This window comes from Cervus canadensis, chromosome 19 (genome assembly GCF_019320065.1).
Source record: "Cervus canadensis isolate Bull #8, Minnesota chromosome 19, ASM1932006v1, whole genome shotgun sequence".
NCBI classification, from domain to species: domain Eukaryota; kingdom Metazoa; phylum Chordata; class Mammalia; order Artiodactyla; family Cervidae; genus Cervus; species Cervus canadensis.
In genome coordinates this window covers 19,502,727-19,574,815 of record NC_057404.1, presented here as the reverse complement: position 1 = coordinate 19,574,815, position 72,089 = coordinate 19,502,727, and the positions used below count along the sequence as shown (strand labels likewise).

Sequence of the window (72,089 nt, the reverse complement as noted above, 5' to 3'; positions counted from 1 at the left end):
TCGTGTTATTATCATTCTTTCCTGTTGAATGGTAACATCAGCTAATTATGAATAAATCAAGGCCCCTTTCCAGCAGTTGCAGCTGAAAATTCATTTTTTTCAAGATTGGGTTCTGATTGCACAGTGTCTTAATACAAAGGGGGAGCAGAACAGCTAAACCGTTTACTCCCAAAATCCTGGTGAAGAAATTCGGGCTTAATGAACCCTGAAACAACTACCCTCTCCTCCCCTCTGGGGAGAAAAGAAAATGTGGTTGGAAATTTTAAATGTGAGCCAACAACTGGTTTTGAAATTGTTATTTGGAGATAGTGGCGGTGGGGAATTCTGAAAAGCAGATGTCCTCACACCTCAGGGGAGAGATTTTTCTCTTAGGAAAAGCTCAGGTAGCCCCTGAGAGAAGCTGAGGATAAAATCTGGATGCCAAGTTTCCTATGATTCCGCCCATGTGGATGGTGGGTTTTTAAATGCCCAGAAGGTCCAATTTGCCAGGAGCTCCTTGGGGCTTAGGTAATTGTCTGGCAGGCTTCACGGGCTCTACCGGCAAGCGGCTCAGGAGGTTTACTCCTTGAAGATTTCAAGGCACAGTGATTTCCCAATATTTGCAAATTGGCAAGCTGTGAAGTTTTTGAAAAGGCAGATGGGGGGTGGAAAGCCCAGAGCTCCGGTGGCTTGCGATGTCGGCTCAGGAGTAGGCGCTGAGCCGGTTCTACGTTTGAGCACTAGATGGCGCCAGCAGCCTTCTAGGGCTGAGCAGCGGCCCCCAGGCGCGGTCGGGTCGGAAAGAGAGGCGCCTGGTCCACAGCGGGAGGTCTGACCGGGAATGCAAGCCCAGAACCGCCTGCCTCGGCTTCTGGACCTGGATGTGTAAGGTGATCGGTGATGTGTCTAGTTCTGCGAGGCAGCACGTGGGCTGGTCGGAAGGTTAAAAACCATTACTTTGGAAAGTCGTGCGTTGCCTTCCAGTCGTTTCTTGCTCTCACTGAAACGTTTTGATCTTGCCTTTAGCTTCTCAGCCGCTATCAGAGATCTACCCTGAAAAATGTTACTCCTCTATTTTTGGAGAACCTGCTTGTTGTCTCCTAATATTTGTTTTTGCTTCTTCCCCCGCTTAATTAGAGGGCTCTGAGCAGGCAGAGGTCACACGGCACATGGGAGTCACCACTCACAGGATGGGGAGGGGCGAAGAAAGGCTCACCTCCCAGTTTGTGCATAGCACCGGTGGTGTGTCTGAGGTCAAACGTTATTTTCCCAAACTTGGGAGGTGTCTCCATGGGCAAAAAGAATTAGTTGTTCGATTCCTCATGTTTGGGTAGTAGTTATGTCATATTAGCATTCTTGGTAAGTACCAGAACTTGCTGTTTCTCTTTTTAGGCTTTTCCATCCTCTTCCATTCCAAGGGCACCTGCCATGTATGTTTCATAGACACCTTTGCAGTTACATTATCCATGGGGGGGGGGGGGGAAATATATTCTTGGACATGTATGACAGGTATACACAAATGTATAATATGCATTTGTGTAAGACTGTACTTACACACTAGTACAGATGGCAATACTAGTGGTAAAGAACCCGCCTGCCAATGCAGGAGATGCAAGACATGCAGGTTCGATCCCTGGGTCAGGAAGATTCCCTGAAGGAGGGCATGGCAACCCACTCCAGTATTCTTGCCTGGAGAATCCCATGGACAGAGGAGCGTGGCAGGCTACTGTCCATAGGGTTGCACAGAGTCGGACATGACTGAAGCGACTTAGCACACACACATGTACTTACACACATACCTCTAATCCGACACCAGCATTGTGGGTTATAAATCCAGAGCCGGAGGAGAACAGACAAAGGGCTCAAGGTTTCACATTGGGTTGGCAGTTTCTGGCTTCTGTCCCAGCCATCTTAACACACAGGCAAGTCCTTCTACCACCACATGCATGTAATTTTAATTCACATAAATGATTTATTAGTTAGGATCTAGCAAGAAAATCGGAAACTTCTTAGGTCTTTCAAACAGAGGGAATTTAATATAAGGGGTCAGTTAGACAAGGGATGGGACCGTGGAGGAGACAGACATGAAGATGAGATCACCCACCGCGGGAAACCACCATCACCACCCTGGTGGGACAATGGGACGAGTGAAGCCTCCAGAGCTAGGGCTTGGGGCTGGGGCTCCAAAGTGGGGACTCCCTGGTGGGACGTGAACAACTGGGTGAAAAACCATCTGGAAGGAACCAGAGCCACAGAAAAGGTCCTGGGGCCGTAGGAGATACCGCAGGAAACAGGAGAAACACCACGGCTTTCCCTTCCTCCCATCTCCCAATCTTCTACCAGAGCTTCCTGTTGCCTCAACCAACTTGGAAGCTGGAAGCAAGGAAACCTGGGACTTGTAGTTCTTTTAGTGGCTCAAACGGTAAAACATCTATCTGCAATTTGGGAGACCTGGCTATGATTGCTGGGTTGAGGAGATCCCGGGAGAAGGAAACAGCTACCCACTCCAGTATTCTTGCCTGGAAAATTCCATGGCTGGAGGAGCCTGGTGGGTTACAGTCCATGGGGTCGCAAGAGTCGGACATGACTGAGCAACTAATACTTTGACTTTCATGTGGTACAGAGAAGGACAGGAGGACAGAGATGCAGTGAGATCACACCGGCAGTTTCTGGGCAGAATGTGGGGAATGAGAATGAAAGACCTTCCTACTGTGTTTCACTAGTACATATTAAGGTGAAGTGTGTAGGCTGCCTGGGTAAAATCTTAGCTGAGTCTCCTTTTGCTTGTTATATGACCTGGGCAAGTTACTGAATTTCTCTGTATGTTTGTTTCTTCCTTTGTACACAGGGAGTAACCCCTATATATACACATACGTATATAAAATGGGATTTGTGGGGACTAAATGAGTGCATCTATGTTAAGTATTTAGAGGGTGCCTGGCACAGAGAAAGCATTCCATCTCATCTGTGCATGTTCCATGTATGTGCATCTCGTTTGTGGCTTCTAAATACAGCACACATCCCCATGGTGTGTGTCTACCATATTTTATCCGAGGAAGCACAGGACAGCTCCAGCCCTCTGTCTACTTGCATTTGGATGACTGGAATCACAGGTATGTGTAGAACTCAGAAACAAGGTTAGATGGCTGTGAATAACTGCTGTGTGAATTGAAACCCAGGCTGGCATCTTTAGGGTCAGCCTGAAAGTGGGGTTACTTTGAAGCGTTTGTCAATGGAATTTGAACTACAGGCACTTGGCAACATTCACTTGACTGAATTTTAACTTTCCAGAAGTAGAAGGAAGTTGGGTCTGTTCTTCCGTTACATGGTAAACTCTGTAAGGGTGGAGTCCATGCCTTACGTCACTAACTGAACCTCTCCTCTGACCCCCACCGCTACCCTGAGAGCCAGGCATTGTCATCAGCTCAGGAAACTGAGGTTCAGAGGAATGAAAGAACTTTCCATGGCAGAGGCAGGATTGAAGCCAAGCCTGGGCTTGGTCGTTCCTCCAAATTCTGCCTCTTAAGACAGTAGCAAGGAATCTGGCCCGTGGAGCTAGAAGTCACTTTTACTTATGGCTGGGAGCTTGGGTTGATTCTATGTGCTTGAAACAAGTGAGAAGTGCCAGAATCTGTTGTTAAGGGGCCACAGGCAGACCTTGAGATGGAGTCAGAGCCAAGAGCATGTGAGAAGTCACTCTGGAACCATCCAAGGGAAACTGGGAGTCTCTGGGCTGGTGTTTAGGAGAGGTAGACTCAAAGGACCAAGGTCGTCGAGGGAGGACAGGTAATTGGCAGCTTTGTATGATTTCACTGAGTGATTCCTGGAATACCCCACTGTGTCACTGTTAAATGACTGCCTTTGTAACTGAAATCTCTGAGACTTCTCCAGCTGGAAGATGTGCACTAATCATGGCTCAGTCACTGTCGAGGGTGGTTCATTTGGACAGTTGCTTGTCCTTCTGAAGATGTATGTGGAGTGTTTAGCTATGCCCTGTAGTTCCAGCAGGTCTAGAGTCAGTATTAACAACAGATCCATTTTCCTAAAGCACCATTTCTCTCATGTTCCTGCTGGATTAAAACCCTGCAGTGACAGCCATTACCTCCACCTGCTTCTCAGTCACTCAGTCACGTCCAGTTCTTTTCACAATGACGGTGGACTGTAATCCACCAGACTCCTCTGTCCATGGGATTTTCCCAGCAAGAATATTGGAGTGGGTTGCCATTCCCTCCTCCAGGGGATCTTCCCAACCCAGGGATTGAACCTGCATCTCCTGCTTCTCTTCCATTGCAGCTGGATTCTTTACCACTGAGCCACCAGTGAAGTCCCATTACCTCTAGGCCCAGTGCCACATGTGGAATGGTATTCGTGTCCTCCACAGCCACTCCAAGTTCACATGTTGAACTCATATGGCCCAGTGTGATGGTACGAGGAGGGGAGGTCTTCAGGAAGTGCTTAGGTCACGAGAGTGGAGCCCTCATGATCGGGACCCTGCAGAGCTCCCTAGCGTCTTCCAGATATAAGTTTACAAAAAGAAGTTATCAGCCTCCACCAAGAAAGCCTTCACCAGAGCCTGACAATGCTGGCACCCTGATCTTGGCACTTTCAGGCTCCAAACTGAGAAATAGATTTTTGCTGTTTGCAAGCCACTCAGTCTCTGGTAGTTTTGTTATAGTCGCCTAGATGGACTAAGACAGGCTGCAAATAAAAAACAGTGTGTATTAGTTTCCTGTGGCTGCCAGGACAAACTTGGTGGATGAAAACAATAGAAATTTATTCCCTCGTAGTTCTGGAGGCCACAAGTCTGAGGTCAACGTGTCAGCAGAGTCGGTGCCTCCTGGAGCCTCTGAGGGAGAATCCTTCTCATGCCCTTCTCCTGGCTTCTGGGAGCTGCTGGCGGTCACTGGAGTTCTTCAGCCTATAGATGGATCACTCGTCTCCACCTCCGTCTTCATGTCACCTTCTCCTCTGTGTCTTCTCCCCTTTTATTTCCTTTTTAACAGGGACACTTGTCCCTGTTGGATTTAGGGCTCACCTGAATCCGGGATGATCTCATCTCAAGACCTTGAACGTAATTACAAATGCAAAGATCTGTTTTCTAAATAACGTTACATTCACAGGCTCCAGGATAAGGCCGATTCTTTGGAGGGGACACCATTCAACTCACTGTATCATGTTTTAAATGCAAAGACTTCATTCTTTTCACCCAACAGGAAGTCTCGAGGCCTGCAGCTGCCAGCCCTGGTCTACATCCTTACCTCTCTGCGGTCCCCTTGCTGCGCAGGAGGCCACCTCGGATCCTGTGCCATATCTGCACGGGGGTGGCAGCACCAGCCACATGCAGCCCTGCCGTCACATGCTGTCTCAGAACCCGGTCAGCAGACATCTGCTCTGGAGGAAAGGCTGAGAATATGAGATGTGGGCGTTTCCTGTCTCTGAGGTGGAGGTGGGTGAGGCAGCAGAGAATTACATGTGAGTGCTGGGTTAACCAACCGACATAGGTGTCCCTCACGGGTGGGGGCACACAGTGGTCAGCCCACAGTCCCTGCCCTCGGGAGCTAAACAGTACTGTCTTACTTAACCCTCGTGACAACCTTCTCTTAAGGTTTGTGTGGCCGTGAGAACCAGACCCTGTGATGCGTTGCCCAGAGCCTCATTCAATGAAGGACCTGCTGCCCCAGCTGTGGATCCGTGGTTGGCAGGCCATCTTCAACTGTCAGACCCCTTGGGGACTGACTCAGCTGCAAGGTGGCCTCGTCCTAAGTCAGGCCTTCCCAGGGAGCCCCAGCCAGTGCTGATCCACAGAGATGTGGATATATGGGCCCAACTGGGACAATTTTGCAGGGGCCTTCTAACGCCAGAGCTTCCCATGGTATTATGGCCAAATTGTGCCCCCTTCCTATTCATATGTTGAAGGCTTAACCCCCAGAATGGACCTATCAGAATGTCCAGACAGGTCATTTAAGAAGACTTCATGGCGGGTCCTTACCCAGTATAGCAGATGTCCTTATAAAATGAGGAGATTAGGACATAGACACACACAGAAGGAAGACTGTGACGACCCTAGAGGAAGTCAGCAATCTACAAGCCAAGGAGAGAGGCCTCAGAAGAAACCAAATCTGCTGACATTGGTCTCAGACTTCTAGCCTGCAGAATTGTGAAGAAGCAATTTCTGTTGTTTAAGCCACCCAGTCTGTTCTGTTCTGGCAGCCCAGCACACCAGCCCGTGGGGGTTGGCTGAGGCTGTGGGCCTGTGTCCCAGCTTGGCCTCCTCCTCTGTCCTCTCCTGCTTCCTTCCCTTCCCATCCATGGGGTCCAGCTCCAGGGTGGTCCTTGTGAGCATGGCATCCACTTAGCTCTCTCACAGAGTCGGCTTCCCGGGGCCCAGCCTGGGCCTGTGTGCGCTTGGGCTGAGATAAGGGCAGGGTGTGCGAGGACATGGGGAGAGAGCTCGGCAGGTCCAGGGCAGGCAGGGCATGGGCCTCCTGAAGGATGAAGATGAGTGGAGGCTGGAAGGGAACAGCGTCTCTCTCTCTGCCTGTTTGTCTATGTCCCTCTCTACCTCCTCTCATCTTAGTTCTTCTTTGAGCCATGATTTCATTCTGCAGATGCTTCTGAAGACCTACGCTCTTCGTGGGCTCCTCTTTGCGGGTGTCTTCACCCCAGCCCGAGTCTCACCCAGTCACCCCAACGTGTCCTCTCTTGAGGTCCTTTGCTAAAATTCTCAGAGAATCTCCTTTTCCCCCTCTGCTGTCCGTTCAGGCGGGGTGGGGCCTCCAGGCCTCTAGGTGGCGCAGTGGGGGAGCAAGGAAGCAGGCCAGGGCAGGTGAAGCCACGGTCTCCCTGACAGCCCTTTGGGATGTTACTGAAGAAGGAACCACGGCCTTGGAGGCACTGCCCACTCCCCGTTACCATCGGGAGACCCTTACCATGTGCTGCCTTATGTTGCCCCAGTTCGATGAGAATTAGAAGGGCCTTGGAGGCTGGCACCTGTGATTGGACTTCTGTGCTTCTTCCTTTCTCCTCTACACCCAAACCATGGCCCTCAGCCAGGCCCAACTCAGGGCTGGTGCTTGATGAACATTTGTGGATCCGAGGGTGCAGGCCAGGATTTCAGATCAGTTAAATTCATTTTCTTTCATGATCATAGCCTGTCATTTGCACTGTGCCAGCATCTCCAAGAGGCATGAAATGGAAGGTGGAGTCAGCTGGAGGCTATGGTTCTAGACAGTATGAAATTACTTAACAGCTTTTTTTTAAGAGTTGTGGTAAAATATACATAACAAATTTGCTATTTTAACCATTTTTAAGTGTACACTTCAGTGGCATGAAGTACATTCCCATTGTGAAACCGTCACCACCATCCATTTCCAGAACTTTCTCATCTTCTCTGACTGAAATTCTGTACCATAAACACTAATTCCCCATTCCTCCCTCCCTCCCTGCCCCTGGCGAATACCATCTGCTTTCTGTCTCTATGAATTTGACTACTCTAGGCATCTCATGTAAGACCAATCATACAATGTTTGCCCTTTGTGACTGACTTATTTCACTTAGCATAATGTCTTCAAAGTTCATTCATGTAGCCTGGATAAAATTTCCTTTCCTTTTTATGGCTGAGTAGTATTCCACTGTGTGTATACACCACATTTTGTTTATCTATTCATCTAGCAATAGACAGTTGAGTTGCTTCCATCAACAGCCACTTTTAAAAAATTAATTTAGCACTCACTGTATAGTAGGCATTGTACCTACTGATCACAGGACCCACTTATCAGAGAGAGGATATGTTGTGATGGGCTCATGGGGTGGAAATGCCACTCTTGTAGGATCAGACTCCTGGAATTTTATGTCTGGCATTGGGAGATGGGAGTTAGTTTTCACTGAGAGTGGATGATGGAAACCTGAGCCTGTCTGTTATTGTACTCTCCCCTCAGTACCCTCCAAAGTCACAAGAATGTAGTTTATCTTCTGCAATAGGTACAAGCCCAATATCCCAAGATAAGCAGATCGAGAAATGGACCCAGAGACACACAGAGAGGGAATATTACTGAGTCTCTAACCAATCATACCTGAAACCAACTCCATTCCAGGAACTCCCAGTTTGTGGAGTTCAACTGTAAGACCACCTCGAGTTCCAATTTCTGCTGAAATTGGCTTGACTTGAGTTTCTATTGCTTGCAACCCAGAGTTCTGGCTGAGACTCGTTTCATTACCCAGAGGCTTCCCTTGTCACAGCTTATTCTGCCTTTTCTCATGTTCATTTTTTACAAAAGGCAATAAGTCAGAATGTGTATGAAGCTCTAATGACAAGAAGACTGATTGCAGAATTATTTATTGTGGCAAAAACTTCCGAAAAAAACTTAGATGGTCCACAGTAAGGGGTCATACAACCACCTCGGGTTCCAAGGTCTCATAAGTTTGTGGATAAAAAGTGACATCTAGTGATGTGAATGCCCTGAATATGATACCTGCACAGTGGTCTGGCTCCACCCGGAGTTCCCCATGGTTATGACCAGGGGGTCCCCATGATCCTGTTCAAGCTCAGGCTCACCTGTGTTTTGCAGCTCTGATTTCTTCCTCGAGACATTTCACCACTACCCGGGGCTCTTCTGGAAAGCACTGGCTCTCCACCCCTCAGCTCGTGTGTTATTAAAAGAAAACTACTGACAGCTTTCCCAGGTTGCATGTGAGGGAAACAGCTGGAAGATAAATGTGGTGCATAAGCCAAGAATAACCACAGGGTCATCCCTGGGGGGAGGGGGGCTCCTCTCTCCAGCTCCCCTTCTGTAGGAAGGCATAGGCAGGCATTGGAGGAACCGGCAACCAGAAGACAGCGCCCTGCCTCCGCTCCCTGCCCACACTCTCACCATGTGCTCACAGACGTGTCACTCTCCCCATTTAGAGACCAACCCTGATTTAGCGGCTGCTGTCTCCTCCTGCGCCAAGCCCGCCTCCCCCACCCCGGTTCCATGGGTGGCACAGCACAGATGGTGTTCCGCGACCTTGGCGGGCTTCCTTGCTTCCAGGGAGTTACGTGGGCACCAGCGCCCCTGGTTTCCCACCATTCTTTACCTGCCACCTCCCCGTAGCTTGTAGGCTTGGCTGGGATCTCACTCCTTACTTCCCAGTGAGAATAGCCCTTAGAGGGGACACCCCTACTCCTCGATCCCCAACCCCTGGCTTCCCCTCCATCATCACAGGGCTGCACCTAAGCACCTCCTCTTTCTGTCTAGGGTATGAACGCTCTAGCTCCTCAGGAAAGCCAGTACTCTCTTTTTTGGCTGCGCTGAGCCCTCCTCACTGTGCAGGGGCTTCTCTAGTTGTGGCGGGTGGGTGCAGTAGTTATGGCACATGGCCTCCCCCAGTTGAGACATGTGGAAGTCAGCTACTGTTTACGATTCTCTCTCTTCTCCCTCCTATATCTTCTGTATCAGTCAGAGTTCTCCAGAGAAAGAGAACTGCCAATAGGCTGTGTATGTGTGTATCTATACTTGTATCTATATCTGTCCTATATGTGTATGTGTATCTGTATTTGTGTATGTATTGTTGTTGTTGTTGTTTAGTCTCTAAGTCGTGTCTGACTCCTTGCAATGCCAAGGACTGTAGCCTGCCAGGCCCTTCTATCCATGGGATTTCCCAGGCAAGAACACTAGAGTGGGTTGCCATTTTCTTCCCCAGGGGATCTTCCTAACCCAGGGATCAAACCCAAGTGTCCTGTATTGGCAGGTGGATTCTTTACCACTGAGCCGCCTGGGAAGCATCTAGGTATCTGTAGAGAAGCTTATATTAAGGAATTGACTCAATGATCATGAAGGTTGCAAATCTGAATTCTGCAGAGTGGACAGGTAGGATAGAGGCCCAGGGACGAGTTGATGTTGCAGCTCAAGTCTGAAGACATCTGTTTGTTGGGGAATCTGGGTCTTTCCCCCTTAAAACCTTCAGCTGATTGGATGAAGCCCACATATGTTACAAGGAGCAATCTTTACTCAAAGTCCACTGATCCAAGTATTCATCTCTTGTGAAAAATGTCTTCACAGTACCATCTGGACTACTGTTTAACCAGATGTCTGGGTACCATGGCCTGGCCAAGTTGACACCCAGAAAATGAACCATCACACCATCAGTCATAACCATGGTCAACAGTTGCTGTGTACTCAATGTACTGTCCGTCATGTTCAACTCTGCCACCCCATGGACTGTAGCCCACGAGGTTCCTCTGTCCGTGGGATTCTCCAGGCAAAAGTACTAGAGTGGGTTGCCATGCCCTCCTCCAGGGGATCTTCCCAACTTGGGGATGGAATCTGCGTCTTCTGAGTCTCCTGCATCACAGACTCTTTACCCATTGAGGCACCTGGGAGGCCCCTTACTGAAGTCATCACATACGATGTCTTATTTAAACCTCTCAATAGCGTCATGAAGTGGAGCCTATTGTTATCCTCTTTTACAGAAGGAGTACATTAAGTCTACAGTGAGCAGAGCTCCGACTCATGCCTATGTCTGACAAACTCAGGAGATTATGCTCCTCCTCTCCAAGCTACACCACCTCCCCAGTGCACTCCTGACTTCCTATTTTTATTCTATGACTGCACACATTGAAATCACTCTGATTAAACCAAACAAAAATGTCCCATTATTTCTTTCTCCTCTTTCCCAGAGAAATGTCTTTGGAAAGGTTGCCCACTCGTGGTGTCTCCAGTTCTTACCCTTCCTCAACCCACAGCCTCCATAAGGAGGAAAGGGTATTGCCCAAGGTCAAAAGTGATTTCCATATTATGAAAGCCAGTGGGTGTGGCCTTTCCCCTATGTATCTATCATAATATAGTAGCAATTGTTCATTGTTAAAAATATACTAGAAAACACTTTTGGTCAAGATGGTGTTGTGTAAATAACCATTTGTGGCACCCATTCTGCTATAAATGCATAGAAGTTATAAATAAAACTTAGAAAACCTGAAGATACAAAAAGGCACAACTGAGCTCACAGCCTCGACAACCATCTTTGTAGATCAGAAAGAGCAGAGACTCCCACAGCAGTGAGGGATGCTGAGCCCTGGGCTGGGGCAGAAGCAGGCTGAGACGGGCAGGTTCTGGCTCCTGTGTGTAACGAAGCTGGTCTGACTCCCAGGAAACAGGGACCAAACTTGTTCCAGGTGAGGCAGGGGCCAGGGTTGGACTTAAGGCTGGAGGTAGGACTGGTGGTTTCTCTGCTTAGGATGAGAGACTGATAAAGCTTCTCCTAACCAGTGCTGGCAACCCACTCCAGTACTCTTGCCTGGAAAGTCCCATGGACAGAGGAGCCTGGTAGGCTGCAGTCCCTGGGGTCATGAAAAATCGGACACAACTGAGCGACTTCACTTTCACTTTTCACTTTCATGCATTGGAGAAGGAAATGGCAACCCACTCCAGTGTTCTTACCTGGAGAATCCCAGGGACAGCAGAGCCTGGTGGGCTGCCGTCTATGGGGTCGCACAGAGTCGGACACGACTCAAGGTTACAGCATTTGTGAGGTTGAATGTCTAGGTGAGCAGTGACCAGGACAACGCGGGAACCAGGACCTGAATTTAACCACCTGTTCACTGAGTGAGCCACACACTGCCCACTAGTAAGAGCTCCATCATCAAAATAAGGCTAAGGAAGGCAGAGGGCTGGTAGAAGAACCTGTGAAACTTGAAAGGGAATGGAGGGTTCGAGAGAAAAGAAGAAGGAGAAGAGAGAAAAAGCTCATGCTTAAAACGACCCAACCAAACCAAAAATCCAAAAGACATAGAGAAATCTATCTTTTCAGATAATAACTGACAAATCAATATTAATAAATTGTTCACTTCAGGTGAAACTAAGATAGCAAAACAGTCTAAAATGAGATATTAACTCAAGATGTTTAAGGCCTTTAGATAAGAAAATGAATGAATAGTATGAAATATATAAGAATTAAAAAACAAGGACTTCCCTGGCAGTCCAGTGATCAAGATGCTATCCTCCCAGTGCAGGGGGCGTGGGTTCCACCCCTGGTCAGGGAACTGAGATCCCACATGCTGTGGGCCAATTTTTTTTTTTAAATGAGAGAAATAAGATTTTTTTTAAATTGTGAAACACAAGTAGGCAGAAAGGAACTTTTAAAAAAGATGGATATGGAAAAGAATTAATTTGGAATCTTGGAAATACAAAATGCAGTCCCTGCCCTGAAATTTAAAAAAAAAAAAAAAAACTAGTAGACTGGATATATGCTAAACCTGATATAGTCATGAAAAGAACTGAAACATAAATACCAGGGAGTTCACCCAAAACATGGCACAAAGAGACAAAAGTTTGAAAGTATGTAAGAACAGTTAAGGAATACGGAGGGTAGTTTGAGAGGCTACCACGTAAAGCATATAGAAGTTGCAGAGAGAGATAGTAGAGAAAAAACAATAAAGAAAATAAAGATTCAGAATGGTAGAAAGACTGGCCCCCCTTCCCAGACTCAAAGTGCGTTCTAAGTGAAGCTGCAGAACACTCAAGATCAAAAATCTTAAAGAGATTTTCAGAGAGGTGAATTAGATTTCCTAGAAAGGAATCACAACTAGACTGACAGCTACTGTCTCACTGACAACAGAAAAGGGAAGAGAAGGTTGTTTAATGATGATAATATTTAGCGTTTGAATGACACTATATGCCAGGCACCACACTGAATATTTTGTTAGTTAACTAATTTAATCCTAACAAGAATTCTCTGAGATAGGATTCTCAGCATCATCTTCTTTTTTTAAATTTATTATTTTTATTTATTCACTTTTCCCTGGCTGTGCTGGGTCTCTGTTGCTGTGTGGATTTTTCTCTAGTTGCAGCAAGTGGGGCTGCTCTCCAGCTGTTTCTCGTTGAGGTGGTTTCTCTTGTTGCAGAGCACAGGCTCTAGGACACGCAGGCTGCAGTAGTTGCGGCACATGGGCTCAGGGGTTGCGGCTCTCAGGTCGTAGATCATGGGCTCGGTAGTTGTAGCACATGGGCTTAGTTGCTCCGCGGTATGTGGGATCTTCTTGGATCAGGGATCAGACCCATGTCGCCTGCATGGCAGGCGGATTCTTTACCACTGAGCCACCAGGGAAGCCTCTATCACCCTCTTTTTTATAGCTGAGGCAACTGACCAAAGGGAAGTTTTTGTCGCTCCTGTCCAAGTTATTACAGTCAGTAAGAGGAGGAGTTGGTACCCAAATTAAGTGGATCTGGTTCCAAATGCTCATCACCATTGGTCTACACTGCTTCTCCCTGCAGAGAAATATATTCAAGATAATGAGGATGAATAAATGACAGTCTCAAATTTTAACCCCAGCTACCTGAGGAATTGTTTCAGCACACAAAGCTTAAAGACATATATTACTCATAGACCTTCATTAAAATTTTAATGTATATTTTCAATGACAAAAAATAACTCAAGGGGAAGGAAGGTATGAGAGTCAAGAAACAATAATGAATTGACCTTCTATGTTGCTAAACAACCATAAGAAGCAAAAATATTGAATTTTCTTCTTCTTCTTTATGAGATATAATTGACATAAGACATCATTTAGTTTCAGGTGTACAACATGATTCAGTATGTGTATATACTTCCAAGTGGTCACCACTATGAGTCTAGCTGGACTTCCCTTGTAGCTTAGTTGGTAAAGAATCTACCTGCAATGCAGGAAACCCCGGTTCAATTCCTGGGTCTGGAAGATCCCCTGGAGAAGGAAATGGCAACCCACTCCAGTATTCTTGCCTGGAGAATCCCATGGACAGAAGAGCCTGGAAGATCACAGTCCATGGGGTTACAAGAGTCGGACACACCAGTGGCTGAACCACCACCGTGAGTCTAGTTAATATCTGTCACCACACATAGTTCCAATGTTTTTCTTGTGATGAGAACTTTTAAGAGCTGGTCTCTTAGCAACATTCAAATAAACAATAGAGTACTACTAGCTATATAAAAATACTGCTCTTTTAAAGAAGAGATAAAACTTCAGCAAAATTATTGTGATAAGTAACAAAAAACTAGTTAAAATTGTTTCTTTTCATGCTTTATAAAGGAGAATAGAAATACTGAATGACTTTGGACTTTTTAATTATAAAGGTAATAATAAAAGAGCCTATAGCTTCTTCACCAACAGAAAGGGAAAAGAGGGAATATAGGAAACTAAATCAATGCAGCAGAATGAATGGAAGGAATAAAGGGAAACAATTAAAAAAAATGGCACATAGAAAGTACAAAATAAAGTGGTAGAAATATCTTCAAATACATCAGGAATTCTGGTAAAGGTAAATGGAATAAATTCACTGATGAAGAGGTAGGGATCATCAGATTGAATTTTTTAAAATTCTGGGGCATACTGACAAGGTCACGTAGAAAGAGTGCAATAACGATGGATAAAGATATGCCATGCAAATACTAGCAGGAAGAAAGCTAATATTATAATACTTACATCAGACAAAATAGGATTTAAAGAAAAAAGCATTAGTAGTGCAAAAGAAGTGTGTGAGATAATATTGAAAGAAATGAACCTTTAAGAATATATGGAAGTCATAAACTTGTATGGCCTTACCAATAAAATCTCAAAATATAAAAAGCAAAACTAGTCACATTTACCAGAAATATTGGAAATGCCTATTATCATAGGTCATAGTGGAAAATTTTATCTGATCTCATAAAGACTGTTACATACAGCCAACAAAAAACATTTAAATTTAAACAAAAAGAATTTAGTGCTTTTAAATCTGTATAAAATGCTGTACCCATGGAGTAAAGAATACATTATTTTCAAGTATATGTGGAATACTTAGAAACTAGTCATATATTAGATCACAGTATTTTAGAAGAAATTTAAAAATATGGTACACATCCTCTGTCCAAAATGTGATTAAATGGAATGTCAAACTTCCAAAAGTCCAGAAGCTAAGCAATGCACTCTAAATAAGAGAAAGGAAGCCAACATGGAACAGAAAATAGTTTGAATGGAAAAACATTAAAAGTATTACATATCAAAACTTAAGAATACAGATGAGCAATACTTAGAGCTAACAGATAAAGTGACAGTTGAAACTAATGTCCCATCAGTTACTCAGTTCTCTTCCCTGAAAGACATTCATGTTCCCAATCTCTTCTGGATCCTTCCATAGATATTCAAAGACATATGCAACCGCATACACATAGGCTTAGGAAGGTGCCATAACAATGTGTTTAGTATGCTAGCGTTGGTATAGAAAATTTATAAGCCATATATACAAGTTTCAACTGATAATATATATTGAAGATTTCCCTTTAAAAAAAATGACTGCTTGGTATTTATTGTGAAACTTTAGAAACATTCCAGTAAAATCAGGAACAAGACAAGAATGTTCACTTCCAACCAACTCTTCAGTATTTTACTGGAGCTCCTTGCTAAGGCAATGACTAGAAAGATAAATAAGCAGTATACAAATTGGGAGGAAAAAGACAAAAGCCTTTATTTGCAAGTAGACCAATCATCTGTAAAGAAATCCCAAGGAAAACCCCAAGAAAATCCACTGTCAAATTATTAGAATGAATAAATGAGTTTAACAAGGCTGCTGCATGTAGTCAATATTTTAAAAAATGATTGTTTTTATATACACCAATAATCAATTCAGAATTTTAACTGGAAAAAAATATTCCCATTCATACCACCCAGGGTCACACCCTCACATCACCATGAAAAACAAAGAGAAAAGAATATGGTGCTAGTAGGCTCCAGTTGGGAAAATGCCAATAAAGGATTTTATATAGGGTTGCTTCATGTGCCTGAGCCTGAGTCAGCGATGGTGGAAGGGAGAGATGGGGGTCTGTGATTAACCGTCTACAGGCTGAGACAAGGAAGAAGCAGCTGAATGGGGAGCTTCAGTAGCAAAAGCCCTTTAAATCTACCACACTCATCTGTGTCCCCAGCAAACAGCTCTTCAAGGACAAAGGACTTGTCTTACTGTCCCTGCAGCTTCTGAGCTTGGTGCTGTTTCTCACCTGTCCCAGGGGTTATGTAAATGACCAATGCATGAATGTGTGAGTGCCACCCAGGACCAACCAGCCCAGAGCATCCTCACCACTCCGCAGTGTCACCTGGAACTCCACCATCTGAGACAGAAGTCCTCCACTAGACCCCAGAGTGAATGAGAAGGGAGAGGAGCGCATGTGTGCAAAGTCACTTAGTCATGTCCAACTCTCTGCAACCCCATGGACTGTAGCCCACCAGGCTCCTCTGTCCATGGAATTCTCCAGGCAGGAATACTGGAGTGGGTTGCCATTTCCTTCTCCAGGGGATCTTCCTGACCCAGGGATTGAACCCACGTCTCTTATGTCTCCTGCATTGGCAGGTGAGTTCCTTACCCACTAGTGCCACTTGGGAAGCCCCAGAGTGAATGAGAAAGGAGGGGAGTAGCAATTACCTACATTTCTAATCAGTGGGACCCCTTTGGAAGATAAATGTGACCACCATCCAAAGCACGGGGCAGGGCGGACAGTGCTCAGAAGCCTGCTCCCATTGAGCTTGGCTACAGTCCATAGGGTATCAAAAGAGTTGGGCACAACTGAAGCGACCTACTATGCACTCACCTCCATCAAGGCTACTGGCTTCTGGGAGCGTAGCGCCCTGTGCTCTTGGGGAATCAGGACCATCTTTCAATTGTGCCCAGCAATTTATTAGGGAGAGAAGGGGAACTGATTCTCTTTCATTTTGTGGCCTGGGAGAATAAGTGATCTAGCCTTTTAAGTGTCCCTCGGTCCCACACTTTAAAAAAAATTTTTTTTTTTATTTTCTTAAATGTTTATTTTATATTGGAGTATAGCTGATTAACTAGATTGTGTTAGTTTCAGGTGTGTGGCAAAGTGATTCAGGTGTACACAAACCTGTGACTATTTTCTTCCAAATTCCTTTCTCATTTAGGTTTTTACAGAGTATTGTGCTATACAGTAGGTCAGCTTGCACTAGGCGGGCACAGGAGAAAGAAGGAAGGAAGGAAAGAAAGAATAAGAGAGGGGGAGGGGTGGAGGAAGAAAGGGAAAGAGAACGCAATAAAGGAAGGGAGAAGAAGAAGGGAGGTAACACACAGAAATCCCTTGCATTCCTATATACTAACAATGAAAAAACAGAAAGAGAAATTAAGGAGAAATTAAGGAAACAATACCATTCACCATTGCAACAAAAAGAATAAAATACTTAGGAGTATATCTACCTAAAGAAACAAAGGACCTATACATAGAAAACTATAAAACACTGATGAAAGAAATCAAAGAGGACACAAACAGATGGAGAAACATACCGTGTTCATGGATTGGAAGAATCAATATTGTCAAAATGGCTATTCTACCCAAAGCAGTCTATAGATTCAATGCAATCCCTATCAAGCTACCAACGGTATTTTTCACAGAACTAGACCAAAGAATTTCACAATTTGTATGGAAATACAAAAACCTCGAATAGCCAAAGTAATCTTGAGAAAGAAGAATGGAACTGGAGGAATCAACCTGCCTGACTTCAGACTCTACTACAAAGCCACAGTCATCAAGACAGTATGGTACTGGCACAAAGACAGAAATATAGATCAATGGAACAGAATAGAAAGCCCAGAGATAAATCCACGAACCTATGGACACCTTATCTTTGACAAAGGAGGCAAGGATATACAATGGAAAAAAGACAACCTCTTTAACAAGTGGTGCTGGGAAAACTGGTCAACCACTTGTAAAAGAATGAAACTAGAACACTTTCTAACACCATACACAAAAATAAACTCAAAATGGATTAAAGATCTAAATGTAAGACCAGAAACTATAAAACTCCTAGAGGAGAACATAGGCAAAACACTCTCCGACATAAATCACAGCAAGATCCTCTATGACCCACCTCCCAGAATATTGGAAATAAAAGCAAAACTAAACAAATGGGACCTAATGAAACTTAAAAGCTTTTGCACTACAAAGGAAACTATAAGTAAGGTGAAAAGACAGCCCTCAGATTGGGAGAAAATAATAGCAAATGAAGAAACAGACAAAGGATTAATCTCAAAAATATACAAGCAACTCCTGCAGCTTCCAGAAAAATAAATGACCCAATCAAAAAATGGGCCAAAGAACTAAACAGACATTTCTCCAAAGAAGACATACAGATGGCTAACAAACACATGAAAAGATGCTCAACATCACTCATTATCAGAGAAATGCAAATCAAAACCACAATGAGGTACCATTACACGCCAGTCAGGATGGCTGCTATCCAAAAGTCTACAAGCAATAAATGCTGGAGAGGGTGTGGAGAAAAGGGAACCCTCTTACACTGTTGGTGGGAATGCAAACTAGTACAGCCACTATGGAAACAGTGTGGAGATTTCTTAAAAAACTGGAAATAGAACTGCCATATGACCCAGCAATCCCACTTCTGGGCATACACACTGAGGAAACCAGATCTGAAAGAGACATGTGCACCCCAATGTTCATCGCAGCACTGTTTATAATAGCCAGGACATGGAAGCAACCTAGATGCCCATCAGCAGATGAATGGATAAGGAAGCTGTGGTACATATACACCATGGAATATTACTCAGCCATTAAAAAGAATTCATTTGAATCAGTCCTAATGAGATGGATGAAACTGGAGCCCATTATACAGAGTGAAGTAAGCCAGAAAGATAAAGAACATTACAGCATACTAACACATATATATGGAATTTAGAAAGGTGATAACGATAACCCTATATGCAAAACAGAAAAAGAGACACAGAAATACAGAACAGACTTTTGAACTCTGTGGGAGAATGTGAGGGTGGGATATTTCAAAAGAACAGCATGTATACTATCTATGGTGAAACAGATCACCAGCCCAGGTGGGATGCATGAGACAAGTGCTCCGGCCTGGTGCACTGGGAAGACCCAGAGGAATCGGGTGGAGAGGGAGGTGGGAGGGGGGATCGGGATTGGGAATACATGTAAATCCATGGCTGATTCATATCAATGTATGACAAAACCCACTGGAAAAAAAAATAATAATAAAAAAAAAAATAAATAAATAAAATAAAATAGAACTTTAAAAAAAAATAAATAAATAAAATAAATATAAAAAAAAAAAAAAAAAGAAGAAGGGAGGGAGGGAGAGAAGGGGAGAAAAGTATTTGAATGTGTCAAACTGGTGGGAATCTTCTTTTTCTTCCAGTGTTACTGAGACATAATGGCCATGCAAGACTCCCATACACTTATGGTTACAACATAATGACCTGACTACCTTACATCATGAAATGATTTCCACAATATGTTCAGTGAACATCTGTCATCTCATGTAGATACAAAATAAAAGAAATAGAAAAAAATTTTTTTCTTGTGTTGAGAACACTTAGGATTTTGGATCAGGGCCTTCTAACGTGTCTGCCCCAGCCATCCCTCTGCCTTGACACCTCACTGTCTTCTTCCATGCCTGTGACCCTGGGAGCTTCCAGAACCATCCTCCCTAGACCATGAACTCCTAAAGCTCTGTCATGAATATCTGACTCTTTTTCTCCTGCCCCACACAGCTTCCTCTGGGGGACTTCCCCTCCTTTCAGCTCTTTGGGGTTCTGAAGGGCTGTCAGTCAAGGGCCAGGAGTCTCCCACCACCTGAGTGGACACAAAACTCAAGCTGACCAATCAGATTGGATCAATATGGGTTCTAGGAGAGAGATGGTCTCCCTCCTTCTGAAGGACCTTGGCTGGAGCAGATGGGTATCTATCCACGTATTTTCTATGACGTGGAAAACCGTGCCAGAGAATGAGCCCTCACAGAGGAAAACAAAGCTTAGAGCTGCCAAAGACAGCCCTGATTATATCACAGGAGTGCCCCGGATTCAGCCGTGCCTGAAGCCAAATAACTACATGATTCCAGCACTTGGGCCAGTCCATTTCCCTTTTGCTTCAACTCCTTTGAACTTGGGTTCCTGTCACTTAAACCCAGAGTCTCAACCAACTCAGTCTCTAATTTCCAGGACAGCTTGTTCGGCATGTAACGTGGCAACCAGTGAGGCTGGTTCCTCTGAATATCCCACTTCTTCTCTGGAAAGCCTTGGCTCATGTCTGCTCTGTGTCAGGGCAATCAGACCAGGCTCCTGGTTTCTCTCAGAATAAGCCTCTCTTTTTTTGGCAATTTTTTCTTCCCATATGGTCGATCAGGCTTTGATGCTAAAATAATTTAGAGGCACATCAGATTGCTCGAGTAGCTTAAGCAGAATTTCCAGTACTTACAGGCTTTGTCTGAAGCCTTTCCCTGTATTGATACACACGTGTCAACACTGTCTCCCTCCTCACCTCTCCACACAGGCCGTAGGTACACACAGCGTCACCGCCCCATTCCCTGAATGCCTGCCTCTCAGCCTGACGCCTCTCTTGAAGACAGCTCTTGGAGGTTCAGGGGCCCTGCTCTCAAAGCTCTGCGTGAGGCACCAGGGGCCCAGCTGTCAGGGACCCCTGGGTGTTTTTTGGAGCCAGAGATGCTACCTCTTATCTGCGGTCACAGTTCAAGGAGCTGGGGTACAGGGGACTCTACCTTACTTAATCACCCCTTTTATCATGCAAGCACTCTCTCCAGAGGGCTTCCCGGGTGCCGCAGTGGTAAAGAACCCGCCTGCCAATGCAGGAGACACAGGAGATGTGGGTTCCATCCCTGGGTCGGGAAGAGCCCCTGGAGTGGGAAATGGCAACTCACTTGAGTATTCTTGCCTGGAAAATTCCAGGGAGAGAGAAGCCTGGCAGGCTGCAGTCCATGGGATCGCAGAGTCTGATAAAACTGACTGCGCACGGACACACACATTCACTCCAAAACCCACCATAGTTCCCTAGAGCTACCCATAGAGACAGCCCCTCTTCAGGCTAGCTTTCTTCCTGAGCTTTCTTTCTCTACCCTCCTCCCACCCCGACTGGTTGGCTGACCTACTCCATTCCTTATAAAAAATGCCAAACTCGATCTCCTCTCAAGGCTTCTGTACTTGATGCTCTCCCTGTCTACAATATCTCCTTTCTTCTTCTTCCCACTTTCAATCCTACAAAGCCCACCTTATGTTCCACCACCTCCATGCAGCCCTCCCTGATTCTTTGAGTCTCCCAATCTACAGTGTACCTTTTTCCTGAATAATAGTTGTTCCATAATCAGAATCACACAGTTATGGTCTAATTGTGCATATGGTGGGTCTGAATCCATCTGCCTTTCCTCCTAATGAGATTACACGCTCCCTGATGGCAAGGACTGTCACTTACCCATCTTTTATTTCCCTCCCTCCATCTCGGCTTCTGGCAGAACTAAATGTACAGTTTGGAGATAGTTTCTTACACTTACATGATCATAAGTATCACTTTGGGAATTTGTTTTAGAAATACAGATGTCTTCACTTGCCTCCTGGAGATTCTGACTTAGTAGGTGTGGGGTAAGATGCTGGAAACTGTATTTTCCAAAAACACCCCGTAGAGGCTTTTGTTGAGGCAAGTTTAGATCAGAAGCAGTTAGAGTGAGCATATTGCAAAACCCAGATCAAGACATATCTGACAAACTCAAGTGTTTTTATGAGAACAAAGCATAGGATATTTGACGTGGATGTGGGCCCGGAAATTCTAGGGCATGAGGTTCTCCTGGTGACATTCCATTTTGGAGATTATATTGTGTGATGGCTGTGAGAATGGGCTTGGAGTCTGACAAGGGTTTGAATCTGCCTCAGCCACTCATTATGGGACTTTGGACACTGTATCTAATTTCTCTGAGCCTGTTTCCTTATCTTTTCATTGAAAATAACAATAGGAGCCACTTCCCAGGATTTCTATGAGAATGAAACAAGGTCTTACATGAAAAGCACTCAACTCCACGCCTGGCACAGAGTAAATATTTGTTACATATTTGTAACAATTACAAGTATTGCAGCTGGGAGCCTTGCCAGGCTGGAGGTGGTTGTAAAATAGAGGAAACACTGTTGGTGGGGCACATTCTCTGCTCCTTTAGGGAGGGCCCACTTGAAGGGAAACCTTAGTCCTAAGGCCAGTGCTTACCCACCACTAGAGGGGGTGCAGGGGACCCCAACAGCATGAAGTAACTTTTCAGCAGACTGAGAAGTTGTGTTCTATTTATTTTGTAACAATAACAATTGCAATAATAATATTATGCTCCCAGCTTTGTATCCTTGCTGAGTAAGAGAAAATTTCCTTCCTCAGTCTTTATGCAGCAGCACAATTGAAAAGTACTCCTTGTCTTTGGGAGTTGTGTGTCCCCTTGTCCTACCTTTGATCATAGGAGACTGGGAGGGCAGAACTGGCTAGAAGACAGAAACCCTGATCTTCTCTGCTCCTAAAGCCAGAGGAAAAACTGTGACCAAGACGTCAGGCTCCCAGGGGGTATCACTTAAGACAGAAAAGTCCAGGCTGTTAAAATGTACTGACTGTGTCTTATGTGAGACAGGGGGACAGGGTTGCAGCCCAATGGGTTGGATGGGATTTCTCGTCCAAGCACTAGGTCGGTTGGTCAATGGATGAATGAATCAATGGGACAGTTGACCAATGGGCTTTCTCCTACTGGCAATAGACACTCCCATTACCAGTCATTCTGGGTCAGGAAAAGGAGAGTCTTAGTGTAGGCACTGGGAAGCTTTCCTTTTCTCTTAGGGGCCAAAGCGCAGTTAGACCTGTACTGTGATGGGAGAAGACACCAGGAAGTGCCATTCTGGGGGAGGTTCATGGCACCACTTCGGGAACAGCGGTGCCATGGTCCCAGGTCACCTGGAGTGCTGCCAAGTAGGTGGGGGATGCCGAGATGAAGCAGTAGTCATAAAGCCCTCTCTGATTTGTGACTCTGTTGTCCTAAACTTCAACAAAACTTTACAGGAAGAATTTAGTGGTGGGAAACATTTAGCAGAGAAATTGTCCCCTTAAACTCTAGGGGTTTCAGCCATAGCCCACCAGCAGAGAAGCTGATGGGGGGAACCAAAGAGGCCTTCCTGGAAGAGGTGGTACTGGGTTGGATTGTCAATAAGCTTATGTGACTGAGCAAAATACTTATGATTGGTTTTGGAGGTCACATTGACCCCACAGTCCATCTCAAGATCCATCTCAAGAACTGACATCTCCCAGTATCTCACGAGGATGATTTCAAGGACAGAAATTTTGACCCCAAGCCCCCTAAAAACTGCTGTGAACTGGGTCTCCTTCCCTTCCTCATGCAGGGCCATCCCCCTGGCCTTGACTTCCCCTTTGGCAAAACCATTCTCCCTCCATACAGCCTGACACACACTCAGAAATGACAGAGTTCCTGTGAATCCAGCCTGCCAGGAGCAAGATTTGCCAAAGCGGAACTAGAGCCAAGTGGATGGCCCATGAGTGAGCAATGGGATAGCACACGACCCGGTTCCAGGCTGGAAGGGGAGGCAGCCTCCCAGCCATTTCCTCCAACCTCAGAGGCGAGTTGGCAACTGGCAGTTCATATGAGGTCCCCCTGACATCTCCGGTCAGGAATGCAACTTGCCGGGGATTCTGAAGCAAAGAGCAGAGAGAAGTGTTTAGCAGGCAGGACCATCCACATGTGCCCATGGACCTTGGTCTGTCTGCTTAGCAAGTGAAGGCTCTGCCCTCACCCGGCTTTAAGCAGAGCTTCCTGAAGCTCTTGTATGGGTGGCCATGGGCCTTCCAGGACGCTTCGAACACCTGAGACCCGGCAGAGCGAGGCTCTGGCAGCCCGCATTTGTTTTTAAACCCATAAATCCTTGAATCTGACAATAGTGGGAGGGAATGGTGGCTGAAGGCAGGTCCATAGTTGCAGTTTTGCTGACTGTGCCAACATTTATGGTTTGGAAACATCGTTGGGATGGGATGGAGGAAGGGCGGAAGCTCTACTCTTAACCTCAAAGTACACTTGTTCCTGCTGCTAGCTCCTTGCTCTTGACCTTGTGTCTTGCTCCATGCATATGTTTATGTCCTCTAACGTGTCCCTGCCACAGCCTGGCTGACAGCTCCTGTTGGTTGCTATCATCCAAACCAGGGCTGGCTTAGCTCAATATGCAAGGGGTGCCCTGGGTTTGGATCGTGTGCTGAGTGGGAATGTATTCAATACATGGGTGCTAGAGGGCACTGGAACAGTGCTCCTTAAACTTTAGTGTGCCTTGGAATTAATCAGGGCTCCTGTTAAAACGTGATTCTGTTTCAGTAAGCTTGGGTGGATCCCAAGTTTCTGCAGTTCTAGGAAGCCCTGGGTAATGCCAGTGCTGCATCAACGTGACCACACATTGACGATGAAGAACCAGAGCGCTCTGCATCTATTGCCATGGGGTCAGGATTTGGAGGGCTTCCCTGGTGGCTCAGATGGTAAAGAATCTGCCTACATTGTGGGAGACCTGGGCTCAATCCCTGGGTCCAGAAGAGCCCTTGGAGAAGGGAATGGCAACCCATTCCAGTATTCTGGCCAGGAGAATTCTATGGACAGAGGAGCGGGGTGGACTAGGTGGTTCAGTGGTAAACAATCTGCCTGCAATGCAGGAGCCACAGGAGATGTAGGTTCAATCCCTGGGTCGGGAAGATCCCCAGAAGGAGGAAATGGTAACCCACTCCAGTATTCTTGCCTGGAGAATTCCATGGACAGATGAGTCTGGTGGGCTACAATCCATGGGGTTACAAAGAGTCAGACGTGACTGAAGTGACTTAGCATATGTGCACAGGACTTGGAATTCCCAGGAACAGGGGTCCAAGTACTATCCCCATTGTAATGACCAGGTGATTCTCTACTGGGGCCAGTTAGTCACCACAATCCATTGAGAGACACATAAGATCAATGCTTGGATGGGGCCTTAGGGGGTATGATTCTCATTTTACATACTCTGGCTTGTCCTCTAAGTGTTTGATTTCCCCTTTGCATCTTCCCAGCTTTTAGGGCCAACCAGTCTGGACCTGATTGCCCGGTCCATTGGTGGCAGTACTAATGAGTAGAGATCTCCTCCCCTCCATCAGTCTCAGCGCCAGGGTCATCTTTTCTGAGACCCAACTGAAAAGAGTAAGCACCTCTTCTAAAGATACTACTCTGATCTAGATCATATTAATTTAAGTATGATATTTATTGTCATGTGACTGTGATGACGCATCTATGTAACTGTCACATCTGCGATCCTTGAAGGCAGGGAATAGTAACACAGTGTCTGGTGCATATTTTATGTTTGTTGAATCAATTATGCCATTATTCCTGATCTCTCTTTCTCCGGAGGCCCCAACCTTACTTCCTTGGAGACGTTTCTATGTTAAATAGCACCAATTTTCTTCAACCTCCACTCTTTCTTTTCAGGGCAGTTGAAGACACTGATTGTCAACCTTGGCTTTGCTTTAGAGTTAATAGGGGGTTAAAAATTCTGACTCTAATCATCAGAGAGTCTGACTTATTTGATCTGAGCATCAGGATTTTTAAAAACTTCTCAATGATTCTCACATGCAGACTAGTTTGAAAACCACACGAGGTAGGATTCTATAGGTTAACACTCAGCCCTTCAGTCTCAAGTCAGTACTGCCATCAGACCCCTTCTAATCACTGTCCCCCCCGTGCTGGAGAAGAGGCTCTTATCTTGGGCTTGAAACTAAGCTCCTTCTGATAAACAGAGGCTGTAGAACTACATGGAACAGGCTAACATAAGACTGATGTAGGTTCAAATCCCAGCTCCATTATTTAACTAGAGGTTTGACTTGAAGCAATTTTCTCAGTCACCCTAAGCCTGATGTCCTAACCAGTAAAATGGGATAAAGGCCTATTAGTCAGTTTCCAGTAGGTAATGAATGATCCCCAAAACTTAGTGGTTGAAAGCACAACATTTAAGCTTTCTGGCAACTATGCAGGATAGCTGGGCATTCTTCTGGTCTGGACTGGCTTTGCTGGGGCTGGATGGCCTAGGATGGCCTCCTCAGATGTCTGGCCATTGACTTGATGTCATTCAGGGTGGTAGGGGTGGCTTGTTGGGGATCTGCATCCTTCATCATCCAGCAGCTAGCCCAGGCTGGCTCATATGGTGACAGTCACGGCATTCTTGGAGCTTCAGGAGACAGAGCATCACTTTACTTCTCATGCCTCTGTTTGCTAATGTCCTGTTGGTCAAGGCTAGACAAGGCCAGTTCAGCACCAGTGTGGGAGAAAATACCAATAAAGTTCACCTTACTATACCTGTGTATAATTTGAAGAAAAGGTATAAGATAAAAGCCCCGTTGGCACTCCGGCTCCAGGAACCAGAAACTCCTTGGTCTTTTCCTTAATACTCGTGTACTCAGAACGATAATGATCACAATATATTTTGAGCCCCAGGAGTTTAGTCAATGACAACAATTTCTTTGACACACAGGCCATAAATTTTGTTGCAGATATCTCCTTAGAGGTTAGGTCATCAATTTATCTTGGTGAAAATTTTTTAAATGGGTGCAAATGCCAATCCCCTTCCTCCCCCAGAGCTTTATTATCCACTGGGAGAGGCATGCAGGTAAATGGAATCCAGAAGTCAGCTTGAACTTCAGATTTATGTCTGTCTGCATGTGTTTTCTCTGCTTTTGCCTGTGTCAACCTGCACACAGAAATTCTTTTCCTTCAGAGTTCCACATCAGGCAAATGTGTTTGTGAGCAGCGGAGATTTTACTGGAGGCTTTCCTAGGAAACGGCTTCCCGGGTGGCTCAGTGGTAAAGAATCCACCTGCTTGTCAATGCAGGAGACCCAGGAGATGTGAGTTTGATCCCTGGGTTGGGGATCTCTCCTGGAGGAGGAAATGACAACCCCTCCAACATTCTTGCTGGGAAAATCTCACGAATAGAGGAGCCTAGCAGGCTGCAACATGTGGGGCTGCAGAGTCAGACACGACTGTGCGATGAAGCACACACATAGTCACTGAGGAAGCAAGAAAAGGGACATCTGGTACCCATTACAGTCATCAGCTTAAACTTCCATCTGGATGTTTCTTTTCATCAAAGCTCCTCTTCTGTTGCTCACCTCCAGGAGGGTTTTATCCCCCCACAGCCCAAAACCTTTCTTAGAGCAGCCCCCAGCCTCACTAGCAACTATCCCCAATTCCCAGATTCTCTACCACCTCTTTGAAATGCAAAGTTACCAGCTCTCTTTCAACTCCCCCACATCAAAATATTTCCTCTTCTTCTGTTTGCAAGTTAGACGCACCCAGCTTAGAAGTCTGGGTAGGAACCATCTTGGGCTTCTCAACAATGCACTTTGAGATCTTATCCTTTTCCTCATCCCAAAAAACTTACCAAATTATTTATTCTGATGTTCTCACCAAGGACACTTTTGTGAGGAAAAATTTTCTCCATCTTACTACAACTATTTCTAATATCAAATATTTTGAATTTTGTGCAAGAGCAACAGGAAGGAATGATACTTTCTAATGAAAACATGAAGGAAGGCTTCCTTGAGGACGTGACGTCTGAACCAAGCTCTGATGAAATTCCTTCAAGAGGGATAGCTAGTAATTTCAAAACTAATAATTTCAAAATGTGTTCTTTCTTCCGATCACTTAGCCCAGTTCCACAGATCCAGGTTATATCCCTTTATACTATCCTCCACCCCATTCACTCTTAATTGGAGATTTAGACTAAAGGAGTTAACACGACTTTCTTTTCTGGATAGTTATCAAGAGGGGGTAAGAGGCCCGAGTTCCCCCTTTTCATGTCATAAGAAACATGGAAAAAGCTTATTGGTCCTATACTTTCAATTGCTACCCGCAAATTGTCTATGTGCCATTGGCTACCTTGGTTTTTGTTTGGCAGGGATTTATTGTTGTTTTTCACATGCTTTGGATCTAGACTAATCTTGGCACTTAGATGTCCCCCTGGCCTCACAGAATAAGATGCCTGGAATTGGTCATCAGAACAAGCCAAGGACTGCAAAGAAATTCCTTAGTAATTGCTACATTATTTGATTCTTTGTGTCAAAAATGAGTTAGGTGAAAGAATTCATTCATCTCTTACTACACTGAGAGATGAAGGCAATTTTTCTCATAGGACTCAGGGCTAAAGTAAATTGTCTCTTAGACTTCTCTGCCACATTTAGCTGAAACTGAAATTCATGGGGAACAAATCTTCCTCTTAAGAATGTTGCCTCCTGAAACAAAAAGATGAGTGTTAACAGTCCACTTGGAAGATGCAAAATTTTAATTTCACACAGCATTTGAAAGGGGTGTGTGTGCATGTGTGTGTTTGAGGTTTCTTTCAGGTGCAAGATTTAACAGCCCAATTGAAAATGAGGTTGTTCATATAACAGAAAAGTCCATAGTGGATTAGTCTTCAGTCATGGCTGGATCCAGGTGCTCAAATGATGTGCAAGTTTTGTTCCCCCTGGATCACTCAGCTCTGCTTTTCTGGTTGGACCAGTTCTTCCCACATGGTGTCATTGTGACCACCAGCAGCTTTAGACTTAATTCTGCCAGTTTAAAAACGCTGGAGAAATAAGTGTGCTTCTGTCCCAATAGTCTTTGCAAAAGTTCCAGCCTTCTGTCTCAACAGCCTAAAGGGATGTGTCCATCCCTGCATGAATTTTGATGACACTGATTGGCCAGTCCCTGATCACAAACTCCTGAAGCAAGGTCAGTGAGGAAAGCCCCCCCCCCCCCACCAAAACTACAGGGACTCAAATTTGGGGGAGCACTGACTCTCCAAAGAAAAAATGGGTGATATTACCAGAAAGGACAATGACTGGGCAAAACCAAGAGATATCCATTACAATGGAATGCCCACTCAGTGGTGAAATAAGTAGAAGAGCGGAAAAGGAAGGCAAGGGGTAGGGAGCAGGCAAGAGCAATGGATAAGTCTGTCCTAAGTGAATCTGGGTTGGCAGGCTTGCTTTTCAAACAAGTTGCTTTGACTTTTAGTAAAAACGATATTGTCTCAAGACCTGGATGTCTCTCTAAATTTCATCCGAGTGTCCAATAATGGCTGACGTTTATGAATGTCACCGTCAATCAGGGTTGCTGGTCAACAACAGGCAGCCTGGTAAGCAGGCAGCTGTCCGTCAAGACTGACGGAAAGAGGTTCAAAAACCAAGGCAGAGAGAAGTCAGGAACTTGGCCTGAGCGCTGCACCATGAGGGAAGGGGAGAAACCTCGGCAATTTGTTTTTAATATTTTGCTTGTTCTGGATACCAGGAAAGCTGCATATATTGGCTTCTGACTAATGAAAACAGAGGGGGAGCCAGGCTGGAAACCTGGCCGTGTTTCTGGGCACAATTAGGTTTGTTTGTTTAGGTCTCTTTTTATTTGTTTTCAGATGACTCAGATAGGAATACTGCAGGCCTTTCAAAGCGAAGTGTTCTTATGTGTATTTTGGGTCCAGGGCTTCGCCAAGTGCAGAAAGCCTTGGCTCCCTGAGGTTATTTTCCTATCCAAGGGTTTTTTAAACTTTCAAGTGGAGCTGGAAGAATGCCGTTGCGAGCCAGGTTGTTTTTCTTAGCAGACCCCAGCCTGAGGTTGCAGGGGGGACAGGGATCACAAACATTTAAACACAGAAGTCCCCAAACGGCATACAGGGCACCCATTGTGCAGATCCCGGGCACAGTCTCCACTGATGGTTTTACCATCTGCACACTTAGTCCTCTCTGGAAACCTCTTCATGAGTCTGCCTCCTTCTTTCCAGATAACCAGGCCCAGAGATGGACTTTTCCTTCCAGACTCTCTGTATCTGTCTAAAAACCATTCAGCTTTTAAGACTTTCCGCTTTCATCGTTGCAGGTTGGAGTCCGCTGCCTCCGGTGAAATGCAAAGATATTTACAATCTGGGAAGCTGCCAAGCACCTGGTTGGGCTTTTCTGTCTAAGGGGAGTGACTCCCAGAGTTGGCTGACTCCTGGCCAGTTGACCCGGAGCCCAGGGCATTGGGAAGAGACTTGGGAAGCACTAGGCAGTAGCCTTTCCTCTCCTGGAGGAGCAAGATATAACTAGGCAATGGCAAGGACCACTCTAGGGTTCCTTCTTGAGTCTTCTTTCCAGGAGCCCTGCCTCCGTGGGATGAGTCAGACAACAGAGACAGCCCTAGTGGTCCTGGTTGTTTTCAAATACTTAGAGTTTATGAAGGTGGCAGGAGCAGGTTTCCTAAATTCCTTGGAAGCTGGGTCCCAGCCTAAGACTCCGACAGTGAGTCTCCCCTGCTCGACTTATCCATGTTAAAATGGAGGAGACCGGCCAACGTGCTGGCCAGAGAAGCACTTTATCCTGAGTCACTGCAATGAAATGTCTCTTAACTAAGGTTTGCTTTTTCAATGCTCCTCTCCCTCTGAATAGGGCTTCCCAGGTGGCTCAGTGGTAGAGAATCTGCCTGCCGACGCAGAAGATGCAAGTTCGATCCCTGGGTTGGGAAGATCCCCGGGAGTAGGAAATGGCAAACCACTCCAGTATTCTTGCCTGGAGAATTCCATGGACAGAGGAGCCTGGAGGCTACAGTCCATGGGGTCACAAGAGAGTCAGACATGACTGAACGACTGAGTGACTGAGTGTACACGCTCCCTGTCAATGGGTCTATAAACTCTTCTGCTTCTAAGACTCTCCTCCTTCAGTGTTTGAAGTTTGAAACCTCCCCAAGCCTTTTGGAGAAACATGTGTTCTATTGACATTCACACATTTCAGGAATTTCTTTTCAAACATTTTTAGAGCTATATCCTGGAGCCAAACCATATTCTGCTCTATCTCCTGCACCTGCTGCTGCTTCTCTGCTGGGCCACAACAGGTGGTGCTGGAACAAGGGTCTTAGGACATCTGTGTGCAGCAGTTCAGCAGGGAGGTGAGCATGTGAGGGAGAGGAGAGGTGACTCTCGGCAGCTGGAGGCCGGTCCTGCAGGGCACCCTGGGAGAGACGATGCGGAACAGGACCCCGATTGTCCCGCTGATGGGCCAGGAAGTGGCCCTTGATGGTTGGTTCTGTTCTTGGCATGCTCCTTCCCTGGCGCTTCCACGAACACCCCCACAGCTAGAGGATGTCCTTAGGCAGAGAGAGACATGGAACCCCAGGCCAGCATGGAACTCTTGGGAGGCCACTTCCGGGGTCGGCGGAGAGGATATGGAAGCGGGGCTGGCCATGCTTACAGCATCTGCTGTGCCCTCAGCTGACACGAGGAAGGACAGTCATCAGAATGAGACGGGACTGTTCTCACTCAACTGTGTTTACTAAGGCAGGCAAGTGGGCTACCATGAAGGCCCGTTAACGCTAGCTGGAAGGACAAGGGCTGAGAAGCAGAAAGTTTGGTTTCACTCGCAGTTCGCTGTTTATCCATTTACGTAGCAGATATTTACAGCTGGCCCAAGGGACTCTGTGCTTAAGGCTGGGGTTCAGCAGAGGGCAAACCAGGCTCTGGCTCTGCCTCGGGGGACCCAGTCTAGCAGGAGACACAGTCAGGTAAGGAGTCAATGTAGGGCAGAGTGGCAGCAGGCCAGAGGGGCCCCTCATCGAGGCTGGTAGGCTCAGGTGACCCTTTCTTAACCACCTCACAGCATTTATGTAGTATACTGGAGTGATGAGGAACGGCTTAATACTATTGTTGTTGTTATTATTCAACTAACATGTACTTAATTGCTTCATTGCCTCTGAATCCTACCTCTTCCTTCTGAGTTCAATTCCCTTCTCGAAGACTGTCTTTTAGTAGCTCTTCCCTGACAATTGTGACTGGTGAACTCACTCAGTCAAGGGCAGATCCAGTTTTCTTGGGGCCTGAAGCTTATGCAGTTTGGAGTCTTCTTTAAAAGAAACAACACAGCTATAAAAATAAGACTAAGAATGAAAGTAAATATTGACAATGAGAAAAGAAATCTCAACAAAGTCTTAAAAACTGACACCTAAAACAAACAGTATAAAATCCAGAAAAATAACAGTTTTTATTAATTAACTATCATTTTTTCTAACTTCTTCTCATGGTGGTGGCATTGGAATGACCATGGGCCTTTTGGGGTTTGAGTAGGAAGAAGATGAGTTGGCCTACATTTATTTTGGGTTTCATGGATATATTAGGTGGTTTGCAGTCATTTCCATGTGTAATTTAGTTATTGCAGGGTGTACAGATTTTGGAATAGCTTCCAAAAACACTCCTACCATCCACATGCTGCCTTGCCTGGCACATAGTGTCAGAGGTTGGATGGAGATGTAAAAAACCCTACAATGCCTGGCACTAAAAATATGTGGTGGTTGAGAAACAAGGTTTAAGATGTATAGTTATATATATAATGTTCCAGCCTGTAGCAAATTCTTCTAATATCAGAAATGTAAAACTATAAATGGAGGATTCATTCTTATTCAGTATTTAATCAACATAGAAGTTTTTTTCCATTATAAAGATATTTGAGAACACAATGTATACAATTACATAGTATATACTTACAACTTATATGTGAAAGAAATTTTGTAGTGGTTTCCCCAAAGTTGACCACAATCCTAAATGTTTATGTGACACTACCAAAAAGAGTTGTAAAGCTAAAAGAAAAAATTTAAACTAGCAATAATAGAAAACAAATTTGATTAATCATGTTAGAGAGGAAAATGTATTATCTTTCTAGTCTATCTATGGAAAATGATATCATGAAATCATCACAGAAGAGGTGATTAAAGAATATGTAACTAAAAATAGAGTAAATCTAAATGCAATATGGTATCCTGGATTGGATCCTGGAAAACAGAAAGGATACAAGTGGAAAAACTGGTGAAATCAGTGAGTAAATGGATACAATTACATGGTTACTGATGATGCACAAGTTCAAGGATGAGGCAGGTATTTGAACATTTGACTTTCCAAAAGCCAAAGCTAAAGCCAGAGTTGAGGAGCAGATATTAGCCAAATATGGAGGTCAAAGTTTCACTCTGTTGCATCTCTTGATAAAATACAGCCCCTCACCACTTGGTTCCGTTCAAGGTCTAATGATCACTCCCAGGACTGCCATGGCATCAACTTATGTGCAAGCCACCCTGGGTTTCACTGTCTCTTTTGGTTTTTGATAGGAGGGCATTCATCTTTCTTTCCTATGAACTCAGTTATGTATTTAAATTGCTAGGTGTTTATACATACATACATATATATATATGTATATATGAGGGTTTCCAAGTTAGTTTAGCTCATCATGTCACAGGCTGATTTTTCAGCAAGAGAGTGGCATGGTGAACAGGATGACTTAGAAGGTACTTCTAGCTGAGGTGTGGAGAATGGGTTTAGCTGTGGGGTAAATAAAAGAGACAGAAAGTTCTGATGGAATTCCACTGCGGAGGTGATAAATGGCAATCTGAATAAGAGGAATCAGAGCAGAGGAGAGAAGATGCTTTAGAGGTGAAGGAACAGAACTTGGTGATAGAACAGCTTTGAGAGCAGGAGAAAGGGAATCTAAGATGTGCCCAGTAGGGGCGTGTGTGTGTGTGTGTGTGTGTGTGTGTGTGTGTGTGTTTTGGGAGGGACTGGGAGCAGCTGGGTGGATAGTACTGCTCTTTCTTTTTTTGTTTTTCTCTTCTTTGCTGTTTCTTGAAATAGAAACAGAAGAGGAGGGGAAGGAGAGGCCCTGTGAGGAAAATGAGTTCAACATTGAATGTGCAAAGTTTTAGATGCCTGTGTATCATCTGAGCAAACATCACAAATTTGCAGCATGAAATATAAGTCACAAGCATCAGAGAGGGATCTGATCGACCTGGCCATGTGGATTTGGGACTTGCAGTGGACACTGACTCTATATAAGTGTTTAGAAGGTAGCCTGGTGCACAGTGAGCATGCACCTGTGATAGTGACCTGTCACAAATGGTCCCTGGGCAGAGGAGACAGGCATTGATGAAACCAATACCTCTGCTGAGCAGATGCAGAGAAATACATGTTGTCAGGAAACCTGTAACAAGGGAATCTGACACAATCAGGAGAGTCAGGGAAGGCTTCTCTGAGGAAGTAGTACTTGACCAGAGGCCTGAAGGATGAATAGAAGGTATTAGGCAGCAAGGGGAAGAAGGAACATTCCAGGCTGAGGCAATAGCAGGTGCAAAGCTCGTGGAGAAGGGATTTCAGGAAGGGACTGTAAGAAGTCAATTAACTCTTATTATGGCTGAGGAAGACCCAGGGAGCCTGTGACTCAGAAAAGGACTGTCACCTTTCTGGGAGAACAGACTAAACAATTTACAAGGTCCTCTTTTTATATGGTCTCAAATTTCGGAGTTCTATTTTCCTCTTTTTTTCATTTTTTTTTTTTTTTAATTTGCAAGATGATACTGGGTGGTGCTTCACATGTTAAGAGAAACTTCTCTAGTAATAAATTGTAGAAATGATCCCTGAAAATATAGTCTTTGTGACCCTTTCAACTTCTCATTTTTATAAAAAGAATTCTATAGAAAATTTACAAGAATAGAATAAAGAACTCCCATAAGTCTCTAGTAGGATTTGCCATTTGTTGAACTTTTGCCAATTTGTTTTCTCTACCATCTACCTATCTATTAGTCAATACATTGCATATACACACATGATACTATATCTAAATATAGTACATATTATTATTGCTGAGTCATTTAAGAGTATATTATAGACAGCACAACCATCATCCTTAAATACTCCAACATGCATTTCCTAAGAATGAGGGTATTCTCTTATATGACTATGGTACAGTGATGAACTTCACAACTGGGTCTGTATTCTAGGGTTCTATGATCTCTTTAAATATCAAGGGTCATCAACATCAGATCTATACTGAGCATCTGCTGTATGCAAGATGCCATCCTCTGAACTGAGTTTTCAGACTGTTATGAGAAGCAAATCAATAGGCAGATATCTACATTGAAATGTGGAAAGAGTGATAGCAGATGCAAGCAGGAATGCCAGGGGAATGTGGAGGAAGAAAATCTGGGAGAGCCATCTAGCTGTCTATCCCATCTATCCCATTTTCCTCTTCTTTCTCACTAACTGGGCCTTAGGGTTTCCAATGTACCCAACTCAAAAACTAGATTCTCCAATTTCTCTTTCGAGACACTGAAGATGGATAAGCAGAAGTCATTGGTTAGAACTTCTGGGAAAGCTTATTAAAATAGTCTAGCCACCTGGGAGGCCACACTTTGATTTTTGATACTTCTTCCTTCCTGCTGCTAGTAATATCATTGTGATAGCTAGAGCTGCAGCAGCCATCTTGCAGCCATGAGGTTGCTTAAAGCTGGAAACAAATGTTAAGAATGGTAGAACAGAAAGACACAACTATCCTGGGTTGTTGGCGATAAACTAGAGCCAGCATAACAAACTTGAACTGTCAACTCCAAGCTCTTTAAGAGGAAGGAATTAAAACTATCTCATTTAAGCCATTAATTGGGTTGTTTGTTACATATAGCTGAATTCAATCCTAATAAATTACCCGATACACTCTTGGAAATCCCAGGGACAATTTTTTGCAGATTACAAAGGATAAGTAAGAAAGAATTGGGTAGAAGGGTAGGAGGAAGCTCCAGAGTATCAATTTCAGTTTAAGAGTGGCAGGTGCAACTGAACAAATTTGAGGAGAGTCTCAGTATTGAATTTTACTTTTGGGAAGCAATTCAGTTTTAGATAGCTACACTTAAAGGAGGCGAAAGGATGAAGTCAGGAAAATTAGTAAGAGAGTCGATGTGAGAATCTCTGCAAGGGATGGTAGCATCCTGAAATAAGGCTGCACATCAGTGCTCAAAAAAACAAACAGCTCTCCTGTCAGCAAGACTTGGGGTCCCCTCTGGGCTTTGCTACTCATTAGCTATATGACCGTGAACAAATGACTTCTCAATGCCTCAGTCCTCTCCTATTTCTATGAGATTGTTCAGATAATTCAATGAGGACATGCATGCACAGTGCTTAGAGCAGTACCTGGCACCAGTAAATTGTTGCTGAGACGATGGGAGTGAAAGATGGATTCTAGGCAATAACATAGAATAAGATGGAATCAACCTAATGCTGAGACCAGTTGGATGGTAGGGGAGGTGAGTAAGATAAAGGAATTTAAAATGTCTCCCAGACTTCTGTGGGAGAACCAATCTGGGGAGAAAGACAATGATTCCAGTTTCACATCTGCAGAGCTGGTGGTCGCTCTGGCCGTCCACCTGGAGATGACCTGTGTTCCCCTGAATGGGCAGGTATATAGCCAGGTGAGGATCTGAGCTGGAGGCAGACTGGTGTGCAGATGGAGACGGGGCAGAGACGGATGAGACCACAGCCCGCAGGTGAGTGGGTAGAATGGAAAGAGAAGGTCAAGAGGGAGCCCTGTGGCTAGTGCTGGTGGACAAGGAGTCATCAAGGAAACTGAGGCGGACCGGGTTCAAGGTCATAGGAAAAGCAGAGGGAGTGGCCCAGAAAATTGAAGGGAGAGAATATTTGCAGAAAGAAGTGTCAATAGGCTTAAAGGCAGCTGCGTGTGCTAAGTTGCTCCAGTCGTATCTGACTCCGTGTAGCCCTGTGGACTATAGTCTGCCAGGCTCCTCAGTCCATGGCATTCTCTAGGCTAGAATACTGGAGTGGGTTGCCATTTCCTTCTCCAGGGACTCTTCCCCACCTAGGGGTCGAACCCCGTCTCTTACAGCTCCTGCATTAACAGGCGGGTTCTTTACCGCTAGTGCCACCTGAGATGGGCAGCAGAAACATCAAACAAAGTCTGAGAAGCGGGCTTGGGGTTGAGCAGCAAAGTGATCACTGGGTTAACTGAGGGCCATCGTGGAGTCAGAACTCAGGGTTCTGATTGGGCTGGCAGGCAGAGCGTGGGTAGTGGAGCGGTAAACTGAGAATTAAGGATCAGGAGACCGTTTGTGTGAAGATGAGGAGAGACTTATGTGGTCAGTAGTGGGAACTGATAAAGAGAAGATGTAAGGAAAGTGAGATGCTAGAAAGAGCCTTAGGAAGATGAGAGGTGCGGGCTCGATGTCACTGAGAGGGTCCAAGGCTGGGCCGGGGTCTTTGCCGCACGCCCCCCACCACCCCCCGCCCCCGATCGTGGAAAACGGCCCACCGTGGTGCTGGGAAGCCGAGTGCCCGGCAGGGCTAGGCTGGGAGATGGCGCAGAGAATCTCCAGTCTGAGCAGCGGTCAGAGGAGGGCAGAGAGAGCGGGGAGGGGACGGAGGCGAAGGCGGACACTAGTGACCCGAACTCCTCTTGTGGGAGGACCAGAGCCGCCGGCGCTTTGACAAGCATCTTCAGGGAGCACCAGAGACTCAACGGCCAGCCGGGCCTGGTACGCCCCGCTGAGCCCGCGGCGGCACCCTCATCTCCAAGCTCCACCGCGTGAGGGTCAAGACACTGGATCCGCCAGAGCAGACGCGTGGATGCGGCCGGAGACGGAGGACGGACAGAAGATTTTGAAGGCAGATGCATTAGAGGCGCGGAGCGCGAGCAGCGGAGTCGGACACCCGGGAGGGAAGCAGCCCGCGGTCCCCGCTCCATCCCTCCCCGATCCCCCGGCCCCAGGTTCCCGGCGGGGAAGCAGCTCCAGGACGCCCACGGCCGGCGAGCGAGCCAGGAGGGGGCAGCAGCGCCCCGCGAAAGCCGCTCTCCGGGGCCTGCGGGCGGGGGAGGCGAGCGGCTGCCCCCCACAGGTGGCGGGGGGAGGCTCCACGGACCAGGCCGGGCCCCCCTCAACCCCCTAGCTGGCCTGCTGCGACTGCTGCGCCTCTCAACCCCGACCACGGGTCCGGGCATTCCCTCCTGGGCCTCTGCCCTCTGGGGGCAACCTCCAGAAGCTGTCCTCCTGAGTCTGCTCAGTAATTAGGGTCACTAGTGTACACCTTCTCCTCCGTCTCCCTCCCTGCCCTTCTCTGCCCAGGAAGCTCAGACTGGAGAGCCTCCACACCGTCTCCTAGCCTCCCCGCCATCCATCCCCACTGGGCTCTCAGGGCGCTCCGGCCTCCCAGTCCCACGGTGGAGGCGTGTGGCAAAGACCCCAGCCCAGCCTTGGGTCCTCTCACCGTTGTCAGATGAGATGGTTGGATGGCATCACTGACTCAGTGGACATGAGTTTGAGCAGGCTCCAGGAGATGGTGAAGGACAGGGAAGCCTGGTGTGTTGCAGTCCATGGGGTCGCAAAGAGTCAGACACAACTGAGCAACTGAACAACAATAACCATTTTCAAGCCCGCACTTATCTTTCTAAGGCTCTTTCCTGCATCTTTCTTTCTTTCTGTTTTCTTCTCCTTATTCGCTCCCACTAGTGCATAACTCCCTCCTCCCCTCACCTCAGACCAGCCCCACTCCTGATTCTCACCTTACAGAGCAGAGACCCCACCACTTGCTTGGGCCCCTCTCCAGAAGGCAACTCCCTCCCCCACCCCCCATTATGTATGAGGGGCCTGGTTGGCCTGCAGTCCTGTTAGGAAGGCCCCAGGGGAGCCCAGCATGTAAGAGCAGCCTGGGGGCAGCCTTGCAGGCTGACTGTCTGCTCCCCAGGCTGGGGAGCCCAGCCTAGCCCTGATGTCCTGAGACTCAAGAGTAGCCGGTTGCACAAATATAACTCACACCACATATCCAATGTGAAGCGAAAACAGAGTAGCATTACTTTGCTTAGAACTAATCTGGTCTTTTTCCTCTGAGCCACACCCACTAGTTAGTGGGCTGGGAAGGATAAACTAAATGTCAACCCAGTTAGACTTTGAACTGATACTTGAAGCCCTGTGGATAATGTTTGGTCTTAAGGAAAAACACTTCTGTCTCCAGGAGCCCCTGCTCCTCCTGTCTGCCCACAGCTAGAGGCCCAGGCTTATGGAGTGAGGGGCTTTCTCCCCTTTCCATGGCACCAGGGGCAGTTGGAGTTCTTGGGTCTCATGAAGGCCATGGATGTGTGCCATCCATTGGTCTTTGGGGAGGCATTCTTTTTTTCCTTCCTGGGTCATATTTGACCTCCAGGCCTCCAGTACTCAAAACGTGGCCCATTCTTCCAGCTGAGGAAATGCTCCCGCTGAGGATTTAGTGTCTTGGTCTCAGTTGAACTGCAGCGCCATGGGCTTGCCACTCTGTTAGCTGGGAGGTCCCTTTGTCTCCAAACCGTAGGCCCCCTCAGTGGGCCCACTGGCTTCCAACTCAGCATCTGACCCCTATGAGCCTGAGGGTAGCCCAGGGAAGCTGAATATCAGGCCTCGCCCAGGCTTTCCAACCAGAGTTCCTTTTCTGTGACTGTGCCCTGCATTCTAAAAGGGCAGCACAGGCAATGACTTCCTCCCAGAGTCCCCAGGGTGACCCTCACGCCTCCAACACCCTCCTTCTGCAGACCCAGAGGTGGGGATGGGCAGGGCAGTTCTGTTATAGCAGGGCAGGCCGGCTATTCTTGGTCTGATTACTTCCTCCTCTTTTTTAAAGATACTCAGGTAGAGAAAAAGGGTGGGCTTTTCCAATACTTCTGTTTCCTCCTTTCTGACTCCCATGAGGCCTAAATGACTGGCGTTGGCATCTTACTGTGTATATAAGAGAACACCAAGCTTCAGGCTTCCTCTCTTTTTTTTTTTCAATTATGCATATATTCATTCGTTTTTAGATTATTTTCCTATGTAAGTTGTCACAGAATATTGGGTAGAGTTCCCTGTGCTATACAGTAGGTCCTTGTTGGTTATCTATCTTATATATAGTAGACTTTCTCTTGATGTCCTAAGAGAGGTGGGAAAAGAATCTGGAAAATCCCTTCTTGAGATAATGGTCTGGCTCCTAGGACTGGAATTTCTGCATAATCCTATATTGAACGACCAAAGCTGAACAGTACCTGGGTCTCTCTCTGGAATTCCTTCTGTCATCAGTAAGAATCTGCACACAGACTTTCCTCCCCACCCCTGCCTCCTCTGCCCCTCCTCCTGCTCCTCCCCCTCCCCACATAGTCATCCCTTCTCCTGCAGGCAGATGGATATCTAGGGTGAATCTGGGAGAGTGGGAAACAGAAGAGAAAAGCATATTAGTGCCTTAAAATGATATCCCTCTTCCCCTCTCTTGTAGCCTAAAGAACTCTATTTTCATTGGGTCCCAATCACTTAGCTTTCCTTTTGCTCTTCAATTCAGTCGCTCAGTTGCGTCCGACTCTTTGCAACCCCATGGACTGCAGCACGCCAGGCTTCCCTGTCCGTCACCAACTCCTGGAGCTTGCTCAAACTCATGTCCGTCGAGTCCGTGATGCCATCCAACCATCTCATCCTCTATACACAGGATGTACTTTCCCTCCTCTGTGCCACTGAGCATGCTGGGCCCCTGCCTTAGCTGTCCATCATCTAGCCCTTTTCCAGGGCCCAACTCAATACCATTTCCTGTGTGAAACCTCTCCTGACTCTACCAAGCCAATGCGAGTTCTCCCAGCTTGAGGGCCTGAACCACTTCAAAACTGTCATGTCCTGCCCCATATTCATGACTATGTTTGTATTTCCCTCCCAACCTCACTGAAATCTCTGTGAAGGCAGGACTCTTTGCGACCCCATGGACTGCAGCACGCCAGGCCTCCCTGTCCATCACCAACTCCCGGAGTCTACTCAAACTCATGTCCATTGAGTCAGTGATGCCATCCAACCATCTCTTCCTCTGTCGTCCCCTTCTCCCACCTTCAATCTTTCCCAGCATCAGGGTCTTTTCAAATGAGTCAGCTCTTCACATCAGGTGGCCAAAGTATTGGAGTTTCAGCTTTAGCATCAGTCCTTCCAATGAATATTCAGGACTGATTTCCTTTAGGATTGACTGGTTGGATCTCCCTGCAGTCCAAGGGACTCTCAAGAATCTTCTCCAACACCACAGTCAAAATCATCAATTCTTCGGCACTCAGCTTTCCTTATAGTCCAACTCTCACATCCATACATGACCACTGGAAAAACCATAGCTTTGACTAGACGGACCTTTGTTAGCAAAGTAATGTCTCTGCTTTTTAATATGTTGTCTAGGTTGGTCATAACTTTTTTTCCAAGGAGCAAGTGTCTTTTAATTTCATTTTTAATTTGACCTAAAATAGGTCAAAGCATATCAACTCACACAAATAATTTGATTTCTTTAGTTCAGTTTCCTCAGTTCTTAAATAATTGAGTTGGTTTCCTTGATGGCTTAAATCAGCTTCATCTCTGATACCCTGTAAATCTGCCCATGCTCTCCTGTTACCTCTGTGTGTCTGGGTATGTATGTGTGTGTGGGTGGGTGTGGTGGGCAGGGGTCACCAACTGGGGAGGCCAGGTGCAGAATTGGCATATCACAAATTTAGATTAGGACAAACCAGGGTCCACATCCAGACTCAGGCACTCAGTCGCTGGGTGACCTTGGGCATGCCGCCTTCTCCATGTTCAATGGGAAATGAGAAGGATCACTAATCCAGCCAGTACTGCGTGCCTACTCAGCGCACATACTGGGTTGGCAGCCGGGGATACGGAGTAAATACAACATGTCCCCTTTCTGCAGGAGGCCTGAGTCCATTAGAAGGCATGAACCCTGCAAACAAGTAAACACAATCAAGTGTGTAGAAGTCCTCTATGGGAAAGTTCCAGGACAAAGTAGGGCACAAAGGAGGGAGAGATAGATAAGCAAGTTCCAGGAATAATCTTGGTGGGAGGGAGGAAGTCTTCCCTAAGGATGCGAAACAGAAGAGAGTGCTCCTAGAAATTTTGAGTGGAAAGAGAGAAAAGCAAGGAGTGCCAGGTCCATTACTGTCACTGTGAGCCTTCTCTGACCCAGATTAGTAAGGCCTAGGAACCTTGGATCCCATGTGCATTTCCCAAGAGGTGGTCACAGCTGACGTTTAGACCACTAGGCTGGGCCCCATCCTGTCGGTTTTACTCCAAGCCCCAGTCCCTTTCTCTGTGGTCTGTGAGTCATCCTCAGTACCTGAGGTGGCCTCTGAGCTACTGCTTCTCCTCCGTGATCTTTGCCCAGCTAATCTCTTTCAGGGAAGAGCAGTGCTTTAGAAAAGGCAACTATTTTCGTAAGACGTGACCCCTCCTTAAACTGCCGCCTTTACTGGGTCCAGGGGAGACACTTTCTGCACAGCATTCACAGGAGTTTCCACCAAGGGACACTCTGATAAACAGCGCTAGCCGGAGAAATCTGTTCAAACGCCATACAATTTGACACTTGGCAGGATTAGCAAAGCACCTCTTCCCTTGGAGATGGGAAAGTTTCCAGAAGTAGTCTGCCTGCAGAAAGGGAGGTTGAGCAAACAGGCATATTGTTTTCTCATAGCTGTCTCTCTTGTTAATGTTTGGTCAGCCAGCCGTGCATTTTTGGAGTGTTACATAGGCTTACGTTCACCCTTCATCAGAGAACAATTAGGACGAGTGTGGGGAGAAGCCAAAGGGTCAGGGACAACAGATGGGCCTCCACTTAAGCAGGTTAGAAGTTCAGTTGCCCCAGAGGAAGAAGACCCCTCTTTAGCTGGAGGAGTGAGGAGTTGGATAGAAAGAAGCAGAAATGGAAAGAAAGCAGAGGGCCTCTCCTTTCTGAAATATCCCTTTGGGACAAGTCTCTGTATCTTAGGCCGTTGATTTAGTTTTCCATCTCAGAAGCATCGGCAGCCCTGGCAGAATCAAGAAGCCAGAGGCCTGATGCCATACTAAAATAGCAGTGTTGCTGCGTTTTCCAGCTGAGGGATTACTTCTTGGTGAGCCAGAGACATTTGGAACATCATTTGGAAGCAAAACCACATTTTTTTCCAAAAAAAAAAAAAGGAAACTTTGCATGCAATGAAGTCAGGGCTTAACTCTTCGGGGGAAGCCATACAGGGACAGTCGTTGGATCTTTGTTGATGGAACCCACGCTTCTGGGCACAGGACAAGTTTTCCTTTGGTGAGGAAACAGCTTAGGTGCCTGTGAGGGGCAGAGGTCAGTGTCCTGCAGAAGGAGTGGTTAATGGGGTGAACGTGATAGCAAGCTGGTAAAAGAAGTGAAAGTGTTAGTTGCTCGGTTGTGTCCAACTCTTTGAAAGACCGTGGATTGTAGCCTCTGTCCATGGAATTCTCCAGGCAAGAATACTGGAGTGGGTTGCATGCGCTCCTCCAGGGGGTCTTCCAGACCCAGGGATCGAACCCAAGTCTCCCACACTGCAGGCAGATTCTTTACCATCTAAGCCACCTGGTAGAAAAGGACAAAAGGTAGAGAGAAAACTGTGTGTGTTAGCCTCTGCTGCATAACATTCCACCCCCAAACATAGTGGCTGAAAACAACCACCATTTTATGCACTCATGGTTCTGGTTGGGGGTCAGCAGTTTGGTTGGGCTCATCGGAGTGGTTCTTCTGTTCACTTCGCCTAGGGTTATCTGACTGCAGTTGTTTGGCAGCTCAAAATGGGGCTGGGTGGCCTTACTCACTTTTCTAGGCCTGGAGGCTGGTTGTCGGCAGGCTGTGTGTCTCCAGAAACCAGTCTCTGCCTCTTTACATGGTTCCAAAAGCAGTCGGAGAGAGGGAAAGACAACTCACAACCATTTTCCAGTCTCTGCTTGTGTTACATTTGCTGTCCCATTAGCAAAGGCAAGTCTCGTGGCCAAGCTCTGAGTCCATGTGGGAGGGGACAGCCCCAGGGTGTGGATAGAGGGAGGGAGCCCTGGCTCTGCTGGGAGCCATTACTGTAACTGTCTACCCACAAGAAGGAAGTAAATCTGAAATGGAATCGAACACCCTAACCTCAGTGGGATGCAAACCATGCGAGTCAGAGTCCAGATGAGCTCAAGCTGAGGAAAGAAAGATCAGAGAAGGATCTTGCTGGGTTTTGGGAACAAGTCTGCCATTTCCTGGGGATGTTGGTGTAGGGAGATGCTTGGATTGTTAGTAAGAATCGAATAACTCAAGTGAGGGTCATTTTTAGCATCTCATGAAATTTTCTTACATCCTCTTCCTCCATATTTATATATATATATTCAAATACATACAACCTGAGATTCCTTAGGCTATCCCTGCCTCTGGCAAAGATGGCAGTGTAACTACAGAGTCCAAGCAGGAAAACAGACACACCACCTTTATTTTCCACAACAAATGGAATTGGTTATACACATGATGGAGGAGGAGAGAGCCGAACAGGTGTCAATGATGCACCCTGGGGGTGAGCAACATCAGGGGGCCTTAGAATCTCATAAAAGTAACTCAACCGTCATCTTCCTGCAGCCCCTCCTCAAACTCACATCTCTGGGACCAGGTCAGGCAACACTGTCCAAGGCTGACTCTCCCTGGCCCAACCTAGGAACATCTGACCAAACCATCCCCATATTCTCTTTCTATCCAAATATCTTTTCACAGATCTGCTCCTGGAACTTCACCCATGCTTTTATCAGACACAGCCAGGCAAACATGGATGAATCCGAAGAGGTTTGAGCTGGGACCATACGTGCACACACACATGTGCACACATGCACACACATGCACAACCATGTGCTCACTTTGTATAACCCCAGCTTCTACAAGAGTGCTTGAGGAATAGTAAAATTTTTCTTTATTAAGCACCTCTAATGTGTCACATACTCTGTACTTAATTACATCTCTCCTGCGGCAACCCTGCAAGCAGGTCCTAATTTCATCTCCAAGTGAGAAAATTGAGGTGCGTGGAGCTTTTGTCTTTGGCCCCATCTTTCACAGAAAATAAGCAGTAAGGTCAGGATGGTAAGTCATGTCTATCTGACACCAAAGCCCATGCCCTTCTCCTACCATGTTGCCTCTCCATATATATAAATGGCCCTTTATTTCTTGTCTTGGCACCATTTTTAATTTTCCCTAAGAGATTTGAACAAGTGGTTATTTATTTCCAAGGTTTCTAGTACCTTTGAGGGCCAAAGAGTCCCATTTCATGCTGAATGGTCCCAAGGCTGAGTTTCTGGAGTATCTGAAAATCATGATACCCACTGTGCTATTGTATGCTCCTCTCTTGTTTCCCAAGGACTGCTAACTATTGTTGTAAGATGGCTGTACTGGAGGGTTAACCTTGGAGGTGATAGAGACCAGGGATCTGAAGGTCATTTAGCATTGTGGTTGAGAACACAAACTTTGGCGCTGGGCACAGCCTTGGGAAAAGAATTTTCCATGTGCACACAAAGATGCATTTTAGCTGAGAGTTTGGGTGATGCCAACATGAGACTCACCACCCAGGCTGGCCAACCCTGCAGAATCTTAGTGTCAATATGGGTCTGAATAGCTTGGTGGCAGGGACAGGGGATGGGAGGATGCAGGGGTGGACACAGATATTCAGACCATAGCATATACCATCACACATAGATTAAAAACCGAAGTGTTCACCATAACCTGCCAAGTTCTCCACATCTGGCCCCACAACTGGACCTTGCCTCCTGCTTTCCTCTCAGCTTGCTCTACACTTAACCTGGCCCTACTGTTCATGATCCCTCAAATGCTACGCTTCTACCCCAGGACCTTTGAAGTTGCCAATTTCTCTGCTTGGCATGTTCCTTCTGGAGATAACTGACCTTTCAGCTCTTTCTGGTATTTGTTCAAATACGAGGCCTTCCCTGACTACCCCATGAAAGTGCAGCCCTGTGCCCAGTTTGTCTTGCTTGCCTTATATTTCTCTATATGATCTACTGTATAATTTACCTAATTAATTTTGTATTGTGGGCCTTACCCCACGAGACCCCCGAGGACAGAGATTTTATTTTTATTCTTTTTCAGTCCATTGCTATCTATCCAGTTAAAGAACAGTGTCCTACATATACTAGATGTTGAATGAATTCATCTGGGATCTAGCACCTGAGAACTAAAAGTCTCGCCCATGTGGCACGACAAAGCAAGCATGATGGTGGCTGCCTCCCTGCCTCCATTGTTCACTCATCATACAGAGATCCAGCTGTCCCCAGCTGTCTCCATCTGTCACAGGACACAGTGGTGAGCTGCTTGAGGGTAAAGACTGTGTTTTATCATTCCAGCACTCGGTTTCTTCCAGCTTCACCAAGGTATGATTGACAGATAAAATTGCAAGGATGACTTTAAACATATACACTTCTGCCCTCTTACCCCACAGCACAGGGCCTGGAGCCTAGGAGTTACTCATTCAATGTTTGTTGAATTTATTAAAAAGCAAGTAAAGAGTTGAACATAGAATCTGGAAGCACCCACGACCAGCTTTATCTATTTCCCAGTTTCGCCTTGGGCCAGATGTTTACTAAATGTATTCACTTATTTACTTACTCAATCAACAAATGCAGCTTTGCCCAATCCTGCGATGGTTATTATTATAAACAGCATTCTCCAGAAGAAAATGCAAAGGCCAAATCTATGCCTGTTTTCCCTAGAAGTGTTTTTCTTCTAAACAGAAACCTCTGTGCCCCTATCCAATCAGCACAGACCCCCAGGGCACTGTATCTGGCCAAGCCCAGGGCATTTTGTCCTCCCCAGTCCCCCCTCCAGGATTTTGGAGAACATTTCCCTGTCGAAACCCCTCCCCTACCCCTTAAGTGCATTGACAGCCGCTCACCAGCACAGATGTGTGGTCACACGCAATTAAGTGGGTGCAGGCCATTAGTGGACAGACAGCATGAAGTATGCACGAGTCAGCCAACAAGCAAACAGTGGAAACCAGTGTGGTGAGATGTCCGTGCAGCCCAGCCGCTCACAGAACAGGGAACTTGCTGACTTTCTTCACCTCCCAGCACTTCCTCATTGCAGTGCTAACCGTCCTACTGGTGCCATAATCCTTGTTTGATATGCGAGATACCTAGAGATGGACAGATTTGCTCAACTTGCCTGTGGGTGGGGGCAGCGCCCCTCACAGCCACTCGTCCTGCCCTCTTTCCTGTTGTTGATTCCTCACTGTGGCTGAGTCCTGGGAAGTTCAGTAGCAGTGGATATCTTGGCCAACACTGCCCCATTAGGATTGAGACCAGTGGACTACCACAATTCAAGTGTCTGTTTAGAGGAAGAAATGCTTTCAGAGGAAAAGAAACTTCTGTCTCCATACAGTCTCATTCCTCTTCTCAGAGAGGTCTCGTCCAACCATAGTTTGGGTCTGTGTCCATTCATTCTTTTGACTTCCTTCTGCATGGTCCTATTTTGCACGGACAGTATGTGGTAGTATCAATAGTTATAATTCTTTAAGTAAAAGGGCTTCCCAGGTAGCTCAGTGGTAGAGAATCCACCTGCCAATGCAAGAGCCGCAGGAAACGGGTTCAATCCCTGGGTCGAAAAGATCCCCTGGAGGAGTAAATGGCAACCCACTTCAGTATTCCTGCCTGGGAAATCCCATGGACAGAGAAGCCTGTCATGGTATAGTAAACCTTGTATGCAACAACACATGTGCTCTCAAATGCATTATTCTAGATTGGTGGTTCTCAACCAGGGATGATTTTGACCTTCCCCCCGACCAGGGGACATCTGGCAATATCTGAAGACATTTTTGATATGACAGTTGTGGTGGGGGGGTGTGATGCTATTGGCGTCTAATCGGTGGAGGCCAGGAATGCTGCTAAACACCCTACTGTGTACAGGATGGCCCACAACAAAGAGTGATGGGGCCCCAAGGTCATCAGTGATGAGGTGAAGGTCGGACCAAGTAGAAGAAGCAGACTCCAAAGGCTCCATGCTGTATAATCCCATTATATGGCATTCTGGAAAAGGCAAAACTAATAGAGGAAATAAATACATCAGTGGTCACCAGGAGCTGAGGCTGAGGAAAGGTGAGTGACTTCTAAGCAGCACAAGGGCATTTGAAGGAGGGTGGAAATACTTTCTTTCTGTCTTTATTGTGGTGGTGGTTACATGCATATATGTGTTTGTCAACACACACAAGACTGTACACTAAAGAGGGTAAATTTGATCTCTGTAAATTATACCTGAAGCAAACAAACAAAACCCAGCTCTGTTTGAACCAAAACCATTCTGGAGAAGGTGAGGGGGAGAAGGTAGCCACCATAAAATCAGAAATCGAGGTCTAAGGGTAAAAAAAAAAAAGAAGGGAAACCCAGAGAAACATATTTTTGTTTGTTTGTAACTAAATTATTGACTTCTCCTCAGCAAGTGATACCTATCAAAGGCTACTTTGTGGTTAGTAATCAAAAATTCTATAAAACATCTTTATTGTGGTATAATCGTCATGCAGTGAGCTTTCCAAGTTTATAGTGTTTAGTTTGGTAAGCTTTAACTTGTATATATGTATACACCAGTTAAACAGTTGTTACAATCACAACGAAAATATCCATCATCCCCCACATCCCCAGGTGCCCCTTTATAATCTTCTCCTCCCTGAAAACTCATAACAGTACTCATCTCATAGGGTTATTGGGAGAATTTAAATGAGATCCGGGCATAGAGAAAGCCTATTGTCCTTCTTGCTTACCTTCTTCAGGTAAAGAAAGCTATTATACAATGGGGGAAAAAACCTAATAGCAGGATTCCATGTAAGTATTCCATGTCCAGATTTACTGCTTATTTTTGATATTGGAGTGGGATATAGGTGACAATTGAATAAGTGAAGAATCAATACAAATGTACTCGATAAATGCTTCTTGAATGAATGAATGAATGAGTGAATGAATGAATGCAGCAGATCTGTGTGCTTAAAAATCTAGCTTTAGGGCTCCCCCAGGTGGCTCAGAATGCAGAATCCACCTGCCAGCACAGGAGACGCAGGTTCAGTCCCTGATCGGGGAAATCCAACATGCCGAGGAGCGAGTAAGCCTGAGCACCGCAACTATTTAGCCTGTGCTCTAGAGCCTGGAACTGCAGCTCCTGAAGCCGGAGTGCCTCAGATCCTATGCTATGCGACAAGAGAAGCCGCCGCAATAAGAAGCCCAGGCACCACAGCTAGAGAGTTGCCCCTGCTTGCCACAATTAAAGACGAGAAAACCAGAGCAACAGTGAAGACCCAGCAGAACAATACATAAATAAATAGTGTTTTGAAAAAACCTAGCTTTAGCGACAAGAACAACACAGTGAAAAACATTACATAATCACATGGCACTAAATACCAGTGCCTTTTAAACTTAAACAGGTCTCAAATGTGTATTCTTCCACAGAAAACACATTTTTCTTCCTAAAATCCTTACGCTAGTGGCTGTTCACACTGTCTACTCAGTAACCCAAACCAGAAACCTCAGATGTGTCCTCAGATTCCCATGCTTCCCCAACTTCACACTTAATTCTATGCACATATGTTTCTGTCAATTAAAACTCATCTCTTGATGCTCCCACCTCCTCTTCATGTCCACGGCAAGTTCCAGCTCTCATCAAATCTTATAAAAAGGCTAGTGCAGGAGCCTCTTTCTTAACCTTTCACCTCTTCAGAGCCTTTGCAGATTCTGAAACTTAAAACCTTCCTATAACACCTTGGTTCTTGCCTGCTTAAACCTCTGTTAATGTTCCATTATGCCTAATGTAAAGTTCCACCTCCTTAAATACACAACTTCATTAACTGGACTAAATTTAGCTGCTCAGTCTCTCACCCACACTTGATACTTTGCCCATACCCAGACATTCACTAGCTTGGGAAGGACTGAAAAGAGGCCATGTTTACAGGGGATAGAAGAACAGGTTAAATGACATGAAGTGGAGATGGCCAGGCTGCTGAATAGCATGGGACACTCAAGGAGATGGTCGAGATAGTTTTTTTTAAAAAAAAAAACAAAACATCAGTATCATTTTTTTTTTTTAATTGTTGAGGATGATCTAAAGGGGCTAAAGAAATTCAACCACAACCATGCATCTGATTGGATCCTGGTTCAGGAAAACATTTTTTAAAACTCTAAACTTAACTGCGTGGATATCAGGAAGAAGAGCCTTCCAAGGAGAGGAAACAGTCAATGCAACGGCTCTAGAGGGTGCCCTGTCTGGCTTTTTCAAGGAACAGCAAGGAGCCTAGTGTGCCTAGAAGGGGGTGAAAAAGTTGTAAGGACAGAAGAATGTATAGACTCACTGCAAAGACTTTGGATTTGAATCTATTTTCCACATGTTAACCTTGAAATGTCTATTTGATATCCGAGTGGAGGTGTTGAGTAGAGACTTGGGTACACAAGTCTGAAACTGGGGAGAGAATCTGGAAAAGGAGATAAAAAAAGCAAGAGTCATCAGCATACTAGATAATTTCAAAGCCAAGAGATGAATGAGGTCACCAAGGGAATGATCATAAACGGAAGGTACAAAGGCACACTGAGGTGCTCCGATATAAGAGGGCAGGGAAGAAAGAGAGCCAGCCAAGGTGGCTCTGAAGGATTGACGGTGGAGAAGAGCCCAGAGAAAGAGGTGGGGTCGAGCCAAGTGAGGACAGTGTCTCCAGCAGGAGGGGTGGCACCCCCGCTGCTGGTGGGTCAAAGATGAGCCCTGAGACCTGGGTTTATCCGCATCTGGACAGAGGGGCCACTGACCTTGACCTTGGAGGGCAGTTTTGGCAGACATGGGAAAACAACAGACCAGACGGGCACAGGAGGGACCCAGAAGGGAGTAATTGAACAGCAAGAGTATAGACCATCGAAACAGGAGCGTTTAGATGGCGTCACAGCCAAAGGGGAAGGGTGTCAAGAGATGTTTTTGGCTTTGGGGTTTTTCTGTTTCTGCTCTAAGATTGGTGTAAAAGCCCTGTGCTGATGGGACTGAGCGAGTGAATGAGCGAGTAAGCTGGTGCAAATAGGGTCAAGGGCAGGTTCTTGCCGTAGGGGAGAGGTCTGAGCAGGTTTAGGAGCTGAGTGCCAGGTAATAGGTGATGCCCCAGGGAGAGGCGAACACAGAGAGGCCAGGGTGCTGTCCCCAGTGGCCTCTCTCTGCCTCCACTGGCCGCCTCCTACCTCCTGTTGACACCAGAATCTGGCTTTTCTAACAGCCGCTCTTCCTGGAGCCCAATTAAGGCAAAGATACAAATTCGCCCGGCCGTGGCCCCACGGAGTCTGGCCTCAGGGCTGCAGCCCATTTGGAAAACGTTTTAATTTCATTTGTGTGTTTTTTCAATTTGATTATTAAGTGCTGTTTGCACATGGACAGGGGGAAGGCCTGTTTTTATTCCCCGATTCCCCTTCCTCCCTGGCCTGCGTGCCTCCCTGGTGAGTAATGGGGAGGCCGCTTTTCTGGAACACAAGGGAAAACTTCCAGCAAATTGCAAAAGCATGTTCCTTCCTTGAAAAATCCTTTCACACTTGTTTTTTACTCCGTTTGTAAAGTTCATGAAAAGCCTCCATAAATGTACTTTAAAAGGCCTTAACTTTCTTTGTTCTCTATGGCGAACTTTCTTTCTCTCTCTTAAGGGGGTATGTAATTTAAAGGGATAATAAACAAGACATAAAGCCAGAGGGGTGAGTGGTGTGATGAAGGGAATGAAACAAACTTTAGAAATGTCAGGGGTCTGTAGGGAGGGGGAGATTCCATCTGCATTTTCAGGAGGTAACAGCCTAGCACTTCCCAGAGACTCCTCAGATTTGTTTCTAAGGTTATTAACATTTCGCACAGGACTCCGGCAGCAGGGCAGACAGAAAGAGCAAAGTCATAAAGGCTCAGAAGGAACGACAAATCCTTTTAGGCACATTTCAGCGGTCTGATATATAAGGGGAGCTGGAGACGGATGAAATAAAAAATGGTGTTGTCAAGAATTTGCAAAGAAGGTTCTTGCCTGGACCCTAGAGCAGGGTGTCATCTGGACAGAGAAATGCAGACTTTCTTAAAGGGGACTGAGGCCGTATAAGGAGGCCCCTCTGCAGAGAGAGACAGCATTCAGGTTTGGGTCATTGTCAGCCTGGGAAGCTCTCTAAATATGGGCAGGAGGAGGAAGGGGCAGAGAGGGGGCGGAGGGGAGGTGGTGGTCCTAGCCTCAGCATTCACTAGGGCCACCCATGGGACCAGCAGGGGATGGGGGAAGTGCTGTGGGTGGCTTGACAGGCGGGGTTCAGGGGCTGGGACCTGTGTTCTAGCCAGTCACTGTGCAGCTCCCTGTTATTGGTCCATCCCCAGTATCTGAGTCTATCCAGGGTGCCATGTCTGATGTATCTGTCATTAGCCTCTAGGCTCCAAAGTTGGCAAAGTGACGATGGAGACCCTTGCCTGTCCATTTCTCCCTGTAGCACCTGCTGCCTTCCTGGGTGCCCTTCCTGTCAGTTGCATCTCTCACCCACCAACCAGACTCCCAAGAAGAGATAAGAAGAGGCAAGAAGCTGTACTGGGACAAAGGCCTGAGATAGAAAACTTCCACCTCTTGGGAGACATGGACCCAGCCTCAGTTAGTGGTGTCTGCCTGGGATTCTGGGAGGTTCCACTGGGGCTGATGTTCATGGCCATGTAAGTGACCAGCAGACAGAGCCCTAAATCTCCACAAGCCTCAGGAGAACCAGCAGTGCCCCAGACCTTCCCCCAGCGGCTGCACTGGATGCACAGGCCCTGGGGCTCCTGCTGCTGGGGAGGTAGTCCTGCAGACCCTCCTGCCTGCCTAGCTGCTGCCCCACCCCCAGAGCTGGCCAGTTGCCTCCTCTCTGTTCCTCCTTGTCCTCGGGCCCCCTCTCTCTCTCTTCCTCTTTCTGCTCCTGAACTCTGGATTCCCCCTCTCCCTCCCACTCCTTGGCGGAGGGCCAGGGAGTCTTGGGGGCTTGGCCTCAAGATCAGGACTGGTTTCCTGCTGAGCCATGGTTTCCCCAAAGACCGCTCACCACACTCCACACTGGGGGCTTCCCCCCACCGCCCCCCACCTAGAAATACCCTCAGGGGAAAGACGGACAATGACTATGTCTTTTCTCATGCCTCAAGTGTCAGCCCAGCTTGATACCCTGCTGCCTCCAACACCTGATCTTCTATCCCTATTTCCATTTTGTAAATGGAAAACTGAGACTCAGAGAGGACTACAGAGCTTCTGAAGTTATCCTTGTACCTAAGGAAACACTTGCTAAATACATCTGATTCTGCCTTCTTCTCAGGACAGATCTGGTCTCTAAGGTTGCATCAGAGCTATTAACCTTCACTTCTCTAATGTGCTTGCCATCCTTCCACTGAGACACCAGCTTCCTCCTGCTTCCATGTCCCTTTCCCCACCCCAGTGTAGCATAAGCTTCATGCCTGCTGTGGCTCTTTCCACAGCCCAAGTTCTACCAGAACCCAGAATCTATTGAGAGTGAACAAGAGCGTGTTGTGACACAGCTCCCAGCTCCCGTGTTTTCACCTCAGCCACTTGGACGTGCACACAGCATTTGTATGTGCTTGCAACAGAATCGGTTCAGCTTGGCAAACCCAAGACCATCAGCCCCCTTGCTTCAAATCTGCTCCCTCAATTAACTTGGGGGATGGGGAAACTAATAAAGGAGTTTTATTAAATGCAAAGAAGATCACCACTTTGAAATGTCCCCGTGGAGGAGCCTGAGCCAAATGGCTGTGATTATTCGTCTGAACTAACTGGTCCTTTATGGGGAGATGAGTGAGAGCAGAGTTTGTGCAAGGCGCCAGGAGAAGCCGCCCCCGCTTGGCCCCGGGAAGGCTCTTTTTAGGGCATGCTGGTTTGTACACACGCTGATAGCTGTTTCATATCTGGGCTGATGAGCTTGACCGAGCGGTTGCCACACAGCCAGCACACGCGCTCAGCAGGGCTGAGAGGGGGTGTTTATGGGGCTCACCGCTAATGACTCCCATTTATGGAGCATGTGTGGAGCAGCTGAGCGGGCCGGCTAAGACAGGACATCAACAAGGCCTGGGGTTTGCAGGCCGGCTGCACGCACAGGCTTTCCCCAGCAGCTGTAGGGATGGTTCTGTGTTACAAGCTTCTGGGAGTATCAGAGGCTCCTCGGACTCAGGCCTTTGAGTGCAAACAATGGCCTGATGAGCATGGTTTTACCAAGGAAGCTGCCAGCCAAACCGATTGGGCAAGGCCAGGAGTAAAAATTATTGCTGTTATAAGGATAAGCCTTGTGCCAGGCATTGTGGAAAGCACACGTGTATTTTTTCTCTTTCATATAATCCTCAAGCAAACCTATGAGGTTGGCACTACTTTTCCGTTGTTTGTTTAATGCTCATGGTACAGAGGAAGGAACAGGTCTAGTGAGGCGAAACTTCTTGCCCAGAGCTGCAGAGCTGCAATTTAACCCTGATGCTTGAACTCCAGAGCCTGGTTACATCAGCACAGAGAAGTGAGTTCTAGAAGTTGAATCATCATTTTAAATCACAGTTATGGGCAGGATGGCATAGCAATTAAAACATGCCCTTTGGTATTAGAAAGACCTAGATTTGAGTTTCAGCTTTCCCAGTTACAAGTTACATAAACTATTTAACTTACCTATTGAAAACCTCGGTTTCCTCTATAAAAGTGGGAATAGTAGTAACACCGACCGGTCGGTCTTGGAAAGCTGCAGCACCCAGCACAGAGTAAGCCTCGGGGGAATATGTAACAACACATGCATACATGCCTGCTAAGCTGCTTCAGTCATGTCCAACTCTTTGCAACCCTACGGACTGTAGCCCACCAGGCTCCTCTGTCCATGGGATTCTCCAGGCAAGAATGTTGGAATGGGTTGCCATGCCTTCCTCCAGGGGATCTTCCCGACCCAGGGATTGAACCAGCACCTCCTGCGGCTCCTGGATTGCAGGCAGATTCTTTACCACTGAGCCACCAGGGAAGTCCTTGTAACCACACACCCATACCCGTTAAGGTCAGTGGCACTGTGAATGCAGCTGTGGACCCATAGAAGCAGGAGCAGATGCTGGAGTGTGGCTTCTGTGATGTGCCAGCTGCGAGCCCTTAGGTAAATGACAGCCACCTAAGCCTTCGTTCCTGAGATGGAAGGGGACAGTGACAGGACTGCTCACAACAGAACCAATATAATCGGGATGTCAGGACCACACAGAATGGGTGTGAGGAACCCATCCTGCATCTTCCGAGGCACCGGAAGTGCTGCTCTGTGGCTCTGGAAACCCTGGTTGGATTTCTCCCCTTTGGAACACAGCTGCCTGCACGTTTCACATAGTTATGAGCAACAGAGGAAACAGAAACCCAACCTTCAAATTTCTTATGCGCTCCAGGGGGAAGATGGGACCAACAAAAATAAAGCACTCATTAAAAGCAAGATGACATGTCCGTATACACACATACTTGTAGATAATCACTTGCAGCCATGCAGAGACCCAGGCAGAGGCTGCGGGATTTTGCTGGAGTGCTGGGAAAGACATGTGGGAAGCCTTCTGGAAGGAGGGGCATTTAGGAAAGAGAAGGGAAGGCCCCTAGAGCAGGGGGTCAGGTTCCTTTCCTTCTCATCTTGTGTTTCCTGTGCTCAGCACACAGTAGGTGTTCAACGCGTGCTTGCAGAATGAGAACAGGAAGTGGAGAGAGGGGGTTCCAAGCAGGGGAAGTGAACAAACAGTATGGTGGTGACTCAGAAGGAGGGCAGATGCTCCGCTAACTGCTGAAGGCATGAATTTATTTTTCTTTAAGTGTTTTCTGCCAAGGTTTGGTCCACAATACGTCCGGAGTCAGAGAGAGGAGATGACCTTCTACCCATGCAGTGCTGGTGTAGTCCACCTTCACGTGTCCACCATCATGCCTGCTTCTTATCTTTCTTCTCTCATCCCCTTTTTGCTTTGTGATGCTGGAAGGGTCCCCATAAGCCACTTTTCACAGACTCTGATGACAGCTGGCTCTCTGTGAAGTTCTGCTAATAGGAGGCATTAGAGGAATATTGGGAGATGAAAGAAAAGAAGGAGAACTTCATCTCTGACTTTCAGTTCTTGTTAGTGTCTCTCCAGCAAGAGTAGACAGTGGGCTCCACTTCCCAATCCCTTTTGACACTCCCCGAGGCCCCTCACACGTCCCTGTAGAGAGTTCAGAGCCTACCATCAGCCATGGCACCTGGGGAGGGGCTTCCTCATCCACTGAGCATCAGACAGCCCCCGGCACCTCCCTGGGGATGTGAGCACCTGTCAAGTCTCTTGCTCTCATCAGTGGTCTGAGAACTTCAGGGGTCTGTGAGCCACACAGCTGCCCCCCAGGAGCCCAGTATCAGTCTCGTGAGACCGACTTCCAAGGTCATAAGCTCTGTTAACCACCCTCTGACCCTTTTCTGCTGACCTCAGGTATTATTAATCTCTGGGTTACCTCAGCATCCTCTTTTTGATCTCTCGCTTGTGTAACAAATTCCTTTATTAAGCCCCTGTGTTTTGAAATATCTGGTGTGGTTTCTCTTTCCCTGACTAGACCCTAACTGATAGAGTGAATTTATCAGATCACGTAACCCCAACGTCCAGCTCGAGAACAGTCTCCAGGCACAATTTGTTCCAGAAGGTCTGAATCTCATTAGGGCTCCCTTCTGTTTTCTAACATTTTCTCAGCACTGATCTGTTCTGTCTGTGTATTGTCTGGAGGATGGCTGCCTTCCAGGTAGCAAAAATTGGTTGTAGCACCTTTATTCCTCATAGAGATAAATCATACTGCCTGTGAGGAAAAGAGGATGTGTTTGTCCCAAATTTTTAAACTAGAGTCCTGAGCTTCACTCTGCTCACACTGGCTTTAGCCATTTACCCAACACTGAACCAATAACTGTGGCCAAGGCCTGGGTCTATTGATTAGCTAGATCACATATTCTCTTTCTAAAGCTGGTGGTGTCAACTTCCATAGAGATACAGGGCTTACCAATGGAAATCAGGGTTTCTGGGAGGTGATGGACGGATGCTGATGAGATCAACAGACACCTGTGCCCTGAAACTCATCACAGATTGTATAGGGCAGCCCCACTTTCATATTTCTCTCATTATGTAAATACAATGCCTTTTCAAATATAAAACAAAATGTATAGTGATGGAGTTTTAGGTATTATACCTAAGGGACACACCTGAAAGAAATAATTGATAAGCTGAAGTCCATTAAACTTAAAAACTGTATGAAGGACACTGAATAAGAAAATGAGTTACAGGTTGGAAGAAAATACTTGCAAGGGCACATGTGGAAAAGCCTGCCAAGCAAAATTTACAAAGAACTCTTAAAACTCAACAATAAGAAGATGAACAATCCAATCAAAACAAGGGATTAAAGACCTTAACAAAAAAACAAACACACACACACAAAATAAAGACCTTAACAGACACTTCACCAAAGACAAATACGCAGACTACAATCAAACATACAAAAATATGCATGTCATTATCACAGAAATGCAAATTAAAACAATAGTGAATTCTGCTACATGCTGACAACGTTAGAATGGTCAAAATCCAGAACACTGATGCCAAATGCTGGTGAGGACGTGGAGCAACAGGAACTCAAATTCTTTGCAGGTGGGAATGCAAAATGGTACAGCTATTTTGGAAGATGATTTGACAGTTTCTTACAAAACTAAACATACTCTTATGATTCAGTCCAGCAACTGTGCTCCTTGGTATTTACCCAAAGGAGCTGAAACCTTATGTCCACACAAAAACCTTCATATGAGTGTTTATAGCAGCTTTATTCATGATTGCCCAAACTTAGAATCAACCAAGATGTCATTTAGCAAGTGAATAAATCAACTGTTGTACATCCAGGCAATGGAAGATTTTTAGCACTAAAGAAATAATTTATCAGTGGGATTTCCCTAGTGGTCTCGTGGCTAAGACTTTGAGCTGCCAATATAAGGGACCTGGGTCCAGTCCCTGGTCAGGGAACTAGATCGAAAATGCCACAACCAAGAACTCACATGCTGCATGCCACAATGAAGGTCAAAGATTCCAAGTGACCACAGCTAAGACAACAACAACACAGGCACAGCCAAATAAATACTTTAAAATAAAATAAAAATTTTTTTTAATTATCAAGCTATGAAAAAACATGGAGGAAACTTAATGCATATTACTAAGTAAAGAAGTCAACCTGAAAAGGCTGCACACTGTATGATTCCAACTTAATGACATTCTGGAAAAGACAAAACCATGGGAAGAGTAAAAAGTTGAGTGCCAGGGGCAGGAGAGGAGGGATGAAAAGGCAGAGCACAGATAACTTTTATGGGCAGTGAAAATGCTCTGTACGATGCTATAATGGTGGGGATATGTCTTTATGGGCTTCCCTGGTGGCTCAGTGGTAAAGAATCCTCCTGCAATGCAAGAGACACAGGAGACGTGGGTTCAATCCCTGGGTTGGGAAGATCCCTTGGAAGAGGGCATGGCAACCTACTCTAGTATTCTTGCCTGGAGAATCCCAGGGGCAGAGGAGCCTGGTGGGCAGTGGTCCACGGGGTAGCAAAAAGTCGGACACAACTGAAGTGGCTAAGCGCAGCACAGCACGGGTATCTTTATACGTTTACCCAAGGCCGTAGAATGTACATCACCAAGAGTTACCCCTAAGGTAAGCCACGGACTTTGGATTTTGGGTGACATTGTGTCAACGTAGTTCAACTGTAATAAGTCTACCACTGTGATGGGGCAAAAGTTGGTAACGGGGAGACCATGCATGTGTGGGAGCAGGGAGTATATGGAAAATCTCTGCCTCCCTCTCAAATTTAACATGATCCCAAAACTGCTCTGCAAAATTAGTCTTTAAAATAAAGAGAATAAAGTATGTATACCCAAGTGAAACTTGATTTCTATTTTTTTTTCAAATATCTTCACAAATGAGAAATAACCCTTTGGTTAACATGTGTCCCAGTGTAGGTTTCAAAAGGAGAGTTCTGAAGGCCCACGGGGCAAACACGGATCGGGGAGTTCTGAGCCTCAGATAAGTTGTCCCCACTCCTTTGCGGTCAGAGAAGTGATAAGGAAGATGCTGAACAACCACAGTTTCCAGGAAATACTTTTCTATTTTTAACTTACATGAATTCACATTCATTGGAAACATAACCTGAAAGGGTTCATTTCTATCTCGACAACAAACTCACCCCAGGAGCTCGGGAGTTTTAAAGATAATATTAATAGATGAAAACCACCATCCTCCAGGGTCAGCTGAAAACATCCCCTGACATTGTTTAGACCCTCTAGTCCTCCTTAGGGACCAAACTGTCCTGTGAAATAAGACTATATGATGTTCTTTTATTTTGTTTTTTCTTCTCTCTCTTTTATTTCTGATAAAAAGAATTAAGACCCAGGGAGATCAATTGCTTTGCCCAGGGTCACACAGCAAGGTCAAGACACTGACTAACTTCAAACGTGAGGGCACTGGCTCCTAATGTCCCAACACAAGGCCATCTTGTTTCCAGATGACCTTCATTTTCTCTGCAGAACCCCAGGAGTTTGGGCAGCATCCTTTCAAGGGCAGTATTTAATCATCACAAAATGCTCTACCAGGAAATAACATTAATGAACACTTGTGCAGCCCTTACTGTGTTCCAGGCAGTTTTCTGAGCCTTGTACAGTGGTTACTTTATTTAATCCTCAGACAGCCTTGTAGGATAGATGCTATCAGGAGCAGCATGCACAGGGTATAGATGGGGATGCTGAGGCCCCGGCAGGCTCAGTAAGTGGTCCACGATTTCTCTACCAGCAAGAGTGAGCTCTGAGCTGGGAACCCCAGCAGCGGGCTCCTGGAATACAACATTACCTTTGAGACTCAAAGGGGAGAAAACCAGACTTGTCAGAGGAAAAACAAAATAAGCTGAGGGAAGGCTGGAGGCAGGCGGTGGAGAGGGACAGAGGGGAGGATGGTGTGAGGAAAACCCTCCTCGCAGAATTCTTGTGCTTACTGACCCATGAGCACATTTTCCACCTTAAAGTTTTGCTCCAGTATTCTCATTCCCTCATAGTCAAAGTCCTAGACTAATCCTGGCCACTCCTAGGGCAGCCAGAGAGAAGGCCCACGTCACAGGGAAGGGCCCAAAGGTAGCGTCCCTGTTGCTCAGGAGAAGATGGCTTTGTTGGGGAATATCAGTCACTGAACAGTCACTGGGCCCTCCAGACGCTCCCAGCCAGCTGGAGCTGCAGCTCCTGTGCTATAGCCAAACGAACCCTCAGGAGTCACAGCCGCAGTGAATCCACTGCTGGGGCTGCTGTCGTGTGGAGATAGTAATAAGAGCCCCAGAGCCACAGCATCTACCCAGGGGATGCATTCACTCAGGTCACCAGCCATCCCACTCGTCTGTGATGACTGAAGAGCAACCTTTCCATTCCCCTGATCCAATCTCTCTCTCAGAGAAGATGCTGGAATGCAGAACATTTCCTCCTGCATTCTATTCAGCACTCATTGATTGAGCTCCTCCTGAGTGTCTGGCACTGTGGTAGGAAACAGACTTTCTAAAATGCATGAAACATGACCCTCAGCCTGCAGGAACCCGTGCCCTGAAGACAAACTCTCCCCCCACCTCCCTGATACAACACAAGTGATACAAGCTATAACAGGCAGTGGGTTCCATGTTGCGAGACCTTGCATCTCTATCATTTAACATTTTCCAGCACACAAGCCACCTAGGAACACCACACATCCACCTGGCCATCCCTCCTGTTCCTGGGTGAACCCCTGGCCTGGTCATAGGCCCCCACCTCACCAGGTTGCATGTTCCCTAGGAGGCTGGATCTTGAACATGGCTTCCAGGGTCCTGCCACTGTCCATAGCCACCACCTCGGGCACAACTCCAGGCTGCCCCAGGACAAAGCTCGGCTCAGCGTGGTGCCTGGCAGGCCAGCCCTTTGGACCCCTGGAAACCAGATGAGTGTCTCCATTCACTGATGCTTTCTTCTCATCTTACCATGCCTGGGAGGGAGAGTGTGGATCCACAAGCCTGATCACTCACATACATTTATTCTACCTGGTCCAGCCAGGCCTGAGCCCCAGTGCACACCACGCACAGGCTAGTCCATGAACAGGAAACTTTCAGCCCTCTGGATGCCCCTCCTCACCCTGCAGGGTCTTGGCCCCAATATTAGTCGCCTTCAAAGCTTCAGTGGCAGTTACCTTCCACAGAGCCCACTTCAAGAGATGATCAATTTTCTTAAAAAAATAATCAATGGGCTTCCCGGGTGGCTCAGTGGTAAAGAATCCGCCTGCCAATGCAAGAGACATGGGATCGATCGCTAATCTGGGAGTAGGTCACATACCACAAGGCAATTAAGCCCTGCACCACAACTGTGCTTTAGAGCCTGTGCCCCACAACAAGAGAAGCCACTGTAATAAGAAGCCTACACAACAACGAAGACCCAGCACAGTCAAAAATACACAAATGAGCATTTTTTTTTTAAAAAAAGAAAATAATCAACAATTCTACATGACAATTTAATTCTTGGTACGGTAAAGCCAAATCAAAGCAGGGCATTAGTGAGAAAGCCTTAATGAATATCTACAGTTATATTCCAAACATGAACCTTGTTTGTTTTAAATCACAACACGTCTATTAATTTTTTAACGAGAGCTTTAGGTATTTACTGGCTGCACTGGGTCTTTGTTGCTGCTCTCAGGCTTTCTCTAGTTGTGGCGGGCGGCGCCTACTCTCTAGTTACGGTGCACAGGCTTCTCATTGAGGTGGCTTCTCCTGTTGCAGAGCAAAGGCTCTAGACTCATGAGCTTCATTACTTGCAGCACAGTTGCTCATTACTTGTGGCTCATGGGCCCTAGAGCATGCAGGCCTCAGTAGATGCGTAACACAGGCTTAGTTGGTCCGTGGAATGTGAAATCTTCCCCAGGCCAGGGACTGAACCCATGTCTCCTGCATTGGCAGGTGGATTCCTATCCACAGGGCTTTCCTGATAGCTCAGTTGGTAAAGAAGCTGCCTGCAATGCAGGAGACCCCAGTTTGATTCATAGATTGGGAAGATCCGCTGGAGAAGGGATAGGCTAACCACTCCAGTATCCTTGGGCTTTCCTGTGGCTCAGCTGGTAAAGAATCCACCTACAATGCAAGAAACCTGGGTTTGATCCCTGGGTTTGGAAGATCCCTGGAAAAGGGCAACCCACTCCAGTATTCCGGCCTGGAGAATTCCGTGGACTGTATAATCCATGGGATCACAAAGAGTCGGACACAACCGAGCAACTTTCACTTTCACTTTCCTATCCACTGTGCCACCAGGGAAGCCCTAAATCACAACACTTTTTAAAATGTTGCTCAGAAAGCACAACTGTTTAAACGCTCATGTGCTCATTACCTGATAGCGGGCTTCTCTTTGCTCTATATCCTCGGGTGCCCGGAGCACTCTGCGCTTGGCTCTGGAGCGTTCTTCAGCCTGAGTGTGGAGAGAAAGTTTGCCCTCTTGTTCTCAGCTTTAGGGAGGGCTTTTATCAGTGAGTGTCTGAGGGCAGCAGAACAGAGGGGTGGAGGGAGTCGGGTCTGGGTCAGGCCCCTGCCCCTTCACTCGCGAGGGGTGTGATTTTGATAGGGCTGGCCTCCCTCAGAGAATGACATAGAGACGAAGACATGAGAGCCCACAGCCCATCTGCTTGGTGATCGGAGGAAACACCAGGAGGGGAGGAGAGAGGTGAGAAAGGGAAAAGAGGGAAGCCATCCCACCATGCCTTAAGGAGCAGGTTACCTCAGAGACCGACTGAGGATTAACCCCACTGGGACTCAGGAGACTGTGTAGGGGCCTCAGAGATGTCCCACGGCGGGGGTGGTGGAGCCATCAGCTCCCGTCAGGCTGCTCCCAGGGCTGTGACTCCTCAACATGCCTGGCAAGGCTGGGCTAGTGCATGTGCCAGGGAGCCCGCGGGAAGGGCCTTGCACTATTTATAATAAGAAGCCATGAGGTTGACAGTACCAGGGCCTAAGGGAAGGCCAGGGACAGTGCCTTCTACAGGCCATAGAAGGACACCTGAAGAAGAATCATAAAAACGTGAATGCTGACTTCACTGTATGCTGGAGAACTCAGCGAGCTAAGATGTGTGAAACCATCACGTCAATGGAAAAGCATCACAAGTGTTCCATTGGATGCTCTCGGTGCTGATGATAATGATGAAAACAGCAATTCAGGGCTCGCTTACTTGCTCCATCTTCCTCGTAGGAACCTCTGACCAGAGGCTGTGTGCCTGCACAGAGTTTATATCTTTCCTCTGTAACTTTCCAAGGCGTCTGCAAGCAATGACGTTTCTTCAGCGTCTTGTGTGTTCTCTGGGAGTGAAAAATGAGACCCACCCCAAATCTCACAACTTGCAACAAATAAACAAGAGTGTCTTATTTTATTGTTAATATTTTAAAACTCAGTCTTTGGACAGTTTCTATATTTGCATGGGGCACAATTTTGAGATAGATCAAGAGGTATACAGTGATACTGTCCCTGGCCCCCACTCGCTTCCTTTCCTGTGTAACTGTAGAGTATGGGGTGATGTGTTGTGAGTTTATATCAGTTTACATTTATCTAAACTAAATTTTTATTTTTCCTCTTTTTTTTCCCCCCTAAACAGATGATATCAACACATGCTGTTTTTCACCTGGTTTTTGTCATTGAACACTGCGACACTTGCCCATCCATAGAGAGTTCTCTCTCTCTCTTTTTAAACAGTTCTATAGTATTCCACACAACTTTTTGCTGCAGAAAATAGTCGTCTTCAGCAATCAACAAGCCTGTGACGGGCCAGTGCCATGCACATGGCTTGCACACATGATCTTGTTTAACCCTATAAGCATAAAGACAGAAAGAAAGACTTCCCTGGCAGCTCAGTGGTAAAGAATCCGCCTGCAGTGCAGGAGACACAGGAGACTCAGGATCAGTCTCTGGGTTGGGAAGATCCTTTGAAGGAGGGCATAGCAACCCACTCCAGTATTCTTGCCTGGAGAATCCCCAGGAACAGAGAAGCCTGATGGGCTACAGTCCACAGGATCACAAAGAGTCGGACATGCCTGAAGCAACTTAGCACACACACACAACCCTCTAAGCACAAAGAGGGACTGTATTTGTTGTGAAAGTGTTAGTCGATCAGCTGTGTCTGACTCTTTGCAACCCCGTGGACTGTAGCCTGCCAGGCTCCTCTGTCCATGGAATTCTCAACCAACTCCACGGAGTGGGTTGCCGTGCCCTTCTCCAGGGGATCTGCCCAACCCAGGGATCAAACCTGGGTCTCCCACCATTTGCAGGCAGATTCTTTATCATCTGAGCCACCGGGGAAGTTATGATCACCATTTTATTGTAAGGAACTGAAGCTCATTGAAAAGTTAAGTTCCAGGCCTGAGGTTACACAGCAGCTAAGGGAGAGGCCGACTCTGGAGGGGAGTCTAGTGTGTCCCTTATCCTCTGAAACACCCTTTCTCTCATGAAGACATGAGAACAGCCATGAAGGTTGTGAGTTGTTCAGAGAAAGATCTCCATGCCAACTTGGACATTTCTTTGGCAACATACCATAGTGCATTTCATGCAGTTTGCTTTATTTAGATATTTGTATTATTCCCTGCATTTGGGCCCTGAAAGGATTCCATCTGAGGCAGGAGGCTGGAGTGAATGGCTGGGAGATGTTCCTTCTTTAAGGACAGGACTGAGACTGTGTGGGTGGTACCGGCGGAGTGCAATGAAGCGGCAGTCCTAGGTGAGCTGAGCGCTAGGGAGCCCCTGACGGGGGGCACTGCGGGCGGGGACTGAGCCTGGGGTAGGAGCTGTGCTGAAGCCAGGGACAGGTCCAGGGCTCTTGGCCATGGGATGTTGTTAAGGGAGGAAGCTGGGGGTGAGGGAGCTGGAACCGAGAACAGTATGAAAAAGAGGTTTGTCTGGAATCATCTGGTCCACGGCCATGTCTTTTAGGTGGAGAGTCAGACCCAGAACTAAGTGTTGGTCTTCACAAGTTCCCAGGAGTCCTCCTGATCCCTAGAAGATTCCCTCATGGCTTAGCGGGCAAAGAACCCACCTGCAATGTAGGAGACACAGGAGACGTGGGCTTGATCCTCGAGTCAGGAATATCCCCTAAAGAAGGAAATGGCAATCCACTCCAGCATTCTTGCCTGAAGAAGTCCTTGGACAGAGGAGCCTGGCGGGCTACAGTCCACGGGGTCACAGAGTCGGACTCAACTGAGTGGCTAGACACACACGTTTCTGATCCCTAAGTGCTCCCTCTACTACTCCTCTGGAGACAAAAGCAAAGACAGTGTGTGTGTTGGAGGACGGGTCTGGGGGTAATATATCTGTGCCTAAAACTGTGTGTGAGCCTGCAGCACGGGCTGAGGGATAGAGAGTAAGAGGAACTGAGGGCAAGGAAGAAAGAGGACATAAAACTCCGAAATCCTTCCAACAATGCATACAAGTCCCAGGGATTTCCAATCTGAAGCTTTGCCATCTCTAATTCCATGACAATGTTTGACAATATAAATGGTATTCATTTGGGCGGTGGTTGTTAAGTTTTATGACTCCGGCAACTGCAGATCTTGGAGTTCTCTGGCTCTTTGGCAGCTTCACAGAAGTTAGTTCTTCACTGCCTCTGTCATCCTACACAGGCCTGCTCTGCACTCATTTGTCCCTTTTCAGATAAAGTTGCACTAAATCACCGAAAGTGGAAGAAAGATGGTTCTCTAAAGACTTTTTGCTAGAATTGGGGCGGGGTGGGAGGAGGAAAAAGGTCCTTTCCTCTGTAGTTGCTTAGTAACAGAATGTAAACCTAGAGATGAAAAGACATCCTCGCTGGAAGTGCCTCTGAGAGTAAAGTCAACACAGAGGAAAGCAGAATGCAGAGCGTGACTCCAATTGATATCTTTTGATAACCTGGATCCAGCTGTGCCTAAAGCAGTTTACATCTGGACTTTCACAGTGCAGGAAGCACTGAATTATCTTTCTGGTGAGATCTACATAGTGATTAAGAATCAGGTTGCCTAGATTTGATTCTTGGATCTGCCTCTTACTAGCTATAGAACCTTGGACAAGATACTTAACCTCTCTGGGCCTCAATATCCTCAACAATAAAATGGGATAATAAGAGTATCTATCTCATAGGGTTGATATAAAGATTAAATGAGTCAACACATGAGAAGCATTTAGAACAGTACCTGGCATGCTAGTGTCATTACAAAAAATCATTTGTGCCAGTCAGTATGTGGCAGCAATAAACAGCCCGAAAGTCTCAGTGGTTTAAAACAGCTGTTTTTCTTTTTTTGAACATAGGGGCATCCACTGTGGATCAGCAAACACAGCACTCATTGTACTTACTCAGGAATCTGAGCTGATAGAGCAGCTGCCATCTCTAATGCTGCTGGTCACCATGATAGAGGGAAACAACTTCAAAAAAGATACAATGGCTTTTGCCCAAGAGAGGTATCTGTCACTTCCACTCATATTTCATTGGCCAAACCAAGTCACTGGGCCACACCTAGCTTCAAAGAGGAGGGAAGAGCAGTCCTGCCATGTTCCCAGACAGGGCAGTCCTATTGACCACCACATTACTATTGTTCCATCATAACGGGTTGAGTATTGGACACCTACACTGAAAGATTCCCAAGTAAATAAGAAATCACAAGTACCCCTGGTTTTATACTCAGGAGCATCCAGGTGCCATTATGAAGCCATGTTCTTACTATCTCCCTTTTCCCTCATTCACTCCAACCATTTTTAAGTCTGTGGCTCCTGGCTATCTGTCTTTCAGGTGTCAGGACCACGTCACTGATATTTTCAGTGATCCCTTGCTAGTTAAATCCCAGAAAAGTGGATAGAAGTTGTGTGATTGGCGCAGAGTCACAGGTGTACAAAAGAAAGTACTGAGGGAGAAAAGATGGGAAGGTTTCCTTTGGAGAGGAGATGTGTTAGGTCAGGTTCACTAGAAGCACAGTTGAGATGAGCATTCAGGGACCTGTGATTAAGCAAGGGAGTCTCTCTGGAGGGAAGAGGATTGAGGGAAGCTGAAGAGGGCAGAGGCCAAAGCTAAGTCGGCCCAGATCCCATGGGCAGCTCCTGAGTGTGAGTTCCTGAATGGAGCCCGTCCTGCCTGGAGACAAGCGACTGGCCTTTTACAGCTTATTGTGATCAGTCACTGGCATCAGGCTGCTCTAAAGGGGAGAGTCAACCTTCTGGGCTAGGCAGCTCCTATTGGGTTGGTTAAGGGTGATTCTGGGAGAAGAAGGGGGGCAGCTGTGAGCTGCCAGCAGCTGGGGGCAGGGTGCAACAGGCCAGTCAAGGTGATTTGGATGGGGCAACAGCATCTAGTAGAAGTCATGAGGAAAGCACTAATAGGAACCATCTCCCCTTTCCTCCCACTAGCAAAAGTGTGCCTCAGAAGCCTGGAAAATATTGACATTAGTGGGGTAAGAAACAGCAGCCTGTGGTTCCCCATTTATCTCCTAGATTAAATAGAAATTTTACCATCAACCCATATTTCCAGGCCTATGTCCCAAGACCCTCACAAACCTAATCTATATGAAAAGTCACCTGGAACCTTGATATTTTATGAACAACCTCCATGCCTTTGCTCTGACTCTTTCCCTCTTCTGCCAAGAGTACACAGGTCCCTCTCCAGACCTCTGAAATTCTATCCACACTTCAAGGCCCTCTCAACTACTGACGACTTCATAAAGCCTTTCCTAATCACTCGACAGGATATGAGCTTTCCCTTCTTTGAAACCTCAAAGCCCTTACTTTCAGCAGTGGGTTTCATTCTACGAATTTGAGTCATTTGATAAGTGTTAGTCTCCAAATCTTTTATGGACTCTTTAGGACGAGTTCAGTCTTTTTCTCTTTGCTGCCTCTGGCAAACACCTTGAATAATGAAGGCACTTAATTCATATGTGTGTAACTGAGTATCTACTTAGATGAGATTAAATGTCCACACATGATCAAAGCTTTTGTTTTACGCGCATCACCCAGAGCTGACATTTGCTGAGCACTTCCTATGTCCTGTGCATGAAGTATTCTCTTTGCTTTAGTGATCTTCACCCCATAGATAAGAAACCGAAGCCAAGCGAGGTCAAGCAACTTGCCAAAAGCCACACAGGTAGCAGGTGGTAGATTAGATGAAGCCTTAGGTTCGTCTAAATTCAGAGCCCACACTGCTAACCTCTATGAGGGACCTGCAATAGGGACAAATATGGACTTGCTATCAGAAGACACGACTAGACGTGCAGGCTCTGTCACTCACCTTGAGCAATGAGGTGAACAGACCTGAACAACACTGGGGAAAACGAGAAAGCTGCTTGCCCTACGCATCCATTTTTCTTCGTGGGTAAAGAACCAGACCAGTGCTGCGCTGGTCTTAATGTGCACACAATTCACCTGGGGGAATGGGGACACCAGCAGAAAACACACACACACCCCACATAACACAATGTGAGAACATCTGTGATAGAAATAGGCCCTCACTAGAAAGAAGAAGGTGAGAACCCAGCAGGGGTGGAGATGGAAGTGAGAGAAAAATGCCCCAGAAAAGCTTACCATGGAGCTGAGTCTTAAGGATGAGAGAGCTGACCTGGTACAGAAAAGAAAGGGAAGAAGGACTATTTCAGGTGGAGGGTCAGCACATCAAAGCTAAGGAGGTCAGAGGGTCCCAGAGGCACTTGGGGAGCTGCCAGGGGCTAACTATCTCCAGAAAAGAGAGGGAGGGGCCCCTGGCAAGAGCCTGGCTAGAGAGAAAGAGTACAGATCCAAGAGACACTGCCATCTTGTAAAAAGGTTAAGGGGGCTTCCCTGGTGGTTCAGTGGTAAAGAATCCACCTGCCAATGAAAGACACATGGGTTCCATTCCTGGGTGGGGAAGATCCCCTGGAGAAGGACATGGCAACCCATTCCAGTATTCTTGCCTGGGAAATCCCATGGACAGAGGAGCCTGGAGGGCTACCATCCATGGGGTCACAAGAGACGGATGCAGCTCAGTGGCTGAGCATGCATATACACCAAGGATAAGGGAAACCACTGAGGACATCAAGGTGAGCAGCAGTGTCAACCTGACCCCCGGAAGTTTCCCTTCCACTGCTCTCAGGGAGACTGTCAAAGGGGTGCAGTCAGATTATTTTAAATGAGGAAGTTTCTAGGTCCCAACAAGCCTCACTGCTTGGTACCCCAGAGCAAATGTTTCTCCCCAGGATTCAGCCTGTGGATCTAGGGAGGCACAGAGCCGTATAGCCCATAGGGAAGGACCCCTGGATGTGGAGTAGAAGAGAAGCAAGAACAAATCAAAGGGGAATGTGCTGAGACAGCCCCCCACCCCAACACTGCCTCCCCAGGGTCAGTCTTAGTTATTTCTTTATTAGACCATCATTTCTCAACCTTTGTCCCGATGAGACATATATACAAGGCACTTGACCTTCACCAGCCAGACATATGTCTTTGATATATCCAGAGTTCTGCTCATTTCCTAGAGCCATAGTACCTATGATTGAAAGTGACATTCATGGAGGGAGAAAGAATGTGCTCACTCTAATTCATGAAGCAGATAAACCTCACAGAACCCTTGATGCCTTCTCCATGGCTGGGAGTAGATTATAAGCTTGGACGCCAGACAAACTCAGGTTCTTATTTGGACTCCCTCACTTACATCTGTGTGGCCTTGGGTAAGGTGCTTAAACCCTTGAAGCCTTAGCTTGCTCATCTGCAAAATGGTTATGATAATAAAATCCTACCATGGAGGGTTTGTCATCAGTACTGGATCTGCTCATACAATCTAAATGCTTGGGTATGTGCCTCTGATACATGGTGAATACTCAACAGATGATAACTTGGTGAATCCTCAATAGATGATAACTTCCTTACTGTTAATGTTGTCTTATTCTTTTAACAACATGCCTGGGACTTCCTTGATGGTCCAGTGGCTAAGAATCCAAGCTCCCAACTCAGGGGCCTAAGTTCAATCCCTGATCAGGGAACTAAAACCACATGTTGCAACTAATAAGAGTTCACATGGCAAAAAATAAATAAGTATTTAAAAATAAAAGCAATATGCCTGACTGGAATACACTACTGAGTAATGACACTGTGTTGCAAATTAATGTATCAGAGAAAGGAAAATCATTTTGTGCATGTGACTTCTAATTGATTTATCTTTACCTTTGAATGTCATCACATTATTTATTTCAAAACATGATGTAATTCCAACTCTGAACTAATTCGCTACCCTGCCCCTCTACTCCCCATCAGCAAGACTTTTAACAGCTGTTCACAGGTTCTACCTAAAAACTCAGTTTTAATTTCCTGTTATAGACCTATCATTCTCAAGATCTGCTGGGTGAAAACCACCTCAGTGGTGAGGCAGAAGGAGGTAGAAATGGCTTTTTGAGCCTTGCCAAGGGGAGTGTTTGGCCCCCAAACAGTCTCTCAGCAGCCCACTCACCTGGGCTCCATGTGGCCTGTAGTCTCTGCCTTTCAGAGAACTTGTTTCTTTCTACTACAGATAGGGGGCAGAAATACCCTGATCAGGACCTCATCTAAAATGCTCCCCACCTGAGAAATGGGAACGCTGCCCACCCCTCCCTCAAAGGTTGTTGGCAGGTCTCCCAAAGATGAAAAGATAAGAAATTCCACTTTCTGATCTGAGCCAGTGTCACCTCCAGACAGGACTGAGGAAATAACCTTCGAACTCAACCCGGCAAGCCCACTCTGATCTTCCAGCTCGTCCTCTCTACGATAGAGATGACCCTGACAGCATGAGCTGGCCACTCACTCCTTAGGTCAAGAACTCAATATCAAGTCCTGTGGCTCAAAGACCAGAACCCTCGCCAGCCCACTAGACAATGGGTCTGGCTGCTTCCCGCTGGTTGCGCCTCTGCCTGGGGCTCTTTCCACCCTCGGGGGTGGACTGCTGGCGGTCCTTCATTGGTTTGGCTCCCCAACCTACCTTTGCACACGCTGGCATCTCTCTTGAGGTCTTTCCATTACCACATCCCACCTCTACCCACCTTCTGCTCTCACTGTTAACATCACATCCTCCAGGAGGTCATCTTTGACCCCCAGATAGCTCCCATAATCTCAGGGAGATTTAATCTTCATTGGCCCCGTCACTGTCTCCCCAATGGAATATCAGCTTCATGAGGGCTGTGTTTTGCTTCCCTCATTGTCCCAGCACCTATTGACCACAGTGCCCACATGACCATCCTTATATTAATATTGAGGATCGCAGATGAAGAGCTCCATTTTTACCAAGAGAAATAGAAGAGTTAGTTCTTTCATTGATGTGATTGTTATAGACTGAATTATTCTAATGGTAAATGCAGCTTTCCTTATTCCTTTAAAATGTTATATTGTCAGGGGTTACTTCTCTTAATCCCTGTGTTCCCTTCATGTCCCTCAAACTCACTCTTTCTTAGGAGCAGCTATTCATTGATTCCTCACCCATGAAGTCTCAGATCTTTTTGGTGGCAATTATGTCACAAAGGGGAATCTTCACCAAAATTAAATGGAATGGAGGCAATTGAGGGAAAGAATTTTCTCTCTCACCTAATTTCCATCATATACCACTCTTGAGTCTGGGAGTAAGTGGTGGATTTGGGGAAGAGGAGGAAATGCTCTAAAACGTGCTGCTTAAAATATTACTGGCCCATGTCAAGTATAGAAATGTTAAGTACAAGATGTTACCAGCTTATATTGAGCCTAGAAACTTTTAGGGCAATTTGATGTTGCCATGACATTCAAGAACATGGTCTATAGGGCTGTCTCAGTGAACAGGGCAATAGCGACCACTTCCATGCTATTGAACTTGGATGGTGGGTCACACACATAAGACAACAGATTCTTCCTCATTTTTTTGGAAATTCTCACACACTGGCCCTTCACCACAGACAGTTTGAAAAATGTAAAAGATGATGTAGCCCTAGTCATGTCATAAGTGAAAGTCAAGGCTTCAAGAAATACCTAAAAACTAAGAAACATCTAAAGGCAGGAGTGGAAAGGAAAGCAAGAGAATGACTGTAGATTGCAGTGAGTCATGGGAAGAGTCTTTGGAGATGAATCTTGAATTGGGTCTTGAAAGAAATTATTGTTAAATATTGAGGAACAAGGGGTAGGAGGGCATTTCAGAAAAGAAGCACGCAAGCTAATGCATGGAGGCTGTGTGAGACATGTCCTCACACACTCAGCTGAAATAGTTAAGTCAGGAGATTGGGTTCTACCATTCGGTAATCATCACAATGATCACTGATTTCTGTGAAAATATGACAATCGTAAGAACAGTGAGCAAGTTTGAGAAATAACAGAGAATATCTATATAGTCTCAAAGTGGCTGCCCTCCAGATTCTTATCAATGACAAAGCAAACACAGCAGTGGAGAAACCTAGCAGGCATCACCTCAACTAAATGATCAAAGTTAAATAGGTTAGGTAGGTTATGAGAAAAATGGACATCGTGTACCTCCTGATATGATGCACTGGGAAGAACACAACATGATGTTTGTGCTATTCCCACTAAAAATGCATCTATCACTGAAACCACTCAGGAGGAAACAGCAGACAAATCCCACTGAACATACTCTATAAAATAGCTGAACTGTATTCTTAAAAGTGTCAATATCAGGAAAGACAACCAAGGAACTGTTGCAAGTCAAAGAGGCTGAAGAGATGTGACA

General features: G+C 46.3%; 1 long non-coding RNA gene and 1 pseudogene across 1 annotated transcript; both read right to left on the bottom strand.

Annotated features, from left to right (window-relative positions):
- Positions 1 to 34,160: 34,160 nt before the first annotated feature.
- Positions 34,161 to 34,237, bottom strand: LOC122422430 (annotated as a pseudogene).
- A 26,376-nt stretch (positions 34,238 to 60,613) lies between these two features.
- On the bottom strand, positions 60,614 to 62,732 carry LOC122422359. The gene is made up of 3 exons (XR_006263790.1): positions 62,174 to 62,732; positions 61,790 to 61,867; positions 60,614 to 60,694 (listed from the first exon to the last, which is right to left on the bottom strand). It is a non-coding gene; the product is annotated as an uncharacterized LOC122422359 (long non-coding RNA).
- Positions 62,733 to 72,089: the final 9,357 nt, after the last annotated feature.